Raw genomic sequence first — 52,980 nt, forward strand, 5'->3', positions numbered from 1 at the left:
ATCCCATCCCACCTACTCAAGGTGTCCAAGAAGGGCAAGGGCTGGAGAAGGCCACTGGGGCCCACTGAGACTCGAGACTTATCCTCAGTGCAGGCCTCCCTGGGGCAGAATCTGGGTGCTCAGCCTCATGGAACCAGAGTGTGGAAGCCGAAGACCGGACTCCTGGGGGTGGCTGGAACTCTCGGCTAACCCAGCCTCCTCCCAGAAGGCCGACTCCCCCTGCGGCCTCCCCTCCTGCAGCTGCGTGAGCAGCTCCTACACCAGGATTTCACTACTTCTCAGGACAAGTTCTCTTTAAGTTTCTGGTCCGTCCAAGACGCTTCCTTCTCATCACGGAAAGCCTGCCCTCCAGAGCCCCATCCAGGAGCCACGCGGAGTTCACCGTCACCCTCTTCCAGAAAGTGCAGCTTCGTGTGTTTCCCCTCTGCTCATCTTTCTAGCATGCTTCGTGGATGCAGCTGGTTGGCCAGGAGCTGCAAACCAGTCTGCCCCTCAAAGGCTCCCATTTACTAAGCATTTACCTGGTCGAGGACCATGCTAAGTGTTTTATATGTGTTCACATCACGCTCACGACAACCCTGTCATCCTTCCCACTCTACAGATGAGGAATCTGAGGCTCAGAGAGGTTATAGCCCTGCCCCAAAGCACACAGACAGAAAGTGGCAGATCCTGGAATCAGACTCAAGTTCATCTGATTCTATAGCCAATGCCGTAGCCCTGTATTACTAGCTTGTTGTCTGCGCAGGACCTTGGATAAGCGGCTGCACCTCTCTGAGCCTCGGTTTCGTCCTCCGTAGAGTGAGGCTAACAGTATCTCCCTCACAGCGTTGTTGATTGCGCCTGGCACACGGTAAGCTCCTTTTCCCAACAGTCTGCACATGACCCCATCTCCAGATCCTTCCCTGTCACAGTCCCCCTCCACCGGCCATGCTTCTGCCGGGCCCCGCGCCCCCTGATGAGCCGTGTTCCTACTGAACATGCACAGTGACACGTCTCTGACCTGTCCAGGGAAGGGTGGCTCTTAATGCCGCTGATACAGCACCAGTCATGACTTAGCACCAGTCATTCCTCAGGGCTGGGCCGTTGCCCCTGCCCACCCCGCCCCCCCCCCTGCCCCGTGTCAAGGACACTTTAGTATAAATGAGTACTTCACCTATTGCCTGGGTGTAGGAAAGAATTGGTGGAGGAGAGGATACGTTTAGGGGCAGGGCTGTCATCAGACTGTTGACCAGGAAAGTCAAAAGTGCTGAAATGGGAAAATTCAAGCCTCACTGACTTGCTGAATGGCCTTGAAGGAGTCCCTGCCTCCCCTGGGCCTGCCCCTCTGTGAAGTGGGGAGGAGGAGCTGAAGGGCTCTGAAGACCCCACAGACCTTCTGGATCGTTGGCAATACCTTCCTTTCCCTTCTTCGCCTCCCTCCCCTCCCCCTTTCTCTCCTGAGCATTCGGCCGGCCTGCTCCTCCCCTCCCCCCGGCCCCCCCTAGGGGTCCACAGAGACACACAGAGAAGCTGTGACTTTGATTTGCTTTATTTAGTCTGCGGAGGAGCAGCGGGGAGCAAGCTTTGGCCATTGCCAAGGGCGCAGAGGGGAGAGCTGGGCCGGCACTGCCCTTGGAGCCAGAGGAAGCAGGCGGTGGCATTACACGTCCATCGGGCTGAGCTCCCTGTGAGGAGAGGGCAGGACATGGCAGTGGGGGTGGACAGTCCTTGCGCCCTCGAGAGATGTCAAGCCAACTCTGGGCCTGTGTTCTCCCCTCCCCCCACCCCCATTACAGCCCCCGGGGACCTGGGCACACACAGCAGGGAAGCAAACCTACCTGGGGGCAGCTGCGTGGGGAGAGCCCCACTCCAAGATGTCCAGCGTTTCTCCTCTGTCTCTTTTCCCATACCTGGTGAGGGGGCAGGTGGAGAGGCAGGGGGCGGGAAGACCTGTGCCCAGGGGCCAGCCTACCCGCCTCATGCCCCCCCTTGGGCACCATCCCACCCAGGGCCCAGGGCTCCAGGCCTGGTCAGTAGACATGCTCTGCTTTCCCAAGAGCATGGCTGGGCTCGTGGGCCAGGGCCGCGGGGACAGGGATTTCTCTCCCTCTCTCGCGCACACACCTGGGCCTGGTCAGCATGTTGATGTATCTGCGGAGCTCGGCCGCATACTGGGCCATCTGCTCCGGCGTGGCATTGTCCCCCGGGTACACCGGCTCCAGCGGGGCCCCCCGGGCACCCAGCGGTGGCTGCAGCAACAGAGCCACACAGGCAGACAGGAGCAGCAGGGAGAGGCAGCGGCGGGCGACAGGCATCTGAGGAACGAGGAGCAGGAGGATAGAGGCAGAGCTGAGTCCACCTGCCCGACCCCTTGACCCATCACTCATTTGTCCAAGCCTGGGGACAAAGGGGCAGAGTGAAGGGCTATTCGGCCCCCACCACCCCACCTGCTAGACCCTGCCCTGGGGGAGCACGGACAGCCAGGTCACGACCTGCCCAGCAGCCGGAGCTCAGCCAGGCCCTCGGCACCGTCGAAAGTGTGGCAGAGAAGGTGGGGGACGTGGGGCAGGGGAGCCAGGGCTCACGACATCCAGAACCTTGTGGCTCTGAGGAGGCAGACGCGGGGTGGGATGTAGGGGTGCTCCAGCTCACCGACCGAGTGGGAGCACACAGAATGAACTTGGGAACCCAAGGACAGAAATCCCCAGCCCGTGGGTCTGCCGCCCCCCTCCGCCGTCAGGGTTGACATCCAGGTACAGGTCCTGGAGAGGACGCTGTCGCCCGTGTCACCCTCAGCTGATAGGCACGGTTGCACGGTCAGACCCCCCCCCACCCCGAGGTCATGGTCACGCACATTTGTGTGCGTGGCCACCACCCACTCCCCGCACACGTTTTCTGTCTTCTGGTCAGCAGACTGCTCTTCCAGGGTGGCAGATTCGTCCAGGTGTAGAGTCCACTCCAAGCAGGACCTCAGAACCCCCGACACGCACCCCTGCTCTGCAAGGCATCAAGTCCTTCCCCCATCCCAGGCCCGAGGCCCAAGGAGTCTGCAGAGGCTGGCCCCCACCCCGGCTGAGACCGCTTACCCTGAGTCCTGAGTGCGCGCGCACGCCTGCCTCAAGCCAAAGGGTGCCCGGGCCCCTCAGCCGTACCCTTTTATAGTCCTCAGCCCCCCAGAGTCCCCGCCTCCTGTCAGCCTCTCTCACTCCCCTGCCCTCACCCCTCCTCCCATCATCTCCCTGGTACCCACAACGCCAGCCCTGGGGCCAGGGCCGGGAGGGGGCCAGGGCAGTGTTGGGTGCCAGGCCAGCCGCATAACAGGTAAAAGTGAACCACAGTAAGTCTCCCGTGGGCTCCCGCCCAGGCACCATCACAGGCTTGGTTCCAGGAGGACGTGGGTTCTAGGACCTCAGGATGACTGAAAGGCTCTGGTCGTAGGCCTTGGGACAGCCCCTCAGGCCTCCTGGGGATTAACTGGGATTCTTAGATGAAATCCCTCGGGGCCTAAGATTGAGGCTCTGGGTAGGAGACTCCAGGACCGAGTCTGGACTTCCTTTCCAGGTCGTGAGGAGAACAAAGGGGGAACAGGGCAGTTGCCTGAGGTAACTAGACAGTGTGGGAAGGAGTGGGGACCCAGGCAGGGCGGAACCTTCTCCCCGCTGGTGTGTAGGGTGAACCTGAGAACCGATATGACTGGGGTCGGGGGAACTGGCGTGGAGGGATTGGGTGCCAGACCCATTTCCCAGAGCTCCTTTCCAAGGCACTGATGAAACCAGCATCACCAGCAAAGCCTTGAATTTTCCAGCGTGCTCCAAGCCCCATCAACTCACCGAGTCCTTGCGACAACTCCTCGCACGGACTCAGAAACCAACTCAGAGATACTAAGTAACTAGCCTCAGGCCACGTAACTCGTCCTTGGCAAATCCAGAGTTTAACACGACGCCTGACTCCAAAATCTGGACTCCTTTTTCCTAAGCGGGGCTGTCAAAGTATCGTTATAATTGCCCACCTTTTGGCCAAGAAGTGTGAGGCTCACAGAGGTGAAGACACCTGCCAGAGACCACACAGCTGCGTAAGACTCAAGTTCTGGCTTAGAATCCCCACCCCACGATCCCAGCAGTGCCGCCTCACCTGCACCCCCCAGGAGCCGCTGGGTCTGCCCTACTAAGCGCCCCTTCCTCAACCCCAGCCCCCTCCCCAGCTCAGGCCCAGGAGCAGTAACTGGCTGGGCTACAGGGACAACCACATCCTGGCTCTGCTGTTGGCTTGGTGTGAGCCTGGGCAAGAGTCCTTTTTCCGCCTCTCTGAGTTTTGCTTTTCCGCAAGACAGGATAAAAAAGCAAGTCTCAGTAAATGTCAGTGTTCTGCCTTGTTTCTCTCAATTCTTTTGTTTGTTTATTTTTAAGTTTTTATTTATTCCGAGAGGGAGAGAGAGCGCGCTCGCGAGCTAGTGGGGGAGGGGCAGAGAGAGAGAATCCCAAGTAGGCTCCACACTGGCAGCGCGGAGCCCCAAGCGGGGCTGGAATTCACCAACCACCCTGGGATCATGACCCGAGCTGAAACCAAGAGTCTGACGCTTAAGTGACCGAGCCACCCAGGCGCCCCTTGTTTTTCTCAATTCTGATTTCTGGTAACAAGAAGAACAATAATGCTTCACCGGACACCGTTTACATCCCAAAAGCAAATTGGGAGGTGCGTCTGTTTGGGCAAGCCCTGGCCCTGGGCCCACTTTGCAAAACGAGGGTGGCGAGGCGGCAGAGGCTGCATTGTGCCACCAGGGGGCGCCAGGCTCCAACCCTAGTTCGGAGGGCCTGGCCTCCTGCCAGATCACAGCCTGGTGGGACCTGTTTGCCATTACCCCCCGTCAGGACGGAGCCCCTTCGGACAGAGGGTAGATCTGGGGATTGACCTGAGTGCCAGAGCCATGTAGAGCTGTGTCTTGTGCCTAAGAAATGACGTGTATTCCACCATGTCAACCGAACCTATAGCTTTCATTTTTCTCCTTTGCGAACAACAGATTCCCCTTCTGGGTCCTCTCCGGGGTGTTGGGACAAAGAGAAAGAGGCTGTGGATGTGCTTTCTGAGCTGTATGGCCACTTCCAGAACTGAGCTACGCTTCTCACTCGTCTTCATAGGCCCAAAGGCTGCTGTGGAGCCCTGCTTAGAGGAGGCCCCGAGTACTTCCCGGCAGGCAGACTGAAGGAAGGTGAAAACCCCCCTCTCCGCCTGCCCACCCCCATGCCCTCTAGGACGGGGAGGATGGCCACTGGGCAGCGTTGGGGGTGGGGTGAGGGCTCGGCTGAAACTAGGCGAGGAACACCCCAGGAACACGTGGGGTCCCAGGGTGAGGCCGAGGGCGCAGTCGCAAGCGGGATGGGGGGTCCCCACGTAGGCGACAGGAACGCAAGGGCAGGAATTTGACAAGCCTCGCATCCTCCATGACCACCTGTCCCAAGGCTGCCTCCAAAGCGGCCTGGCCCAGCTCTTAGGCCAATGCCTCTTTCCCGCACTGGGTGGTCACAGCAAAGGTGCGGAAAGGCGGCTGCCCCCAGATGCCAGGAACCCAGGGGGTCCCCTCTTCCCTGGAGAAACCTTTAGGCTGAAGATAGCTGTCACACACACACACACACACACACGTACATGCCTTGAGCCCCCTTCCCACGCCCTCGAAATCAACTCAGGCCCTACTAGGGGCTCAGGTCACCCATTTGGAGCTTGGACTCTGCCCCCCACTTTTCTCCCCCCGGGAGACTCCATCTGCACCCAGGGCCCTGCAGCACAGATTTCAGTATTTTCCCCTCCCTGCCCACAGCACCTGCAAATATAAATCCTATCCTCGTCAGCCTAGATTTTTCCGAAAGCGGGGGCTGGATGGGGAAGGAGGGGGACTTTCCCTTGGGGTAGTTGGAAGGGAGAGTTGTCACGGCAGTTTGGAGAAGGGTTGGAAGTGGAGGAGAAGAGTGAAGGATAACAGAGGGTGTTAATAAGCCTGTGCCAGGCTGTGCCCAGCTGACCTGGGCTGTCCTCACGAGCTCCACCACCCACCAGCTGTGTGACCTTTGGCAGAGTACATAACCTCTCTGAGTCCCCTTAAAGTAGCGAACTGTCACTATTATCGTGCAAGGTGTAAGTCTCCCCGAATGACCGGCGAAGAAACGTGTGCAGGGAAATGAGATGACGAGGCCGAGGTCACACGGCTGCTAATGGCAGACGGGACACGAATCCAGATCTTTCGTCTCTGAGGCCCCTGCACCAGCCGTGGGCTCCCTGCCGGTGAAGGACTCGTGGGGGAGAGCCCCGTGTGACAGCTCAGATTCAGACTCTCAGGATTCCCACCTGCTTGATGAAGAGATGGACCCAGATGATTTCCAGACGGTGTTCAAAGGAGATCGTGTTTGTAACAGATAACACGAGTTGCCCCAATACTCACTCTCTCCTCTTTCCATCACAGAAGAGCTTGGGGTCCTTGGTGGTATAGCGATCAGGACAGCTGCCTTCCATAAAAGAGCCTGAGGGGCGCCTGGGTGGCTCAGTGGGTTGAGCGCCTGACTTCCGCTCAGGTCGTGATCTCACGAGTTGGTGAGTTCAAGCCCCCCACATCGGGCCTTGCCCTGACGGGGTAGAGCCTGCTATGGATTCTCTGCACCCTGCCCCTAAAATAAACGCTAAACAATTTTTTTTTTTTTAATAAAGATAATAATAAAAGAGCTTGAGCTGGGCATAGGGCCACCCAGCTAAAGACCTCTCCTGGGTTGCCCTCCCGGTGAGGTGGGGTCACGTGACTAAGTGTTAATCAATGAGACGCGCGTTTACATGTCTCTGCTGCTCTGTTTCTAGGAGTGGGAGTGGGGTCCCAAGGCAGAGTGTAGCAAAGATGACCACAGAAATACCTCCTATCCCGTGTGTAGTTCTACAATGGGGTCCGTGTCCCCTCTTCTCGAATGCGGGCGGGCCTGTGACCGCTTTGACCAATAGAGTTGGAAAGGTGATAGGTGGCTTGTGAGGCCAGGTCATAAAAGACGGTCGTTTATGGGTTGAATGGTGTCCCCACCCCCAAATTCGTGTGTCAAAATCCTAACTCCCGGTACCTCGGGATGCAACCTTATTTGGAAATAGAGTCATTGCAGATGTAACTAATTAAGGTGAGGTCAGACCGGAGCAGGGTGGACCCCTATTCTGTTATGACTGCTGTGTTGTTGTTTTTTTCTAAATTTTTTTTCAACATTTATTTATTTTTGAGAGACAGAGAAACAGAGTGTGAGCGAGGGAGGGGCCGGGAGAGAGGGAGACAGAGAATCCGAAGCAGGCTCCAGGCTCTGAGCTGTCAGCACAGAGCCCGACGCGGGGCTCGAACCCACGAACCGTGAGATCGTGACCTGAGCCAAAGTCAGACGCCCCACCGACTAAGCCACCGAGGCGCCCCAGCTGCTGTGTTTAAATAAAAGGGCGATTTGGACACAGAAACAGACATGCAGAGAGGGAAGACGAGGTAAAGAAATAAAGAAACTGTCTACAAGCCACGGAGAGAGGCCTGGAACAGACCCTTCCCTCACAGCCCTGCCAAAGCCTTGGTTCCAGACTTCCCAGCTCCAGAACTGCTGGGAAACCACCCGGTTTGTGGTCTTTTGTCACAGCAGCCCCAGGAATCCCCAGTCACTGGATCCTCCTGGATCCTCCTGGAGCACTCACCCTGGGGGAGCCAGCTACCCGGTAGGTCCCACTACCCTGTCAGTATCGTGCAGGTACGGGGTCAGCAGACCCAGCCGAGCCCCCAGCCAGCAGCCAGCAGTGGCCACGCGAGGAAGCCTTCTTGGGCGTCAGCCACAGGGGTGCCCTCAACCGACCGCAGCCCCAGCCAGCCTCTGACTGTCACTGCGTGAAACATTCCAAGTGGCAGGTGCCGAGCTGAGCCCTTTCCAAGCCCGGCCCACAAAAGCATGAGTGAAAGGAAAGGGTGTTTGAGACTGCTAAGTCTGAGGGTCACTGTGACACAGCATAGCGACAGCACGCCTGCACTTTCCCTTTCCCTCCCTTCCCACTGACTGGAACACAGAGGGGGTGAGGGGCCATCTTCAGTCATGTAGAGGAGGGCATTGGGATGCCACAAAATAGGACCCTGGGCTTTGGGACGTCCTCGGGGAAGGGAGCTGCTGACTCCCCAGATGCCACTTAAATTTTATATAAAAGAGAAAGAAACTTCTGGGGCGCCCGGGGTAGGGGGGCTCAGTTAGTTAAGCGGCCAACTTCAGCTCAGGTCATGATCTCACGGATCGTGAGTTCGAGCCCCGCGTCGGGCTCTGGGCTAACAGCTCAGAGCCTGGAGCCTGCTTCGGATTCTGTGTCTCCTCTCTCTGCCCACCCCCCGCCCCTGCTCATATTTTCTCTCTCTCTCTCTCTTTCAAAAATTAATAAAACAGTAAAAAATTTTTTAAAAAAAGAGGAAAGAAATTTCTGTCTTGTTCAAGCCACTGCTGATTGTCCCTCTATTTAAAAAGCCATATCGATATTCTAGCAATACGGTGTGCGTAAGACAAATAGCTCTGTGCTAGAGCACGTAAGTGCTTCTTTCAGAAGGTAGCTATTATTGTCACCATTCATATCACATCTAAGGCCCCTCCGGCTGCCACATGGGTGGGGTCTGGTTAATCCACCGGCTCAATACTCCAAGGGAACAGGTGCACCCCCGTCACTGGCGGTCAACCAGACGTGTCAAACTGAAACGGTCTGTGGTCGCCCATAATTCACAGCAGGGGTCTCTTCCCTCAGCCTCAAACTGACCGAAGCTCTCCCAGGCAGGCCGCCAGCCAGGCGACCATGGACACCGACGCAGGCATGCGCCGTCCCACTCCTCTGACAACAAAGAATGAACCAAAGCTCATGGCAGCCATTCTGTGTTCCCACCCCTCCTCTCCTGGTGCGGAGGGAGTGGGATGGGAGAGAGAAGAGGGGGACAAAATGACACGGGAAGCGGCTAGCGCCTAGTGACAGGGCAGTAGGGAGACGGAACCAGAGACGCTAACTCTACCCCCGAGAAATCAGGAGAGGCTTCTGGGAGGAGGTGAATACTACCCTGAAGCTGATTTCCAGACCTTTCCCTGCAGGCAGGAGAGTGGCCTGGACAAAGGCTTGGAGCGTCTGAGTCCGCATCGCTTGCGATGTGCGCCAGGCCCCGGGCCTGCCTTCGCTTCACCCTTCCGGCTCCACTCGAGGCAGCAGCACAGAAGAGGAGACAGTCAGAGCCCCGGCCCCCTAGGATCTTCTCTCCTCCCATAGCCACCTAAGTGCAAATAGTCCTGCGAGACCCCTACCTCCGAAGTGACGCACGCAGCCTTTCCGACCTTCTGACCCTCTCTGGGTCTGGGGTTTGGGCTTCAATCCAATTCTCCACCACACCCCCACCCCCAGCTCCCTGCCTTGGGCTTGTCCGTGTCCCGCTGCCCCAGAGGCCCAGGTGAGAACCCACAGATGGAAGAGGCTGTGTGTGAGCGGGCAGACATAGGCCTGTCCTTCAGGGGTTCCGAGGACTTAGCAGGGAGACCGGGCACAGCAACATGGACAGAACAGAGCAGCGGCCATGACAGCTGGGCTGCCTCAGAGGGAAGTGTGCAGATCAGGGACAATCAGGAAGGCTTCCTGGACGAAAGGGGCTGGGAAGGAAGGGTATCAGGGAAGATCAGCCTGCAGGCAAGCTCTGGGATTCTTCTGTCATCCGTACAGAGCGGTCAGGGACTTGGGTCAGACTCCAGTTCAGAGGTCCCAAGCGCCTTCAGCCTTCAGTGTCCAGTCTAGAGAAGGGCGGGGTGGGGGGCAGCACTGGAGGGTGTCCCCATAGCCTTGTCACTAGGAAAGCACAGTTAGTGACTTAGCCATGGAGTGGGAATTCAGCAACGTGGGGGAGGGCACTGCTAAGGGAAGGGCACCCTCCACACTCCCACTGCCCCTCGTGCCCAGGGAATGGGAGATGTGAGAAATGACCCCTCCCCCTAGCACACATACACCCACCTCAACCCCGCCCCCTGCCCCATGACTTCCTCCACAGTCCCATCTTGGATCCCATCTCTGCTCCCAGCCACTCTCCTAGGCTGCCTCGCCGGCTCCCTTCCACCCCAGCCCCCCATCCTGTCCCAGCTCTCCTTCCGGCTCCTCCCTGCCCCTTGTCAGGAACTTTCATCCTGCCCCACTTCCAACCCAACAGGAGAGTGCCACCGAGGCCCCTTGCTTGGGCCACAGTGTCTTCTCTTAGCTCAGAGCCCAGGGGAGCTCCCAGCCCTGTCCTGGGAAGTCTTTTGTCTGGGGCGCCCAGTCTTCTCCGATCCTTCCACCCTCCCCTCCCCCCCACCCCGGATGCCACCTCCACGAAGGAGAAGGGAAAGGAAATACGCACACATTCCGTTTCAGTGAAATTTGCTCTTTATTTGGGGACCGGGGAAAGACCACACACAGCCCTCCAGCCCAGGGGCCGGGGGCACGGAGAAATGGGATGAAGACCCCATCCAGCACCCCCACCCCCTCCCAGGCACAGTAGGCAGCGAGAGGAACCCAGGTTCCGGGGTCGGGAGCACACATGCAAACGAGGTCGGTGCAGTCGGCGTGTCTCCCAGGAGGCCTTGGGGTCGTCACCACATGTACGCGCCTTCTGGCCTGTAGGACGGAAAGGAAAGGAATCGCCCAGAGCCGGCCTCGGATCCAGGCGTGAGAACGCCAGGTGGTGGGGCCAGGGTGGGGGCTCCGTGGGGCCGCACATCCCAGACCGAGCACTAGGGGACAAGACGGGTGGCCGGGGCGGGGGGGGGGGGGAGGAGGGGGGCTTTTACCGTGACTTGACCTGGCGGTCCTCGCCGTCGGGGAAGAGCAGTTTCGAGAGGACCACTTCCGGGCTGTCTCGTTTCCCGTACCTGGGGGCGGGGGTCGGAGGGGGCGGGGTCAGGCGCGGGCACGCCCCCGGGCGGAGGGGGAGGCGGAGGCGGGGGCGGGAGCCCCAGGGACCCGGCTCCGAGGCCGGCGCACGCGCTCACCGCTGCCGAGTGACCAGGTTGAGGTAGTGGCGCAGCGACGCGTAGTAGCGGCTCAGCTCCTCCGGCGACGCGTCTTCGCCGGGAGCCTCGGGTTTGGCGGGGTAGGCGTGGACCAGCGCCCCGAGGCAGGCGAGCAGGGCCAGCAGCACTGTGGCCACGGCGGGCCACGGCCGGCGCACGGTCACCATCTGGAGAGGGGGCAGTGGGTCGTGGGCCATCCCCCGCCTCGACACCCGACGGTGGGAGGCGGCCTGCCGTCGGGGCCCACGTTTCCCGGCCTGCGCAGGACCGCCAACGGACCGAGGCTCAGCTGCTGGCTCGCCGTGTGTTCTGCGGCACTGCCCCATCTGTGCCTCAGTTTCCCTGTCAGAGAGGCATAAGCCCTGCCGGCCTCCCCAACCCCCGCCCGTGCTAGAGATAAAGGGCTATGCTGGCCACTCAGCCCCAGTTTCCACCATCCCAGCCTCAGTTTCCCCACAAAATAGCCCGGGTTCCCCGGCAACAGACCATTCCTGGTCCCGGGCCACTCACGGCGACAGTTCTGGAAGCGGAGATGAGCAGGTGGAAGGCGAGAGGAGTCCCAAGGGCTGGACTGCTGCAGGTCGGGCTGTGGCCTCCTCCTCTGCTCAGCGCTTTCCCTGCGGGGCTTATATCCCCGGCCTGGGAAGGGAGGGGGAGTCCGAGGAGGGGGGGGGGAGCTCGAGGCGTGGGGAGGGCCCTTCCTCCTCCTTGCCTCCACCCCTGCCAGACCGCTGAGCTTCCACCCAGACAGTGCTGATGTCTCCACCTTGTAGGAGATGAGGGGGCAGCCGCCAGGCTCAAACTCAGACTCTGGACAGAGCCTGAGCCCCATCTTCACCCCACAGCCCCCCAACAGCAGGTGTAGCCTCCTGAGGAGGTGAAGCATTTGTATCTAGACTCCTGGGGCAGCCCCTAAGGCCAGGGATGAGATTATATCTTCCTAGCCTGCCCATGGGTGGGAATTAGGGACACAGACCGGACCCTTGACCTCCAGCCAGTGGGACCTGTGACCATTCCATGGAAAAGGCAACCTCGCTCAGCAATACCTTGGAGAGGGGCTGAGGAGTGGCAGGATCTGTGGGGAAAGCCTCTTTCTACTGGAGGTGGGGTAGGAGCCCTGACCATGATTCTTGACCTTTATGATCCTGGAGGAGAGGCCTCTCTGGACACCCCACTATGTCCCTTCTCCGTGAAAGAGTTGGGAAGAGCTGAGAGGAGGCAGAGGCCAGTCCCCCTCCAGAAGCAGCTGAGTCTGCCACCTGCACATCCAGCCTGACACACACAGACCCCCCGCCCCCAGCCCGAGCAGGCCTGGCACAGAGATCCCTCCAAAGCAGTTCACCCCTTCCCCATCCAGCTGTCATCCAGGCTCTGCTGTCTTCTCAGGTTGAGTGATGCCCATGCACGTGCCACTCTCCCCAGCCCGTTGCCGTCTCCACCCGGGTCTGAGGCCAAGATCCTCACCCAGGGCCTTTGAAAGAAAGAGGAAGGGCCCACTGTTTATCAGGCACCCACTGTGCACTGGGCAGAACGGGATTTCAGCGCGAGGACACAATGAGCTGAGTTTATCCCCCTTTTACAGATGAGGAAACTGAAGCTCTGAGAGAGGAGGGAACCCGGGATGCAAACAAGAGGAAAGGGCTGGGGCAGGGCCCTCTCGGCCGAGGGGTGGAAAGGCTCACTACCTGGAATAATCAACCACAGGGCTCAGAAGGTGGGCATGGGGGAAGGGGAGGGGAGGCTACTTTGGGGGCCTGCTCCCCTTTTGGAGAGGCCAGCCGCATCGGACCTACCTGCCGCCATTGGAAAAAGGGGGTTGTTGGGGAGTCTCTCCATAAAGCACTTTCCAGGTCTCCCCTCCCCCATCTGGCCAGAGCCCCCAGTGCTTCCCTCTGTCCCATCGGCCCCTGAGGGCAGGAGGGGCCATCTTGGTTGTGGGCCAGCCCCTCCGCCCTCTAGGACAGATGGCCGTGGGTGTTATTTTTAGAGCTCTCTCAAGGTGGAGAGTCTAAGGCTCCCTCAATCATCTTTTTACAGGTTCAGTCACCTGCACTCTCCGGAAATGGCTCCTTATCAACTAGTCAGGCCCCATGGGCCCCCGCACACCCTAAGAAAGGCCAGGGCAGCACGCTGAGTGTGGAGGCGGAAGGGGGCATAGACCCTATACTCAGAGGGAGGAGAAAAATCATTCACCCCAAGGGCAGGTCTTGGCCCTGTTCTCCAGGAACCCCAGTCTCAGAGGAGAGTCATAGCCATACCCTTGGGGATCCCCAGTCCGAGGGGAGGGGAGCAGCAGTATCACTGGGGAGCCCCAAACCAAGGGAGGAGGCACTCCACGATCCACGTAGAGCCCCAGTCTGGAGAGTTCCCAGGACACAGGGACAGGGAGGAAAACAGAGGGATAAGCCTGGGTCCAGTTGGGGGAGCGGACAGCAAAAATAAAAGAACACTCTTCCAGATGGCCATGGAAAGAAAGAGGCAGGTGCTCACCCTTGGGATGGAAAGGACAGCCAGGGGGGCTGGTTACGGCAGCTGTAACCCAGGGGTCAGAGCCTGGACAAGACCCTACGGGCTAAAGGGGACAAGGATATCTGAGAGTATGGGGGTTGGGGACACAGCGGCACCAGCTGGGGTGGTGACAGGGGTTTCTAGTGTACTGATCCCAGGCAGAGAGAGATGATAGGGATTGTGAAATGCCCAAAGGGAACTGGTGGCCTTCCTGGAACCTTCTCATGCCTTCAGGAATATGGAGTCTGAGAATAGGTGGGAGCGGAGGAGAAACAGAGGAGCCAGAAGGCACCGGGGAAGGCCCGGATTCAGGGTACCACCCCTAAAGAAGTCACTTCCCTCTTTACGTTTAGAGTGAAAGAGAGAGGGACCTGAGAAGGTCCCTCAGGGCGGACCGGGAGCCAGCCTCCCACACCACACAAAAACCTCCCTCCGTCTCGCCCCGCCCTCTGATTCCACTTCCCAATTACAGGGCAAGCCGATTGGTTCATTAATCACCACGTCCTCATTGAAGAGTTTATTAACTTGTTCATTAGTGGGGAGGATGTCTCAGCCCTCGATCAATAGGCTCAGTTACCCCCCCACCCACACACCCGCCACCATCATTGACCCATGACTCAGTTGCTATTAGACATGTCTGGGAGGTGGGGGGACTGATATTCATAAAAGGAGAAACTACAAAATAATGGTTATTGTAGACTTGCGGCCAGCATCTGCCTCCAACCTGTCCTCAAAGGGTGGCGGGGGCAGAATCACTGGGGTTGCCTTGATCCCCGTTCCCAGAATACCTAGCAAGGCCACTCCAGGGATCAGGGAGGCCAGGAACTTGGACCCCAGCTGAGCAGTCCCCTTACCCAGTGGGCTCAAGGGTCACTCATCAAGATAAGATGACCCATGCCATGCATCCCCAGAGGCTTAGCATTCTGTACCCCACCGCACCACGCACCCACTGTCCCCCACTTTCCCCCACGCAAAGGCTCTCTGTGATATACCATGTACTGGGCAGTGCTAGGCCACTGCCTTCCACCCTCAGCAAGACCTCAGGCCCAAGGTCCTAGGGACAGCAAGTTGCCATGCAGTAAGAGAGAGTCAATCCTCATTCAACAAGCCCTTATTAAGCCCCTCCTCAGTGGCAGGCACCGTGACGAGCAGAGAGGACAGAGCAGTGAACCAAAAGGCAAAATCCTTGCCCTAATGGAACTTACATTCTAGAGGCGGGAAATACAAAATCAGTAAATAAACAAGAAAGCGTGGAGCATGTCTGATTATGAGAGGTATTATAGGAAAAAGTCAGGGTAAGGGGGATAAAGAGTCCTGGGGTGTACAGGGCTTACTTTATGTTGGGGGGTTAGGGAAGGCCTCACCTATAAGATGGCATTTGAAGGAATGCCTACCTTCTTTCTACCTTGGGAAGAATGTTCCAGGTGGGGGAAGAGCAAGTGCAAAGGCCCTGAGGTAGGAGTGTTCTTGGCAGTTTGAGGAGGGCAAGGAGGCCCATGTGGCTGGAGGGCAGTGAGCAGTGGGGCTGTTAGAAGGAGAGATCAGGGACGCAGGAGGGGACTGGATTATGTAGGGCCTTGTTGCCTGCTATGAGGACTCTGGCTTTTGCTCAGAATGACATGAGAGCTTCAGTCCAAGGAGTGACATGGTGCGACTTAGGTGCTTTTTTTTTTTTTTTTTTTTTTAAGATTTTATCTTACCTTTTAAGTAATCTCTGCACCCAATGGGGGGCTCCGACCCACAACCCTGAGACCAAGAGTCGCACACTCCACCCACTGAGCCAGCCAGGCACCCCCTGACTTGGGTTTTGAAGGAAGCATCCTGGCTGCTGTGTTGAGAATAGACTGAAGGAGGACAAGGTCAGAAGCAGGAAGGCCCTGGGGCTCCTGGGTGGCTCAGTTGGTTAAGCGTCTGAGTCTTGGTTTGGGCTCAGGTCATGATCTCGAGGTTCGTGAATTTGAGCCCCACATTGGGCTCTGCGCTGACAGTGCAGAACCTGCTTGGAATTCTCTCTTCCCCTCTCTCTCTCTGTCCCTCCTCTGCTTGCTCTCTCTCTCAAAATAAATAACTTCAGCTTAGGTCATGATCTCACGGATTGGGAGTTCAAGCCCACGTCAGGCTCTGTGCTGACAGCTCAGAGCCTGGAGCCTGCTTCGGATTCTGTGTCTCCCTCTCTCTCTGTCCCTCCCCCACTCGCACTCTGTCTCTCAAAAAAAAAAAACAAAACATTAAAACATTTTAAAGAAGGAGAAGAAGGAAAAGAAGAAGGGGGGGGAGGAGGAGGAGGAGGGGGGAGGAGGAGAGAAAACAGGGAAGCCAGTCAAGAACCTGCTGCTGCAATAATCCAGCTAAGACTCGATGGTGTCACGGATGTGCACACACACACACACACACACACACATACACTCCCCATAGGTGTACATTCCCCATAACCTGCTGTTATGTCCGGACAGTGCTGACAACCTTTCATCTAGCCAAGAAAGTCCCCTGGAGGAGACAGCAGAAAATCAATGGGTGCCAACAGTAGCTAGGCAGTGGACCTGTCTGCTCTCTGATTTTTAAGGCTCCTCATTTATTAGTCCATGTGAAACTCTCCGTGTCACCTTGATTACTAGCCGTAGCCCAGGAAAATATTGACTACCATGATGGTGCTTATCGAAATGCAAGCTTGTTCATTTTGTCACGAGTGTAAATGTCCTGTTGCCTAAAAACACTCTGGCTCTTGGCCAGAGTCAAGGCGTGAAGCTGTCACACCTTGGATTCTGGTTATATTTAGGGGGTGGGTTGGGGAGGTAGTAATGGCAGGAAAGAAAGGATTTTCACTTCTTACGACAGGAGTGCTCCTAGGAGACCTTCCCTTACCCAGACTTGTTGGTCCTTCTATAAAACGCAGCGACAGATGCCTGTGGCATGGTGGATTCCCAAGATCCAGGCTTCTCTCTGGAACAGGTATCAGCAAAGTCTCTCTGTAAAGGATCAAACAGTAAATATTTTAGTCTCTGTTCAGCGGTTCAACTTGGCTACCGTAGCACAAAAGCAGCCATAAAACTATGCAAAAGAAACGAGCGGGCGTGGCTGTGCTCCAATGACACTTTATTTGTGGATATTAAAGATTGAATTTCACGTCCTTTTCACGTCATGAACTATTCTTCGACTGTTTTTTTCAACCGTCTAAAATGTAAAAGCATCCATCGTGAGACCATTTGTACTCAGGACGTAACCGACACAGACCCGCAGGACCACAGTTTGCCGACCCCGTGGTCTCAAAAAGCAGGTACTTCAGTTGCCCCACCCCGGGGTTGAGTTGTTTGTTTACCGAGACTCAGCTGGATCTCGAGCCTCTTTCAGCCAGGTATCCTCGTCACTGTAATCCTATAATCACATAATCCTATTACCGTGTGATTCAATTAAATATTACACAAACTAATGAAATGTGATGCTCACTTGAAAGAGTCACTTCCTTGAAAACTAAGTTGGGGGCTTTGAAAAGGCTGAAGGGAGAATTGCTGAAATGTTGAATTAGGCTCCGGCCCCTGCCCAGAAGGCCTGTGCACACCCCCCCCCTCCCACCGCATAAATGCTCCTGTTCCTGGGGATGAGCCCCCGGCCTGAGTCCGGAACGTCTCGGGGACCTACAGTCACAGGAGGCCCGTGCTGCTGGTACAGAAACTCGGGTCCTGAAAGTGACGTGATTCGTGATTCGGGGAAGAAGCAATTCTAACCCAGGCCGTTTGAGACTTTGTATCTGTGACTCTGGATGTCTCACGTGGTGCCACCCAGGAAATGGCTGTTGCATCAGTGAACGAGTGGGAATATTAAGTTAAAATATTGGTGCAGCTGTCTTAACAGAGACGAAATAATGGGAGCTTAAATACCATGGAGGTTTATTTCCCTCTCATAAAAGGGTCTGAGCTGGTGGATGGTCCAGAGGTAGGGCTCTGGTCCTGGCTCTGACCCACAAGGAGCCCAGGCACCGTTTGTCTTGTTACCCCAAGATTGTTGCATTCATCTGTATGCTGGGAGAATGCTCATTCCCCGCATCCCCCCCCCACCATCCACACTCCAGCTCATGGGAATGAGAAGAGGAAGTAGAGAGCGAGGATTTTCCTTTTAAAAAGACAATGGTGGGGGCACCTGGGTGGCTCAGTTGGTTGAGGGGCCGACTCTTGAATTCAGCTCAGGTCATGATCCCAGGGTCATGGGATCGAGCCTAGCATGGGGTTCCACACAGACAGCATGGAACCTTCTTGGGATTCTCTCTCTCCCTCTGCCCTTCTACCCCTTGCTCTCTCTCTCTCTCTCATAATTAATTAAGCGAGGAAGCTGCACATGTTACTTCGGCTCCTACGCCAGTGGCCAGAATTTGGTCACGTGGTCATTCTTCACCAGGAAGGAGGCCAGGATATGAGGTCCTCACCATGAGGATATCATCTTTCCCCCTCACCCCCCGGTTTTAACCCCCCTCTGTGGTGTTCTCCAACCTCCACAGCCAATGCTCTGATTCTCCTGACACCAGGTGGGTGCTGGACAAGTTGACTCAATTCTGATGCGAACTACGTCAGGTTGGCAGGGCTCCCACAGCTGACGGGTCCAGTCTCACAGAACTGCCCCCTACTTCAGACGCCACCAAAAGTCCTGAGCCTCCTGGACTGCATTTTTTTTTTTTTTTTGGTAATGTTTATTTATTTCTGAGACAATGCGAGCGACAAGAGTGCAAGCAGCGGAGGGGCAGACGGAGGGAGACACAGAATCTGAAGCAGGCTCCAGTCTGAGCGGTCAGCCCAGAGCCCGACTCGGGGCTCGAACTCACGAACCGTGAGATCATGACCGGAGCCGAAGTCGGACGCTTCACTGACTGAGCCACTCAGGTGCCCCGAGCCTCCTGGACTTCTGATTATAAATCTGGGACCCCCACGGCCCCCTCCTCAGGTTTGACAATTTGCTAGAACATCTCAAAGAACTCAGGAACCCACTTGATTGACATTTCCTGGTTTATTATAAAGGATGTTCTAAGGGATACAAATGAGCAGCCAGACAAAGAGGGACGTAGGGGAAGGTGTGAAAGGGTCCTGAGTGCAGGAGCCACTGCCCTCTTCGGGGATGGGGGTGGGGCCGGAAGTTCCAGGTTTCCCGGCAAGGCTTGGTGTCTCTGTCGACCGGCCCCCACCCGAAGCTATCTAGAGGCCCACTCACCGAGAGGCACCTCATTAAAACAAAAGATACTCCTTTCACCCGGGAAATGCCAAGAGACTTAGGAGCTCTGTCTCAGGAGCTCGGGACGAAGACCAAATATATATTTCTTATTATGCCACAGCCCCCTGTGCTAAGAATCCCCAAATCTTTGTCACCTGCTCCTGTGCTGAGTGCCTGACCCATATGACCCTCTGTCCCAGACGTATCCATTTGGTTGTCTCCCAGTCATCTAAAACTCCTTGTCACCTAGAGAGCAAAAATAATGATTCAGGGGCCCCTGGGGGGCTCAGTCGGTTAAGCGTCCGACTTCGGCGCAGGTCATGATCCCGTGGTTCACGGGTTCGAGCCCTGCATCGGGCTCTGAGCTGACAGCTTGGAGCCTGGAGCCTGCTTCGGATTCTCTCTCTCTCTCTCTCTCTCTCTCTCTGCCCGCCCCCAACCTGCTCTCTCTCTGTCTCTCAAATAAATAAATAAACATTGAAAACAAATAAATAAATAATGAATCAACATTTCTCAAGTGCTGCCATACATGAGCTCAGTCTCCACTGCAGACATAATTAGCCCCATTCGGGGGGAAGATGGAGTCGAAGCTCAGAGAGGTCAAATCGGTAGCTGGCCCCTGACTTAACCCCCAAATCTCCAGGGATCCCCATCGCTTCAGGCAGCGGCCCCGGAAACCACAAATGGCTTGAATGACTCTTCGGAAGTCTGGAGACAGAGCCATGCGAATCGAAGAATGAGCAGCAGGTCTCGGAACTGGGTTGGGGGTGGGGGGTGGGGGAGCCACAGAGGACTTCTTCATAAAGGGTTTAACTTTATTCTGTGATATTCCCCTGGAATACGAAGAAGCCAGTTGAAATCACAGCTGAGGGGACGCCCCCCCCCCCCTTAATGCTTGTAGAACACATTTTATCCGTCGGTATAAAGGGCGACATGCCGGATATACTGGGTTTTGGCCTACGTTTGTCGTTCAACAATACGTCGCAGACCTCCTTCTGTGCCAATAAATATACACCCAACCCTCCCCGCAGCCCCCCATCCTCCTCACCTGCCCGATTGTTTTCCACAGCACTTACCACTTTCTATCACACTATAGAATAGCTTATTTATCATGTTTATCGTCTGCCTACTTGCAACGGGCTGAATGTCTGTGACTCAAGATTCCTATGGGGACAGGCGCCTGGGCGAGGTCATGATCTCGCGGCCCGAGAGTTCAAGCACCACGGCGGGCTCTGTGCTGACAGCTCGGAGCCTGGAGCCTGCTTCGGATTCGGTGTCTCCCTTTCTCTCCGCCCCTCCCCTGCTCGCATGCTGTATCTCTCTCTCTCGTTCTCAGAAATAAAGAAACTTAAAAATAAATAAATGACATTTTTTAAAAAAGAGAAGCAAATATTCGTATGTTGAAGTCCTAACCCCCAAGGTGATGCTCTTAGGAGGTGGGGCCTTTTGTGGGGGATTAGGTTATGAGGACTCATGAAGGAGACACCAGAGAGGTCCCTCAGCCCTTCCGCCACATGAGTAACATAACAAGAACAGTCTTCATGAACCAGGAGGGGGTTCTCATCAGACCCTGCACCTACCAGTGTCTTAATCTTGAATTTCCCGGGGACGCCTGGGTGGCTCAGTCAGTTAAGCCAAACTGAGGAAGCCTGGACACGAGACAGCCGGGAATCCAGAACGTGCACTGCGGTGACGAGAGAGATCGCCCGCAGAAACGCTCTGGTTCTGCCTCGAGGGGCGAAAGGGGGGGTCTAACACTCAGAGTAGTGCAGCCCCTGGTTTTCTCTTCTGCCTCTCTCCTGCCCCAGCCCCCACCCCCACCCCTCGCGACAGTTCCATGGCAGTGGCAGTGGTGACAGTGAGCCCCCTGACACCTTAACCTCTGAGGGAGGAAAACTTCTCCCTCTGATCAAAGAGCTACGGTCCCAAGGGGCTAGGGGTGAGCCTGAACCCCGGGCACAGTCCCAGGAAGTGTGCAGCAGAGAGGGTGACTCAAGCCCCCCCCCACCCCATTTTCTCCCCAGAGAACGAAGAAGGGAAGTCCTGGGAAGTGAGAAGCACGAAAGAAATCACACACAGGGCCGAGCAACCTGGCCAAGTTGTTCACGAGCTGAGCTCACCCCCTCAGCTGTACTCCATGGGTCGGGCCCTGAGCAGTAAACCTACGGTTCTTCTAGAAGGCAGGGAGAAATTGAGGGAGAAATTGTGCTACTTAAAAAAAAAAAAAAAAAAAAGTTTGAAGAGATAATGGCTGAAAACTTCACTTCCCAGATTTGGCAAAAGACCTACATTTACAGATCCAAGAACCTCAGCAAACCCAAACAGGACAAATTAAGAGCATACTCATACCCCTGACAGCCAAAGCCAAAAAACTCTTGGAAGCAGCCAAGGAAAAAAAGTTGTTCATCAGGAAACAACTATGCAAACGACCTCATATGTTTCACCAGAAACTGTGAGACCAGAAGGAAGTGGAATAACATTCTTCCAGTGCTGAGAGAAGCTGTCAACCCAGAATTCCATATCCAGTGAAAATATCTTCCATAATGAAAGTGAGGTTAGGAAAACCTCAGCGAGGGGCGCCTGGCTGGCTCCGTAGCAGAACCTGCAACTCTTGATCTTGGGGTTGTGAGTTCGAGCCCCACGTTGGGTGCGGAGGTTACTTAAAAATAAAATCTTTAAGGGGCACCTGGGTGGCTCAGTCGGTTGAGCTTCCGACTTCGGCTCAGGTCAAGATCTCGCAGTCCGTGGGTTCAAGCCCCACGTCGGGCTCTGTGCTGACAGCTCGGAGCCTGGAGCCTGCTTCGGATTCTGTGTCTCCCTCTCTCTCTGCCCCCCCACCCCCCGCTTGCACTCTGTCTCTCTCTCTCTCTCTCTCAAGAATAAACGTTAAAAAAATTTTAATTATAAAATAAAATAAAATCTTTATAAAAAAGAAATTTTCAGTGAAAAAAAGAGCTAAGAGAATTTGCGGCCGGCATATCTACGCTCAAAGAGTTGCTGAAGGAAACTCTTCAGACAGATGTCTACAGACATGGGCATTTTCTCCTAAAGTTAAACTTTAGAACGTTTAGACCCTGTATGACCCAGAAATCCCACTGCAAGGCATTTATCCTAGAGAATACACGTGTCCACACAGAAACCTGTACACGAATGTTTACAGCAGCTCTATTCATAATTGCCCTAAGCTGGAAACAATCCGGATGTCCTTCAACGGGTGACTGAATGAACAAGTCACGTTACATTCGTATATTGGGATATTTACTACTTAGCAATTAAGAGGAATGAATTCTTGAGATGCAGGATAAATTCGATTAATGCCAATGGCATTAGGCTGAGTGCACAGGCTGTCTCAAAAGGTCACATACCGTGTAATTCCAGTTATAGGACATTCTCAAAACTATGGTGATAAAGAACAGATCAGGGGCTCCTGGGTGGATCAATCAGTTAAGCCTCCGATTTCGGGTCAGGTCATAATTTCATGGTTCATGAGTTCGAGCCCTGCGTCAGGCTCTGTGCTGACAGCTTGGAGCCTGGAGCCTGCTTCGGATTCTCTGTCTCTGTCTCTGTCTCTGTCTCTGTCTCTGTCTCTGTCTCTCTCTCTGCCCTCCCCTGCTCACTTTCTCTCTCTCTCCCAAAAATAAATAAACATCAAAAAAAATTTTTAAGGGGTGCCTGGGTGGCTCAGTCGGTTAAGCGTCCAACTCAATCTCGGCTCAGGTCATGATCTCCTGGTTCATGAGTTCAAGCCCCGCATCAGGCTCTGTGCTGACAGCTCGGAGCCTGGAGCCTGCTTCGGATTCTGTGCCTCCCTCTCTCTCTGCCCCTTCCCCGCTCATGCTCTGTCTCTAGCTGTCTCTCAAAAATAAATAAATGTTTAAAAAAATTTTTTAAGTCAATTTTACCGTACGTTAATTTTTTAACCACTTTCTTAAAGTTACTATCTCTAAAGAGCTCAACACAGTGCGTGGTAAATAGTAAGCTTTCAAAAAGCATTCAAATAAATTCCTGTCTTTTCGAAGCCGAGGCACCTGCCCGTATAAGGAACACAGGAGAAATGCCGGCTGGGGGCGACTTAAAGACCAGGAGATTATCCCGCTTCACTGGGGTCTGTGCCTTCGTGAGGTCACCCCCTAGGTGGTGTCCCCAGATGATTTTGTGCAAGCAGAAAACAAGCGGCATGAAGATTTATGATCATCAGGTGCAAACAGCTCCCAGGAGGAGGTGAAGTGAGAAGGCACAGACTGTGGGGAGAGGGTCCAGGTGCATTTAGAGAGTGTGGGGTCTTCTAGAAGCTCAGAGTTCAGCTCCAGAGCCAGGCAAATCCTGGTTCAGACTGTGCTCCTTCCGCTCCTAGCGTCCGTGGCCAAGCTGCCTCATCTCTGAGCCTCGGCTTTGTCATCTGTGAAAAGTAGATCGTAAAACTAGCCATAAAGTGTTATGATGATTTAATATGGTGTCTGTAAGATGTTCGGCACCGTTGCCAGCTCGTTGTAAATGCCCGATAAAATGCTACGCTTTATGGCTATTATTTGCAATAAAGAGATTGGCAGGATACACCCTAAATGTGAACAGAGAGTTATGTTTTGTGGAGGGATTTTTTTTTTTTTAAGATTTTATTTTTCAGAAAGCTCTGCACCCAATGTGGGGCTTGAATGCACAACCCCGAGATCCAAAGTCACATGTTCGTCCGACTGAGCCAGCTGGGGGCCCCTTATTAGGATTTTTTTTTTTTATCCTCAACATTTCATTACCAAAAAACTTCAAAGTGGGGCGCTTGAGTGGCTCAGTCGGGTTGGGCGTCCGACTTCAGCTCAGGTCATGATCTCACGGTTTGTGAGTTCGGGCCCCGGGTCGGGCCCTGGGCTGACACCTCGGAGCCTGGAGCCCGCTTCGAATTCTATGTCTCCCTCCGTCTGCCCCTCCCCTGCTTGCACTCTGTCTCTCACATTGTCTCGGGGATAAATAAACATTAAAAAAAAATTTTTTTTTTAAAGAACAAAAAACAAAAATAAAACAAAAAAATTTCAAAGTTACGGCAAGTTGAAAAGACTGTTCAGGGAATGTTCTTAGTGAGATCCAGGATGCTTTTTCTTTCTTTTTGCTTATCCATAGTTTGTAATTTTCTACAATAGACATATATTGCCTGGATAGTGAAAAATAAATACAAGGGAGGGGAAAAGGAAAAAAACCAAAAAAACAACAACTGTGAGGGAGAACAGGACCAAGGACAGAGTCCCATGGTTCAAAGTCACTCTCTCCCACCGACAGCCTCTGCTGTGCCATCAACTGTCTTTAGAACCGGCCCCACATCTAATTAGCAAGTCTTTCAGCCATTGGGCCATTTCACCCATACATCACCCTCGTGTCCACGGGATGTCAGGAGAGATTTTGGCCAAGCGCCTTGCTGAAGTCCAGACACAAGGAGTCTATAGCACCTCCCCCACCTCCGTCCAAGTAATTCCATTAATGAGGCAAATCAGATCAACCCAGAGTAATCTGTTCTTAGTGGTTTCTGATCATGTCTTCCCCTCCACACACTTGCACACCAAGGGTGGTGGAAAAGGCACGGATTCTGGGGTCAGACCGGTCTGGGTTTGAATCTCGCTTGCATCTCAGCTGGGTGACTTTGGGAAAGTTGCTTGACCTCTCTGAACCTCGCTGCAAAAAGGCAATAACAAAGCCCGTGTCACAGGCTTCTTTTGATACATAAAAAAATTGGATACACCTGTCTCCCTCCCCATCCAAACTGTGGTCTCAAGGCCAAGGCCTGGGCTTCCTATCTCTGCACCCCTCCCCCAGTGCCCAGCAGAGAGGGGGACCCTCACCCCAGCCCCTGACACCCAATACCCCCTCCACTCCTCTCTCTACATCTCTGCCCCCTGTGTCTCCCCCTCCCTCTCCAGAGCTCTCACCAATTCCCTTTCCACACACTGTCCTCTCCTCCCTCACCCAGAACCTCTGGCATCTCCCTGTCTCCCCCTTACCTCCCTCGCCCAGCCCAGTGACAGGCTTCACCCCTACTCCATTCCACGTCCCCTGTGCAGCCCGTGGCCTGCTCCGTGGCCCTCGGTGGAGTGGTAAAGTGCTGTCGACTCATTTGCTCAATCACTTGTTAGCAGCTTCATTAGTTCTGAGGGCTCCGTGGAAAGCCATTAGTGTGACTCAGTCTGTGTCATCCATGAGGGGAGCGGGGAGGAGACAGCAGAGTCAGGGGAAAACAGAAAACAACTCACCATCCGCTCTCCTGGCGCCTCTCGGGGAGACCGAGGCCCAGGCCAGCTGCACGGAAACTAGGGTTCCGGGGGCCTCTCCTTGACACCCCCTTGCACCTTATGAGACGCAGGGGCTGCTGTCCCCAGCCGGGAGGACCCTGGCCTGAAGCCCGTTCTAGGCCTACCTGTCCCGGCCACAGGCACCACAGACCGGCCCAAACTTCGTATGAAGGGACATCTTTCTGGGGAAGAGCAACCACGGCTCCCATCAATACTTAAAGCCCCCCCACCCTCCCCGAGGTCACCCCCACTCCTGCTCTGTGGCTGGGTCCCCCCCCCCAAAAGCATAGCCCTCAACACCCTGCATTGAAAGGGCAGAGGTGTTTGCCCATCTGACGCCTGGATTGTGGGCACCTCGCCTACAGTGCCCTTGATTTACTTCTCTCCATCGTGGCGTCCAGCCCAGTGCCAGGCTGGGAAGAGCCTCAGTAAATGTGTGTTGGACAAAGACATGAATGAGTCTCCATTTCATAGACAAAGATATGGGACACAAAGAGGTAAAGTGACTTGCCTTCCCTGACGTCACCCAATCTTAACCAGCTGGGCCTGATCAAGGACTTGATAAGGAGATCACCACATGCTCGTATACACTACTCTATGTCTACAGTGTGAACGGTGCCCCGAGATCCGATGCTCTTGCGCAGTGCACAACCTGTATGCTAGTACTTGGTGGCTTTGCTCTCAGGCAGGAGTCGGGCAAAAACAGAAGGTTTAGCCAAGGTTCTGGCCAAAGCAGGAGTACTAAGGGAACAAAACAGATTTGGGCATGTGGCAGAGACACGTGGACAGTCTTTCAAGCTAATGAGATGTCAGTAAGGCGTATGCCTGAGGCTGGGCCAAGCTAGATTCTGTGCTCAACTGGGCGTCTGGGCTCAACACCTAGGACCAGTCTGTTCAGTAGGCTTCCCTGGTCTGGGGGCAGCTGCTCATTTTGTCCTAGATAAGACGGTTTGTCCCTCGGACAACCTTGGGCACAGGGTGAACTAAGAAGGAGAAGAATGGTGGTGGCACCGAGTGTGGCTTCCAGCATCGTGCTGAGGTCCTGAAAGCAGCTGGGAGTGGAAAACAGGGAGCCAAGGAGGGTTTAGGGGCAGAGCTACAGCCCTGGATGAAGGAGGCAGAGAGAGGGCGTGGTCACCTTCCAGGGGCTCTCCCAGGGAGGCCCCTCCCCAACTTGCCCCCAGCTCTGGAGGCTGATCAGTGTAGCACAGGCCCAGCCCTGCCAGGACTGGCTTTTGGGACCCCACGGGTCTGGGTGCCTGGCCCCCAAGGAGACGAAGGTGAGACCTGATAGCGAGGGGTGGATTAATCCCAGGGGCCTGGCTGGAGGCGACACTGCTGGGTGTGAGGGTTGTTACTCCGCCAGGGGTGGGGGGTGTTCATACATCAGGGGAAGAGTCCTTCAGATGCCCATCTGCACCCACTGCCCACCCTCCCATGCAAGCACGCACCCAGTTCTAGCCCTCGGGGACCTAGACGCTGCAGAGGGACACCCGCGTGCCGGTCCACCCACTCCACACCCTTCCCACCCCTCACCCCACACCCTGCCGGCCGCTGGCTGACCTCCTCGACGGTCGCACGCACGCCCCACCCTCCCGGGGGTCCTGCGCCGGCTGCCAGCCCGAGGCGAGCGGCAGGTGTTTGCACAGCTAAGTGGCGTCTGTGTACAGAGCCGGAAAGCTGCCGCGCAGCGCTTATCTCCCGCAAACACATTATCTCCCGCAACAACATCAGCGCGCCCGTGCCGGAACCCCTCGCCCCGCCGCGCTCATCCGGCCAGCGCTGATAAGGACCGGAGGGAGCAGAGGGCACCCCCCACTTCCCGGCACCCCGCCGCCTCCGATCGGCCCGCGGATCCGGAAAGATGATGGGGTCACAGGAGGGCCCCAACCCGGGGAGGCTGGAGCCTCCCCAGCGCCCTGCGTCGCTGCTGCCCTGCTCCCACCCATCAGCCCTCGTCCCTCCTCTCCCAGGGCCTTGGCTACCAGCCCTGTCTGCCCTGAGCCACCTTCCCCTTGTGGCAGCGACGACACAGCCAGGGACCCATGTCTCGACCTGGATTCCCAATGGGTGGGAGCAGGAGACTCGTCAGGAATTACAGTAGTAGGAGGAGGTATGTAATTTGATCGAGGCTTAACTGGGCCGCAGGGCTGCCTGAGAAGCATTACAAGCATCTGATTTCATTTTCCCAACAATTCAGGGAAGTAGGTACTGTTATTATTCCCATTTTGCAGAGGTGGAAACTTACTTAGGTTCGAAACCTTAGCATATGGATTTGAACCTGGCACCGTCTGAACCCAGAGCCTACCCTGGCCTCCTCCTCCTAAGAGACCAGCGAGTTAGTCCAGCCTCCGCGGTTAACCGAGTTCACGGAGGAAGACGACGAGGCACATCGGGGGAGGCAGCTGGCATCTGGATGTCAGGCACACAGTCAGGGCGCTGAGGTCACTGAAATTGATCGCCTAAGTCTAGACCGGCGACCTGGCCAGATCGTTAAATCTCGATTTTGCTCTTAATTAAATCCAGTCTGGTTGCATGAGGCGGTGGTTCTGGGCATGAGTTTGTTACTCTTCCAAACTTGTACGAAAGTGCTTATATGACTTTCATAATGAAAAAGGAAAAAGCCCTCCTAAACACAAAACAAATAAAATAAATATTTTAAAAACTGTGTACGTGGGACTACGTTAATATGGAACACTTTTCAATCTAATAAAAAAACGAAGTGAAAAGGCAGGCTTTGAAATTAAGAGAATGTATTTACAACATATAAAACTAAAGAAGCATTAATTAAGATCTGGAATATATGAAGAGTACCTACAAATCAATAACAAAATGACCGAGACCCCCGTTTTAAAAAGCGAGCAAAGGTGGGGCACCTGGGTGGCTCAGTCAGTTGAGTGTCTGACTCTGGGTTTCCGTTCAGGTTATGATCTGATGGTCTGAGGGATGGAGACCCGCATCGGGCTCTGGGCTGACAGTGCAGAGCCTGCTTGGGATTCTCTCTCTCTCTCTCTCTCTGCCCATCCTCTGCTCAGGTGCTTGCACGCTTTCTCTCTCTCTCAAAATAAATAAATAAACTTCAAAAAAAGTGAGCAAGGGCAATAATCAAGTCACCAAAAAATGTGAAAAATATTGATCCTATTTCACTATTAATCAAAGGAATACATATTAAAAGAAAGAGATACTTTTTTTCCTATTAAAAAATTGGGGGCAAAGATTTTTTTTCAATGATAATACCCAGTGCTGCCCAGGCTATGACCAGCCCCTCTGCAAACACTGGAGATGAGACCTGCAGGAGAATTTTCAGAACGCTGGCTTAGGGTAATGGGTGTCTACCTTTTATCCAGGTTTCCATTTCTGTGAAGGTAACAGTAGATATATCCAGAGGTTAAGTACAAGGATACTCAGCACAGTGGTAATTAACAAAACACACACAAAAAGGGAAACACAAAATTCCCAAATGTCCAACAATGGGTAAACTATGACACATATGAAAGACGTACTATGTTAATGGAGCCGTTAAAAATCACAGTTTTGAAAACTGTTGAACGACATGGAAATATTTAGGACATATGCTTACAGGTGAAGAAAGCTGAGTACAAAAAAAAATTGTAGCGGCACCTGGGTGGCTCAGGCAGTTGAACATCCGACTCTTGCTTTTGGTTCAGGTCATGATCCCAGGGTCATGGGATCGAGCCCCTGGCCGGCTCCAAGCTGAACATGGAGACTGCTTGGGATTCTCTTCCTGTCTCCTTCTCTCCCTCTACCCCACTTACACATACACACACACTCTCTCTCTCTGTGTCTCTCTCTCAAAATAAAAACCTTAAAAAATTGTATAGGGGTGCGTGGCTGGCTCAGTCAGAAGAGCATCCGACTCTTGATCTTGGGGGTTGTGAGTTCCAGCCCCATGCTGTGTGTAGAGATTATTTAAATCAATTTTTTTTTAAATAAAAAAAAATAGTACATACAAAAAGGCTCCAAGTCCCCCTCTCTCTCTTTCTCATATATATATACATATATATATGTATATATATACACACACATACATATATATACATATATACGTATGTGTATATATACACGTATATGTGTACACGTATATGTGTATACACATATATGTGTATATATACGCATATATGTGTATACACATATACACGTACACATATACGCGTGTATATACATATATACACATATGTGTATATATACATATACACACATATACGTGTATATATACATATATGTATATATACATATATGTGGGTGTGGGTGTGTGTATATATGTATGTATATATATATATATATATATATATGCCTATACATGGAAGGAAATCTCTCAGAGATATTCTATACATAAAAATGTCAAGGATAGTTGTCTCTTGGGATGGAACTACAGGTGATTTTTTCTTCATATTTTTACGGAATTTTTATAGTTTGCAATGGGTATTACTTTTATAATCAGAAAAGTTGTAACTGAGAAAATTAAAAACAAAAGAAATAAGAACACAAAAAATGTATAATCCATCAAACATTGTTCTCTTTGTTTTCTCGGCACCCTAGCCCGGGCCAGGGAACCGTACTTTTGAAGTTTGCTCTGGGGGAGGAGACCCCACTTCCTCCTCCCAGGGCCCCAGACTTCCTGAAAGCTGCCCCAGGCTGGTCACCTCCCCGCCCCCCCCCTCCGCAGGGACTTCTACCCTGGCCCACAGGTGTCTCACCCGAACCCCACCTGCTGCCATCCCCTTCTTTCCTGCCTGCCTTCTGCATGGCGGGAATTCGTCCTGTCCCCCAGCTCCCTGTCCCCTCTCCCTCCATCTTGTCGGCCCCAGGACTATAACTTAATGTCTTCCACTGACACCTTCCTACCCTAGTCCCAAAGCCCGGCACCCTCCCCCTCCCCCCTGCAGCCTCTAGCCAGGAATGAGACCGGAGGAAGGACCAGAGCCCAGAAGGGCTGTGGTCTCAGCAAGGAAAGTGCCTGCGCCAGGCTCAGTGCCTGGGAGGAGCAGAGACTCAAGATTGACCAGGATTGGGCAACGCGGTGGGCCCTTGGCCCATAAAGGGAGGTGAGCGCCCAGGTCTTTTTCTCCTGAAGACATATGCCCAAGTGTCTGTCCCAGAGGGATGGCATTTGGGGTGTCTGAGGAGGAGGCTAGGTGCCCCCATTGCTCCCGTGGTTCTCCCCGGGTTTCTTGCAGTCCAAAGGGAAGAGTCATTTGAGGACTGTGGCCCCAGACGGGCCTAAAGTGGAATCTCAATTCTATAGCCCACTGATTTTGCCTCTCTGAGCCTCAGTTTTCTCACCTGTAAATGGGAATAAGAATAATACCCTTGCAAGGTCATTGTAAGGAGCACAGAAAATGGAGCAGAAACACAGAGGAGGTGGCCATGAACCCGACCCACGGCTGTTACGCCTGCCCCAGCACCCGGAACCGTGTGCCACTGTCAAGGGAGCCTGCGCGCCCCTGCCCCTCCATCCGGTGCCCCGCTCGCAGGTGGATGCACTGTCGTGCCCAGCCACCACAAACTGGCTTTCGAATCCCAGCTCCGCGTGTCTGCTGCAAGCTAGGCACACTGCTAAGCCGTCCCACAAGGTCTGCGTTGTCAGCTCCCTGTTACTGATAAGGAAACTGAAGCTCAGAGAGGTTAAGCAACTTGCCCCAGGTCCCACAGCAGGTAAACGGATACCAGGGCGGAAGCTCAGGCCAGTGTGGCCCCAGGCCCAAGCTCTTTCCTCTGTCTCAGGCCGTCCTCGTGGAGCCAGACGCCCGCCCATTCCTCGAGCCTCTGTGTCCACGCCTGTGGGGGTCAGCACAGATGTAGGTGACTGTGGTTCTGAAGCCACGTCTCTATTACCAATATGCCCAGACCGTGCAGAGCTCTCCCCGCCTCCACCCTTATTAATTACACCAGGAGCCACCCCAGGAAATCAGGCCTCCCTCCCTGCAACCCCTGCTGCTCTGTGGCTTAATTACTTCTCCTCCTGGCTGTAATGAATGTCTCTGAGCCCCTGAGACAGGAAACTTCATCAGGAACAGCCGCCTCCGTGATTCAGCCCTGCCTCCCCCAGCCCTGTCCCTTTGGACCCAGACAGCGGCTCAGCCTCTGCCCCATCTCCGACCTAGTCCCAGCTTCAGCTACAGAGGGCATCTGGGGGTGGGAGGCTCCTTCCGGCCTTCAGCCTCCCTGCCCCCCCCCCATGGAATGCAGGCCCTAAAACCAGACCACAAGGGGTCTGCCCCAGACTGGGGGCGGGGGGGGGGGGTCCAGATCCTTAGTCCCTCATCCAGCAATCTGCCCAGAGGCATTGGAGCAGACAGCTCAGAATGGCAGCTCCTCCTGGTTTTCTGCACACCCACACCCGCGGGGGGCAGCACAGAGAGATCATTCTTTCCTCTTATTCATTCACCCCACATTCCAGGAGCACCTATTCTGTGCCAGTCCCTGCCCCAGGCACCGGGAACACGACAGGGAACAAGGCAGACAAGATGCGTGCCTTCTAGGAACTTATGGTCCAGCCAGAACAAAGCCCAAAACAAGGGAACAAGCAGATAAATAAAACTACTCTTGACTCTTGAACGACATGGGTTTGAACTATACGATCCACTTACTTGCGGGCCTTTTCAATAAATACAGTACAGCATCGTAAATGTATTTTACATTTCTTCTTTATGATTTTCTTTTTTTAATAATTTTTCTTCTTTATGTATTTACATCTTTATGGTTTTCTTTTTTTAATATTTTTTTTTCATTTTTTAAAGTTGCTTTATTTTGAAAGAGAGAGAGAGAGGGAGAAAGAGAATGAGTGAGGGAAGGGCAGAGAGAGGAGAGGGAGAATCCCAAGCAGGCTCTGCGCTGTCCGTGCAGAGCCTCTTGAGGGGCTCGATCCCATGAACAGTGAGATCATAACCTGAGGCAGAATCAGGTCTCAGACGTTTAACCAACTGAGCCACTCTGGCGTCCCAATAACATTTTCTTTTCTCCAGCTTACTTTATTGTAAGAACACGATATAGTGTAATTATAACACACAAAATATGTGTAATCGACTGTTTATGTTATCCATAAGGCTTCCGGTCAACAGTGGGCTATTAGTAAAGTTTTGGGGGAGTCAAAAATCATACATAGATTTTTGACTGTGCAGGGGGTTGACATCCCTAACACCCGCGTCGTTCCAGAGTCAACTGTATTTTTTTTAAGTGACTTTTTAAAACATTTTTTTAAGTTTATTTTGAGAGAGACAGAGAGTGCAAGTGGGGGATGAGCAGAGAGAGAGAGGGAGGGAGAGAATCCCCAGCAGGCTTCACGTTGTCAGCGCAGATCCCTACTCGGGGCTCCAACTCACAAACCATGAGATCGTGACCTGAGCTGAAACCAAGAGTCAGACCCGGAAGCAACTGAGCCACCCACATGTCCCAGGGGTCAACTGTATTTATAGGGAGGGGGGAAAAGTGGGAGCTGAGATGGAGTGATAGCTTGAGTAGCAGGGATGGGCAGAGAGAGAGATGCCACATTCACTTCCAGCCCATCCTGTTCAATCCCTACATCAGAAGTCCTCCAGCCGTCTTCCCTACATCCTTTGTACTTCAGGGCCAACCTGTGGATTATCACCTCCAATCACCCAGGGCTTCGGCTACATACCCACCCTACCTATCACCTCAAACAACCAGAGGGAAGAGAGACGGTCCTCACCGTGGGAGCCTGAGCCACCATGTCAGGAAAGAGGACAGCAGAATGAAGACAGTATTCCCTGCAGCCACTCAACATCCCCTTTCTGTCTCTCTACCCTCCCACTGGGGTCCCCCATCCCCCCACCCCCTGCCCATTACTGAAGTAATTTCCAGGCAGGCTCAAGAGTTACACGTAAAAGTAAACTGAACCATAGAAAATCGGGAAGAAAGAACAACCAGACCTCTCGAGGGAAGAGATCTTTGTGAGTATAAAGAAAGCACGGGACGAAATCACAGAGAAAGGTCACCGACCTTGCCCACAGAAGCGTTAAACGCATGTGTGTGTCATAAACACGTAACTGAAATTACGCACGAACCGCTTCTCTTTGCCAAGCTCACTTCTCACCGGTCCTAGATCCAGCCGGCAGGGAACTTTCCCTCACCTCGCCCCCACCCTTCACCTTACCCAGTGTGGATTGGCTGTTGCCCCTGAATGTTCCCCGCCCCCCCCCCCCCCCCCCCCCCCCCGGGCTGCTCTATCAAAGCACAGATGAAACTGTGTTGTGAGTGTTGGTTTCTATTTTGAGCCTCGTGGTCCGTGGGCACCTGGACATCTTATTGATTTTATAATCTCCATGCCCAGCACACAGACTTTACAGAGTAGAATTAAGTTTTTTTACTGAATATCTGTTATATTTTCTCCTTCCCTAGGTTTTTTTTTTTTTTTTTTTTTTTATGTAGCAAAAGACACATAACAGACACCAGAAAAATACACATAATGCAAAATTTACCACCTTAATTTTTGGAGGAAACGCCAGCCTGTTTCCATAGCAGCTACACCGCTTCACATTCCCGCCAACAGCGCACAGGGATTCCAATTTCTTCCCATCCTCACCGACACTTGTTATTTTCCGGTGTTTTTGTCAGTAGCCATCCTAACGTGTGTGAGGTGGCGCCTTGCTATCGTTTCGATGTGCATTTCCCAACCAGCCGTTTTTATTTCTATTGATTTTTAAATATGAAACTTATTGTCAAATTGGTTTCCATACAACACCCAGTGCTCTTCCCAACAGGTGCCCTCCTCGATACCCATCACCCACCCCCCCCTCCCTCCCACCCCCCATCAACCCTCAGTTTGTTCTCAGTTTTTAAGAGTCTCTTATGTTTTGGCTCCCTCCCTCTCTAACCTCTTTTTTTTTTTTTTTCCCCCTCCGCCATGGTCTTCTGGTAAGTTTCTCAGGATCTACATAAGAATGAAAACATTTGGTATCCCTCTTTCTCTGTATGACTTATTTCACTTAGCATAACACTCTCCAGTTCCATCCAGTCGTTTTTAAATGAAAGAGCCAACAGACTAAAAAAACAAAACAAAAAAAACAAAAAAAACAAAACCATATGGCAGATATGAGAAGGGGTTGATATCTTTTTTTAAGTTTATTTATTTATTTATTTATTTATTTTTAATTTTTTTTTAACGTTTATTTATTTTTGAGACAGAGAGAGAGACAGAGCATGAAAGGGGGAGGAGCAGAGAGAGAGGGAGACACAGAATCGGAAGCAGGCTCCAGGCTCCGAGCCATCAGCCCAGAGCCTGACGCAGGGCTCGAACTCATGGACTGCGAGATCGCGAGATCGTGACCTGAGCTGAAGTCGGACACTTAACCAACTGAGCCACCCAGGCGCCCCTGTTTATTTTTGAGAGAGAGCATGAGCAAGGGAGGGGCAGAGAGAGAGAGAGAGGGAGGGAGAGAGAATCCCAAGCAGGCTCCACGCTCTGTGCGGAGCCCGACTCAGGGCTCGATCCCACGACCGTGAGATCATGACCTGAGGCAGAATCAGGACTCAGACATTTAACCAACTGAGCCACCCAGGCACCCCAGAAAAGGCTAATGCTTTATATGTGAAGTGACTACACAGATCTCGAAGTAAAACATTAGGGTCCCCAAAAGATAAATGGATATGAACAGACAACTCCGAAAGAGGAAAGGTAACACTGGACAAATGGCATCCCTGGTAACCCAAAAAGACAAAACAGAATACCGTGCTTTACCTGGTAAGATTTCAAGATTTAAAAATAAATAAAATTGGGGCACCTGGGTGGCTCAGTCGGTTGGGTGTCTGGCTCTTGCTCATTCATGCTCACGCACAAGGAGTGGGCATTGGTATGACCCTTTTGAAAAGCAACTTCCAAAGATTCAAGAGCATTCAAAGCACATGGGGGCGCCTGGGTGGTTCAGTCGGTTGAGCGTCCGACTTCAGCTCAGGTCACGTTCTCACGGTTCGTGAGTTTGAGCCCCACATGGGGCTCGCTGCTATCAGCCCAGAGCCCGCTTTGGATCCTCTGTCCCCCTCTCTTTCGGCCCCTCCTCGGCTCACTCTCTCTAAAAAATGAAGACACATTTAAAAAAAGAAAAAGTATTTATGCACTTTAACCTAGGAATTCAGTTTCTGGACACTTACTGAAATAGACTTCTTTCAGCAATAGAAGCACAAAAATGTGTACCTCGGTTCATTTATCACAGGGAAAACGTGGAAGCATCGTAAATATCTAACAACAGCACGTTCAATATTAAATTTTAATAGATTCCTGTAGTGTTAACATCACGCAGTCGCCCAAAAGGTGATTATGAATTATATGAGATGAGAAGCTGTCTTGGATTCTAAGTGGGAAAAGCAGGATATAAAATGTTACCTGCAAAATAAGCTCTCAGCCCGGAAAAAAATAAATAAATAAATAAGGGTAGTAAGTGTATGTACAAATATACAGCAGAGCATGCGACTCTTGATCTTGGGGTTGTGAGGTGGCCCTGTGGACGCCTCCCTCTAGGACTTCCAGTCTCCCCACCTGTGAGACCATACATTTCTGCTATTTCAAGTCACCCGGGGTTGTGGTTCTTTGTGAGGGCAAGCCTCAGAAACTAATACAGGACCTACTATGGAAAATGTGTCTGATATCCTTTTTTTTTTTTTTTTAATGTTTTATTTATTTTTGAGACAGAGCACAAGCGGGGGAGAGGCAGAGAGAGAGGGAGGCACAGAATCCGAAGCAGGCTCCAGGCTCTGAGCTGTCAGCACAGGGCCCGATGCGGGGCTCGAACTTATGAATCATGAGATCACGACCTGAGCGGAAGACCCACGCTTAACCGACTGAGCCCACCCAGGTGCCCTTGTTTCTGCCATCCTAAGTGAAGATGAGGAAAATAATTATAGGTGCACAATAACACAGCCATATTTGTTTGTTTAATGTAGAAGAGCTTGGAAAGAAATAGACCAAAGGCAAACAGCAGCTATATTAGTAGACTAGGGAGGTTTTATTTATCCAGTTTTCAGTAATTTTCCTAGATTACTTACAAAAAATGCTTTTAATGTTTATTTTTGAGAGAGAGGGCGCGCGCAGGGGAGGGGCAGAGAGAGGGAGACAGAGGTTCCAAGGCGGAAGTTGCCACGTGTGGACAGCAGAGAGCCCCATGTGGGGCTGGAACTCACCGACGGGGAGAGGGGGGAGATCATGACCTGAGCCAAAGTAGGCTGCTTCACCGACTGAGCTACCCGGGCGCCCCCTAAATTACTTTTATGATGAAAAAAAAGAAGTGTTTGGTTTGTTTGTTTGCTCTTAAGTATACCCTAAACACGTAACCGCCAGCTCCTCTTCCAGCCCCACCCTCAGGCCTCCCGTCTCTGCCTGGGGTCCCCCACCTCCGCCCCACCCCTGAACTTGCAGGAGCCCAACTGAGGTCGGGCCACTCTGCTCCTCCAAGCCCTGGTCTCCTCAAGCCGCACCCACACCACTGGCCTCCCTTCCCTGGGCTTTTCCCTTCCGTGCCCTGGCCTGGCCCTGCCACGCTAGCCGGTTCGGGAACGCTGGTACTTTCCCTGGGGTTTCTCAGTCCGACAGGCAAAGACCAGCGAGTCACCGTCACCGGTGAATGGAAGGGAAGCCAGCTTTCTCCCCACAGAGAACAGGAAACAAAAGACCCCTGCAGTGGGAGGGACCGTCTTGCTCTAAGCAAGCCCGAGGCCACTCTGTGAGGCTGGGACTCCAACGCCTGGGGTCTGACCCCAGATGAAGGCAAGGGGACCCGAGCCCTGCCCCCGGATTCACTCGCCCAGCACCCTGCCCGGTCCATACTGGGAGAGCCCTTCATGTGTCCCGACTGAGGACGGCTGAGCCCCTTCTTCCCACCTTTGCTCCCAGTAAAACCTCCCACTCCTCTCAATGCCTTTACCCCTGACTCTCCCTCCCTTTGGCTGCACCCTCAATCGCCCACCCTCCCCTACCCTCCCCACCTCCCCTCCCCTCCCCTCCCCTCCCCTCCCCACCTCCCTTGCCCTCCCGGGCAAGTGCCCACCCCGGGCTGGTGGTCTTCAAGCAGGAGGGTTGGGGTTTCGAGATGCGATGCGAGAGCGACGCATGAAGATGGGGTGGCTCTGGAAGGGTGTTGGCTGGGATGGGGGCAGCCAGACCCGGAGGGAGGGGCGGCAAGCCTGGGCACCAGGGGACCAAAAGTCAACACCACCCCCCCCTCGTCCAACCCGCTGCCCAGGGCGGGCTTTCACTCTCCCCCTCGAGCAGAGAGGATCGCTGTAACTTCAGAAGGAGCGCACCTCGTGCCTCCAGGCCGGGCCGACACTGCCCTCTCGTGGCAAGAGTGTGTAATTACAATCTGCGGGCGCACGACGGAACCCGCGTCCTTCTCCACTGAGGACAGGTGGGGTACCGCCCAGAGTTCCCTGAGTCCAGGAGGCTGGCTGTTCAACTCCAGGAGAGTTTCCTAAGCCCTGATACCCCACAATCGCTGCCTACACGTTAACTTCACCTTGGGACATGCGTATATTAAGATGAGCCATATGAAACGTCCATTTGCTGACTTCTGGCATATAAAAACACAAAAATATACAAAAGTCACACATGAACTCTGCCCCACACCTCACCCTTCACACATGCTAAACCCTCAAACACACACACACACACACACACACACACACACACACACACGAGCGCCTCTACACATTCCTCTTTCCTCTGGGGGACACACACATGGGTATCCCTCCAGGGCTCTCATCCGCGGGCCAGAAAGTACCACCCAGGACTACTGCCTCACCCACGAGCCCCACACAACACCCAACCCCCACAAAGCCGTAACCACGTCACCCCTGAGTCCAGCTCCTCCCCAGCGTCTTCACCTCTTCCTTGGCCTCAAACTCACCAGGGACATCCCCATATTGAATGCCACCTCTCTTGACCTCTAGGGGCCAGCCCACATCTCTGCTCCAATACTTTTCAGATTTTAATGCCCACAGAATCCCCTGGGGACCTCATTAAAATGCAGATGCTAATTCAGTAAGCCTAGAGAGGGCCCCAGATCCCTCATTTCCAACCAGCTCCCAGGTGATGCCGTGAACCATACTTTGAACAACGAGGTTCTGTTTCTTTCTCCAGCCACAATTCCCCCAGGATTTCCTATGGGCTCAGCCTAGGCCCCTCTCCAACCACTTGCTCCCTGGCTTTCCCACCCTATGTCCCCTTCCCATCCCACTGAAATGGAAAAGTCACGCGTGAGTGAAGCCAATAGCCTTTTCTCAGGATTTGAAGCATCTGTGCCCCTTCCTTCTTGAAACATCTCCCCCTATGGATTCTGGGTGATTTCTGGCAGGCCCCCTTCTACCTCTCCATGTGTTCTTCCCTTTCTACAGCCCCTCTCTGGCAGCTCCTGGCCACACTCAGGGCTTCATCCATCACCTGCTCCAGGGCCTCGCCAGCCCTGACCTCTCTCCTGAGCTCCAGGATCCTTTTCCACTCGTCTGCTAGGAAGCTCCACTTGTGCCCTGAAAGCACTTGACCTCCACTTGTCTAAAATCCACTCCTAGGATCTCTGTGCTAATGGTAACACCTACTTCATGGTGTTAGTGTGGGAATTAAATTACGTAAATATGTATCATGGGCTTAGAATAGCGCCTGAGGAAGGGTTTGCCATTATTACCTTCAAGACAGTAGCCTTTTCTAAATACCCCCAACCCCCAGAGATGCTAAACTGTAGGAAGACTTCCTATCATAGGGTTATCATAAGGTATGGACAAATTCTCCCCCCGCCCCCGCCCCCGCCCCCGCTTTCTGTGTGTGTGTGTGTGTGTGTGTGTGTGTGTGTGTGTGTGTTCTGTCACCTCAGAGGTCTCGATCAGACGCTAACGGGTCTGCAGGTCTGCAATAACTCCCTCACACTGCTGATGGTTTCCTCCTTTTAGCAACCCCCCAGAGCAGCAGCCAGAAAGAGAGGCAGAGAATAGGGAGTCCCCTGCTGGACAAGAGGCTCATGGCACACTTGGAATTGAAACACTCATAAATTATGTATTTGTGGAGTATTTACCATTTCACACATTTGTGCCTTGAAGGCAAACTACTCATGGAAGAAGCAAACTAGCTTTTACTGAGTGTTTACGTGTCAGGCTGGTAACTTGCGCATATGGGAATTCACCGAACTTTTTTTTTCATCCGTCTTATCATACATAGGAGTCGAGAGATAGTATAATGAATCCCCTGGGCCCTCTGTCCAGTTTCAACAGATATCAACTTCTGACTCATAGCCAGCCCCGTTGCACCTGTTCCCCTACCCTGCCTTCTCCCCTCCAGGGGTATTTTCAAGCAAATGTGAGACATGTTACCATTTCATCTATAAATATTCAGTATGCACGCTAAAATCCTTGGAGTAGTTTAAAAAAAAAACATAACACACAATCATAGCACACCTAAAAATTAATAGCTCAAATATCCTATGTGCAAAAAAATTTTCCAATTGTTGAATTTTTTACGGCTTGTTTCAGTCAGAATCCAAACATGGATTAAAAGAGACTTTTTTTTTTAAGTTATTTATTTTGAGAGAGAGAGAGAGAGAGAGAGAGAGAGAGCCGGTGTGCATGAGCAGGGGAGGGGCAGAGAGAGAGGGAGAAAGAGAGAATCCCAAGCAGGCCCTGCACTGTCAATGCAGAGACCAATGCGGGGCTCAAACCCACACACCATGAGATCATGACCCGAGCCCAAATCAAGAGTCAGATGCTTATCCAACTGAGCAACCCGGGTGCCCGGAGACTTTCAAAAACATCTTTTTGGGGCACCCAGCTGGCTCAGTCTGTAGAGCATACAACCCTCCATCTCAGAGTCGTGAGTTCAAGCCCCACATTGGGTTTAGAAATTACTTCATTGAAAAAAACACATCTTTTCATCCAATTCCACCTTTCCTACTCTTATAATTTACTGGTTGAAGAAACCAGGGCGTTTGTGTCCCACAGGGGGGATTTTGCTGACTGTATGCCCACAGAGAACTTTTCGTCTTCACTACTACGTAAAGAGACTTAAGCTTTGTTCTCTTCCCCCCTTTTACAGGTGACTAAAGGGAGGCTCAGAGAAGTCAAATGCCTTGCCCAAACCTTTGCAGCCAAGAAAGTGGCAGATTCCAGCCTCCTGAGCCAGGGTAAGTGGGACTACATCTTCAGAGCGCCCTGCTCACTACCTGACGCATAGCGCGTGCTCGCAAGACTGCGGCTGGTGCAGAAGGCCTTCGTACATTCCCACTGGGCTCGGCCCCCTCACAGATGGAGAGCCACCTTGGGGCCACCTGCGCAGTCCTGGGGCCAGTCCCACGACCCAGACTCCACAGAGCCAGGTCTCCCTTTCCACAGGCCCCTACCTCTTTTTTTCTGCCTTCTGCTCGTTCATTCATTCGTTCGTTCGTTCCATAAACGTCTACTGGACACTTCTCCCGCGCCAGGCACCATTGAGGCACGTGAACGAGTACGGCTCTGTGCCTCTGCACGTGGGTGGATGGATGTGCTCTCAGGAAGGGTGTCTGTTTCTACCTCTGTATGGTGTGTGTGTGTGTGTGTGTGTGTGTGTGTGTGTGTGTACAAAAGTCTGTACATTCATGTCCCAGATCTGAGTGTCCCTGTAGCTGTCCATGACGACAGCTGGGTGTTGTGCTCAAGGCTGAGGGCCCCCAGCTGAGGGGAAGTATCCGGAGGGGTCGGAAGGTTGTGTCTGTTCCCCAGCATCTCCAGGACCCAGGACCTGGTGAGGGAAGACCGGAGCCCGATTCCGGGCACGGTGACAACATTTTTTGCCTTGAAAAATGAAACAAGGGCCCGCTTCAGAGGGGAACAAAGAAAATTCGAGCTGCGGGGAGCACCTGGGTGGCTCAGTCGGTTGAGAGTCTGACTTCGGCTCGGGTCATGATCTCACGGTCTGTGAGTTCGAGCCCCGCGTCCGGCTCTGTGCTGATGGCTCGGAGCTTGGAGCCTGCTTCGGATTCTGTGGCTCCCTCTCTCTCTGCCCCTCCCCTGCTCATGCTCTGTCTGTCTCTCTCTCTCTCTGTCAAAAATAAATAAACATTTAAAAAAAAAAAAAAAAAGAAAATTCGAGCTGGAACCCCAGACTGACAGTGATCCTGCAGACCTTCTATTCAGAGCGGTAGGGTCAGGTAGGGGTGTTGACTTCATACACCCACATCCATCCCCCCCACAAAGCAGGGTCAGTTTTCCAACCAGAGGATGGCCTTACCCCAGGGAGAGGCAGTGGGGACACAGTGGCCCCAGGGTCATTGGGCCTGGAGTTAATCATCTACCCAGGGTATCCCTGGGCCCATTGGCTGCCTGGGGACACGGCCCTCTGGGCTAACACCCAAAGCAGTGGGAAGCAGCTCCCCAGCCAGGGTCTGCCCCACTGGCCCAGGGGCAATGGGGTTGATGCTGTTGGCTACTGACATGAGTGATCCCCAGTCTGAGGAGGGAGACAATCATCCCTGCCCTCAGGGGAGCCCCAGTCTGAAGGGAGAAACCCATCCTTGCCCTCACATAGGCCCTGAGTTGGCAGGAGGCAGGCCTCAGCTGCAGCGCGGCGGGGAGCGGGGGGCCTGGAAGGGGCGTACATTTGGGAGGGGAGGAATGAAGAGAGGCCAGGGCTGAGGCGTAGCAGAGGTGGGAGAAACAGAGAAGGAGGAATCCTGTGCGGGGAGGGGCCAGGGAGGGTGGGAGCTCAGATGAGGGGCTTGGAAAATGATTAGGCCCCCTGGAGCTAGGACCACCTCTTCTGATGGATTCTGGGAAGTGTAGGAAAGTAGGGAGTGGGCAGCAGTAAGTGGGAAGAGAAAGAAGGCCCTAGAGGTGACCCCACAGTAGGGGGTACAGACTCTCCATGCTTCACTGTCTAATGAAACCCGGAATTTCCAAGTAGAAAAATGGAAAAGTCAGTGGAAGAGGTCACAAGTTCAACTCCGACCCCTCTGCCAGGAGTCTCCTGCCTGGGACAGTGCATGCATGTGCTGGCTGTGCACACGTGTTGGTGCGTGCATGAGGGTGTTGGCAGGAGATCCCGGGAAGGGTGTGCTCACCCAGCATCCTCCGGGAGACTCAGGAGAGAAGCAGCTCAGGCCACGACTCGCCATTCAGGCAGCGCCCCGAGAGTCCTGACTCGCGGCACCGGGAGTGTAGAGCTGGGTAGAAGGAAGGGAAGAGCAGTGGTGAGAACTCAGGATGACTAGCCTCTGGCCATGACACTAACAGCTGGGTGACCTTGGTCAAGTCACTGCTCCTCTACAGTTGGTGTCCTACTCTACAACAGCAGAGAGTGGGACTCCCAGTGTACCTGAATGCAGGATGTGTCCAACTGATAGTGTACCCCGAGCTTTCTCGGGCAGCGGATGGATACAATATCAAGTAACAATGAATCATATTCTGTGAAAGTTGTCGCTGTCCTTTTCAACTCTTAAGAGCATGGATCTGGAGCAGACCTGCTTTGTTTGAAAGAGCAGCTGCACTGGTAATGAGCTGAATGACCTTGACCCTCACATATTTCTGTGCCTTGATTTCCTCATCTGTAAAATGGGCATTATAATAATACCCATCCTGGAGTCATTGTGAGGACTACATATGAAGTGCTTTGCCCAGTGCCTGCCATTCTACATGTGTTGGCTGTTTTTTGACCCAGGAGAAGGTCTCTCGGGGGCCCAGGGGACCTCTGACATTGGGCACCTGCCAGCCTTCTGTGTTACCAGCAGAGCAGGAAACACTATCCAGCTAGAATTTAATATTTTATTCTGGCTTTATTCTTAAGGCTTTCTTCTGTTTAGAGCAAGTGATACTGGCCTTCTAGTTACAATTTCGATAGGGATAAATTTTAAACTTGAAAACTTTAATACTAGGGGTGCCTGGGTGGCTCAGTGAAGCATTGGACTCTTGGTTTTGGCTCAGGTCATGATCTCGTGGGTTCAGGGGTTCCAGCCCCAAGTAGAGATCCATGCTGGCAATGTAGAGCCTGCTTAGGATTCTCTCTCTCTCCGACACCCCCTTTCAAAATAAATAAATAAACTTTTAGATAGATGGATAGATAGATAGATAGATAGATAGATAGATAAAAACTGTATTACTAATAAGGATGATTTACCCTCCGGTTCCCTTTCCCATCAAATCTGAACACTGGTTTTGGTGATCATAAGAGGAGGAAGAGAAACACTGAAGCTGGCCTCACAGTGCTTATGGTCTGGTATATAACCCATGGGCTAGTTTCAAACAAGGTAAAAAAAAAAAAAAAATAGGGCTGGCTGAGTCGGTTGAGCCTGGGACTTTGGGTGGGAGGGGACACTTCGGGTCCTCTGTCCCCCTCTCTCTGCCCCTTCCCTGCTCTCTCTCAAAAATAAACGTTTTTTTAAAAATTTAAAAAAATAAGGGGTGATCTGAGGATATGACAAAATTCTTCAAAGTGGTACCCAACGTCTGGAGCTTGGCATACCCTGGTAATCCCATAATTCCTGATCTTCTTTGAACTCAGAGGACAGGACAGAGGCACACCCGACCTCCAGCAGAGAGCTGGCACTCCCCCCACTCTCCTTCCACTCTTCCCCACCTCTCCTTCAGGTCTCCTTCCTCAGTCCCACGGTAACTGCCACTTTGCTCTCCCCTCCTGCCCTCATCGGACTCCCCTTTAATCATCCAGAACCCCGCAGACTGCCAAAGCCAGTCAGGGTCCCCCGAGCCCTTCCTGGAACCGGCCTTGGCAACAGATTAAAGACGCCCCACCACGGTTTATCTCTGCCTCGTGACCCGCACTAGTGGGTTCCGTCCCCCGCGGGGGCGGGGGTTTCTGTTGGCCCCGCCCCCTGACCCATGGCCTGACCCTCTTCAAACGCACCCAGAGACTACTCTGCGCCCCCAGTCTGCGCCCCGCCCCGGCTGGTCCAGCCCCTCCTTGTAGCAGGTTAAGAGCCCCCCAGAGCCGGGAGCTGCGGACAGAAGCGCACTCGTTGGGGGTGGGGGTGGGGGGGCCAGTCGTTCTCGTTGTCATGGCGACGGCGCGGGTGGCCTGGGCCCTGCGAGCCACCTCTATGGGCGGAAGGCTGCGCGGTCCCCGAGGCACCGGGGGCGCCCGGAGGCTGAGTGGCAGCGCGCGACGGCGGGCGGCCAGGGGCACCAGCCCGGGGCGCCGGCTCAGCACCGCCTGGGCGCCCGCCCAGCCCGCGCGAGAAGCGGCCGGGGACGACACCCACTCGCCTGCCGCGGAGGAGCCTGAGTGGACACCGCCCCCCGCGCCCCCGCTGCCCCCCGAGCCCCCCGGGCGCGAGGCCGGCCGCTCGCTGGTGCAGCGGGACATCCAGGCCTTCCTGAACCAGTGCGGGGCCAGCCCCGGGGAGGCGCGCCACTGGCTCACGCAGTTCCAGACCTGCTACCACTCCGCGGACAGGCCCTTCGCGGTCATCGAGGTGAGCGGAGCCCGGCGCCGGCCGTGTCACAGCGAGGGGATCGGGGTTGTGCGGCAACGTGTCACCAGGCAGGGCGGGACCGACCGCAGACTCTGCGCAGCGGAAGCGGGAAGGGGCGCGACGGAGCCCGGACAAGTGCCCCGCGGGACTGGGTGAGGCTGCGCGCTCCTCCAGCAGTCTCACGCCCGGCCCCGGGTGAGGAGCCTGAGGCCCCTGATCCGCCAAGTGTGATGCCCTGGAGAACTCCCCTTCGCCGCGGGCGCAGTTAGGGGTTCAGATGGCAAGTGGGGAACCTGGACGGGAGCCGCCTGGGTTACCCCTCCCCCCAAGGAGTCCTAGAGTCCAAGGTCGCAGGGAGGCACGGAGGGAGGAACACCAGTGTGAGATAAGAGGATGGCAAGACCCAACAGGGCAAAGGGCGGAGCAGGTGCTCGCCGTTGGCCAGAAATGGGACCTGACTGCTCCTGGGCAGGGAAGGGGCACCACGGGGCCCCTGCTGCTGGAGTGAGCAGGTTCGGCAGGAGTCGGGGCCAATGTCGCCGCTCCTGAACGCTCACTCTTCCGCAGGTGGACGAGGAGGTCCTCAAGTGCCGACGGGCGGTAACCAGTCTGGCCTTCGCCCTGGCATTCCTGCAGCGCATGGACATGAAGCCGCTAGTCGTCCTCGGGCTGCCGGCTCCCACGGCGCCCTCTGGCTGCCTCTCCTTCTGGGAGGCCAAGGCACAGCTTGCCCAGAACTGCAAGGTGCTGGTGGATGAGCTGCGGCACAACGCTGCCACTGCCGTGCCTTTTTTTGGTGGCGGGTCGGTGCTGAGCGCGGCTGAGCCAGCCCCACATGCCAGGTTAGTGCGGGTCTTCCCTGCCCGGCGTCTTTAGACCTCGCTACCCCGCCCGCCCGCCCCTGCCAGCCCGGCAGGCCTGGTGGGAGCCTTCTTGAGCACCACGTCTGGCCCACAGCTATGGCGGCATCGTCTCGGTGGAGACCGACCTGCTACAGTGGTGCCTGGAATCGGGCAGCATCCCCATCCTGTGCCCCATCGGGGAGACGACCGCACGGCGCTCCGTGCTCCTCGACTCGCTGGAGGTGACCGCGGCTCTAGCCAAGGCGCTCCAGCCCACCAAAATCATCTTCCTCAATACCACAGGCGGCCTGCGCGACAGCAGTCAAAAGGTGTGTCCCCTCTTTACCGGCCCCATTCTCGCGATTCTGGGCCTGGCCGAACCCCTCTTGTGCTCCCTGCTCGCCTCCCAGACGGGCCCCAGAGTCATTCTCCAGCCGGGTGGGTCGGGAGTGGAGTGCTGCTCAAATCTGAGCCCTCCCCAGCCTAGGACTCCGAGAGGAAGGGAGGGTAAAGGGGTCAGCGAGGAAGGGTCTGTGGGGCAGGAGCACAGTCGTGGCCGGCTACGGGCCAGAGGCTCACCCCCTGGCCCCGGACGCAGGTCCTGAGTAACGTGAACCTGCCCGCCGATCTGGACCTGGTGACCAACGCTGAGTGGGTGAGCACCAAAGAACGGCAGCAGATGCGGCTCATCGTGGACGTGCTCAGCCGCCTGCCGCACCACTCCTCTGCCGTCATCACCGCCGCCAGCACACTACTCACCGAACTCTTCAGCAACAAGGGTGAGGGCCTCGCCTCGGAGGCAGGGGGGGGGGGGGAGGGAAGGGGGGCTGGGTCCCAGGAGTGAGCAGGGGAGGTGGCTTTCTGCCAGTCAGGAAGCCGCAGGGGGCCGCCACCCCACAAGCTCTCCGCTCTGGCTGCACCTGGGGGAGGTGAGCGCAGAGCAGGTGGGCGGGACTGGATAGACGCCCGCGCCAAGTGGGACGGACCAGGCTAGGAACCTGGGGCGGGAACTGGAGGAGGGGTGGGGAGACCAGGGGCTGGAGACCGGGTTTCGGCGAGGTAGGCGGGCCTAGGGGAAGTCAGTGGGACCACAGGCGATGGACGGACGTTGAGGGACAAACTGCCAGGGAAAAGCATCTCCCAGTGTGAAAATCACCCACGTATCTATGCAGTCCGCAGAACGCATTTCATTGTGGAGGTCTTCCAAAGAGGGTCACTGTCCCACGAGCCCCTGTCCTACCTGGAACCCCCGCCAGGACGCGCAAATGCAAGAGCGGATGGGACCTGGCTCTTGGGCGAAACTAACACCTCCTCCTCCATCCCACCCCCAGGGTCCGGGACCCTGTTCAAGAACGCCGAGCGGATGCTGCGAGTGCGCAGCCTGGACAGCCTGGACCAGGGCCGCCTAGTGAACCTGGTCAACGCCAGCTTCGGCAAGAAGCTCCGGGACGACTACTTGGCCTCGTTACGCCCGCGGCTGCACTCTGTCTACCTCTCTGAGGGGTGAGCCTGCGAGCCCCAGAGGGCGAGGGACAGAGCAGGGCAGCTTGGGGCCGAAGGGAGGTCCCAGCCTGCCTCTCCCCTGCTGCGCCAGGTACAACGCGGCCGCCATTCTGACCTCGGAGCCCGTACTGGGGGGCACCCCCTATCTAGACAAGTTTGTGGTGAGCTCCAGCCGCCAGGGCCAAGGCTCCGGGCAGATGTTGTGGGAGTGCCTGCGGCGGGACCTGCAGACGCTTTTCTGGCGCTCCCGGGTCACCAACCCCATCAATCCCTGGTAGGTCCCGCCCCTCCCGCCTCCGGGCCGCCCCACCCCCCCCCACCCCCCCGCCCTCCACAGCCACGCCCCAGAAGGCCGGGCTTCCCCCAAGGAAAAGGCCCCATTCTGTGAGGCCCGACATTCCCCAAGGGAGCAGACCACACACGGAGCCTGAGATTTCCCCCTCGAGCAGAGCACACTTAACCCCGCTCTGCCCCGCTGCAGTGGATTCCTTGAAGACACTCCCCGACTCTCCCGGAGTCTTGAGAAATCCTGACCCTCCAGGCTTCATTCTAGGTCCAGTTGCCAAGCTCTGACCCCAGGCCCACTGCATCTCCAGCGGAGCATTTTCTCCTCTCTTTTTCCTTCTGCAACTATCCCTTCACCGGGGTCTGTGGGCACCAAGAGGTGAACAAGAACCCCACCCCTGGGGGGTGCCTGGGGGGCTCAGTCAGTTGAGGGTTGAGCGTCTGACTCTTGGTTTTGGCTCAGGTCATGATCGTGGGATAGAGCCCCGCCCTCAGGCTCAGATAATAGCAGGGTGTCTAGCATGTAGTAGGTCCTCAAAATAACCAGTGAGTAGTAGTGAGCTCTGGCCTTGCCCTAAAAGATCCTTCCTCCCGCCCCCCCCCCCCCCCCCCCCCAAATCAGGTACTTCAAACACAGTGATGGCAGCTTCTCCAACAAGCAGTGGATCTTCTTCTGGTTTGGCCTGGCTGACATCCGGGACTCTTATGAGCTGGTCAACCATGCCAAGGGGCTGCCTGACTCCTTCTGCAAGCCGGCTTCTGACCCAGGCAGCTGACCCTCACCACCAGCCCCGCAGGCCCTGGGATAACCAGGGTGAACCAAAAGCCATGCCTGCTGGAGGTGACCCCAGGCAGCCGCAGGCTGGACCAGGCTTGTTGGCTAAGGATCTGCAGAGGAGGAAGCAGCCCCTACTCTACTCTGCCCAGAGGGGGGCACCCAAGTGGGGACAAGCACAGGAAGAAGGGTGTGCCCAAGACCCCCCCCCCCCCACTGGCTCCAAAGCTAGAACCAGACAGCCTTCAATTTTCAGTCTAGAGATCTTGGTGGTGGGGGGGAGGAGTGGGGGGCTTGCCTTCCAGGGCTCCACTCAGGGCTAATCTTATAGGTGGGCCAGTCTTCTGGCCTCTGTGCTGTTTTGAGGCTCCCTTGCCCACAATATTACCCTCATTTGCTTGATATTCCACCACTTATTTTAATTCTTTTGGGTCTTACAACTTTCCAGGAGGCCTCGATTAAAACACAAACACTTGTCTTGAGAGTGAAGTAAAACACACTTGAAAAGAAATGAGCAGTGACCCTCTGAGAGCAAGATCCCGAGGGCCGGGGAACCAGGGGACTCCCAGGGGGAAGAGGAGAGCTCAATGAGATGGAGTGCCCCCAAGATCAATGCTGCCACCATCTCCCTCAGCTGGGTGTCAGCAGCCCCCCGAGGGGCTCCCTTACTCTGGAGTTAGGAAGCATCCTCCACCCCACAGACCAGACCGACAGCAGCCGCAGCTGTCTCTCCAAGCCAGGCTCTGAGCCAAGCGCAGACTTGCATGTTTTCCCCTAGGCCCCACTGGAGGCTGTCTGCATCTGTGGGAGGGGAACACCTCAGCCTCCCGGAGCCCAAAGTCAGAGGTTTCATTCCGCATTTTTGGCCTCCACGATGCACCAGGCCCCAGGCTGGCTGCCAGGCTACTTTCAATCAGGAAGTGCATGGACAAGTAGGGGAAAGACCACCACGGCACAGCAGGGGCCACGACAGAACCAAACCCCCAGAGCAGCCTCTGACTTCCCTCGGGAGAGGGGTGGCGTGGGGGGCACGGCTGTGCACGGGCATCAGACAGGCCTGACCTAGAATCCAGCTCTGCGATTGGAGGCAAGCTGCTTACCTTCTTGGAGCTTCCATTTCCTCATCTGTAAGATGTCAAACCCTCATAGGGGAACCTTAACATTAGCTCTCCCCCTCTCGTTGCCCTCCAAGAATTCTTCAAAAGAAAGCAGGAGGACTGAAAAGGGGAGGACAAGACAACCTACAACACAGGGACCGAGGGTATGGGTCAAAAGCAGACCACAGGGAGGGTCTTGACCAGACAGCCAAGGATTGTGGGAACTCTCAGAACAGGGCAGAGATCACGGGAGGACTAAAGTGGGGCTTAACCAGATGTGGTCTTTCAAGAAACCCAAGATCAATCCCAGCCAATGGCAAAGTGCCCTGTGGGGAGAGCGGAGAAGCAAAGCCAAACATCTATATAAAATGTTTATTTTTGGAGGACTGTGTGGTCTGGTGTTTGGGAGGGCACTCACCCCAACCAGGCCAACCATACGGCTGGAAACAGAAGGCAGGAGGCGGGAAGTTGGCCGATGCCCGCCCTACCCCTGCACACCCCAGACTGGGGCCTGCTCTGCTTTCAAGGTGGGGACAGCTAGTGCGGTTTCTGCCCCTGGCATACCCTGAGAACTCACGTGACTCCTGTGGTGCCCCGCCCCTCAGCACCTCCCGGCCCGATCCACACATCAACACACATATATGCACTCTCAGCCTCCAAAAAAGCACTGTAGAGCCCAGCTGCTCTTGCCAGGTTCGAAAAGGAATTTTTCACATTTGCTCACTTCCGGTTCGTGAGCAGTCTTCCTTCCTCTGTCTCCCACTCTCAGTACCCCCACCCGAGCCCTGCCTTACTCCCTTCTCTGGGACAGCAGACCCAGGGAGCAGTCGGCCTCAGCTCTCCTCCTAACGAACAGGAAAAAACAACCCCGTAAGGCATCATCCTCAGGGCTCCCACGCCCAAGGGCTGAGCCCAGGCACTGGGGAAGAGACCTGCGTCTTACCGACACATACACACATAGCAAAGAACCAAACCAACAGAGCAGAAAGCATAAAGAAACAACTGGGCCAGCAAGGAGGAAGGCAGGGTGGCCCTCAGTGGCTCCCTGCACCCGTCTCAGCCTCTTGTCGTGCAACTCAGCCATCGGTGGCCAGGATGACAGCGGCCCCGAAGATGCCCACGCTCTCTCCAAGGAGCTTCATCTGGTTCCAGAACTCAACGCGCCGTGTGTTGTGCCAGTAGGCAACGTTGCCGTCAATGAGCAGCATGACTGGGGGTAGCAGGACAGCCAGGATCTGGGCGGCCAGCGTCACGTAGTAGCCCGACAGGAAGGCCAGCGCCAGGACGCCGTAGAGCACAAAGAACAGCTGGATCATCAGCTCCCCTCCCGGGAGATGGTTCAGATACGCCAGCCGGTCCTCTTTGCTGTGCTGCAGTGAGTAGGCCTAGGGACACACATCTGCTAAGTCTCTCCAACGGGCGGGGGAGCCTGTCTGGGGAGCGCTGGCCCTGAGATGGCACCTGAAAGTCAGCCTCTGCAAGCTGGGCTTCTGGCTCCCATCTCGGACTTGGGGCTCTCTGAAAAGTAGGACCTGCGTCTCCCTCACAGACGCGGGAGCTCACGAGGTTAGGGCCTGTCTCTCCTCACCCTGGGGGGGGGGGGGCCGCTCAGGAGGACGGAAGTGTGTCTCCACAGCCAGACTGGGGCTCTCACCTCTGAATACACAGCGCTGCGTGTGGAATATGGTGCCCAGTAACTGAGATGGGGCCAAGCGACCCGGAGCCTGTCCAGGTCCCCATCCACACTGGCCCGCCCCTAGGTCCTCCACTAGTACCATAACTGGCCACCCTAGTCAACCTCCATCAACTCTGAGTGGCAGAGCCCCGTCTGGGGCCTGGACCCCACCAAACCTCTCCTTGGCCCCCTCTCCCAGCCCTCTGGGGGCTGAATCCACGAGAGGACCGGTCCATCTCATTCTCCTGACTCTCGGGCTTGGGACTGACAGGTCAAGCCAATGTCTTCTCTCCCCAGTGCAACGATGTTGGAAGAAGGGACTCTCAGCCAGGTCTCAGGCCCTGGAAGCCGAGGCCCAGAAGCTGACCGGGGTAATTCCCAGGAGGCAGACCATCGGGAACTACATGCCCACGTCCCTGGGCTCTGCCAGGCATGGGCTCAAACCTCACGCCCAGGCAAGCGCTTCCAGCCAGCGGTCCCCCGACCTACCACGCAGATGAGGTAGATGCCCAGGAACACCTGGCCGGTGGACTGGAGGGAGCGGCTGCGGGGCTTCCGGCGGTACAGCTCCCCAGCGCCGCTGGCCAGCACGAGAAAGCCGCCGATGATAGCAACCGTCCGCGAGTACATACGGACCTAGGCCGAGGTGAGGGGACCCAGTCAGAAACTGCAGCCACCACATTTCTCCCGGCTGTCCAGAGCACCGAACTGCCCATCTCTATACACCCCATTCCATCTGATAAACCCTTTCACCAATTCCAAGTGTGGTGGGCAGGTGCAGCAGACAAGGATAACTCTTTTAATCAGAGTGGAAACTGAGGCCTGGCAGGGTTCGTAAAACTGGCCAAGGTCCTACAGAAGGTGGCAGAATCCAGATGCCAAGGGTTGCCCCATCCATCTCTACTCGCAGGTGTGCAGACTCGAATCCCAATGTTCCTTCTCCTATATAGTGCAGAGTCTGTGCCATTAAGAAAACCATTGGTCTCACTATCCTGTTCACACTTCTGCCTCCTCTACTGGATTGACAGTGCATTCCTTGAGGGTGGGTAGTGCCTTTGTCCAGGCTTATCTCCAAGGCTGCATTCGGGCGTTTTAAGGTTTAAATGCTGCACGAAGATTAATTAGATTTCATAAAAATCAGATGGTTGCAACCGGTTACTCTCCAAGGTCCCTTTTGCCCTATAGTCTGAAATTACTAAACTAATGCTTTAAAGGGTTCCGGGAACTAGGTGACCTGGGTTCTGGTCTCACCTGCAATGCTATCTGTGATGTGACCCTGGGAAAATCTGTTTCTCATCTTCCCACCTCGGTTTTCACACTCTGAAAGGCAGTCCTGCGTGGTCCCTAAGTTCCTTTCATTCTTCCAGTCTGTAATAATGTCCACAAGCCCGGGGGTTCTGCCTTCCCAGGCTTCACACTGTGCACCTAGCTGGCACCATGCATTACCCAACTGCCCCGGGGGCACCGGCCTCTGGCTCCCTATCCCCATCTCCCCTTAGGCCGAGGTGCTCACCTTCAGCCAGTCCCCGTAGTGGACGTAGCCCCCGATGTAGGCGGCGTAGGTGCTAATGGCCAGCTGGAGTGCGGCCCCCAGCGCGAACCAACGCCGCTTCACTCCAAAGGACATGAAGCTGGCGCACAGTACGGCCGCCCCCAAGTCGAAGTACAAGTAGGGCACTGGGATGTCGGGCTTCCTGCGAGCCGGAGAGGAAAAGAAGCAACGGGGACAGGATGAAGCGGGAGAAGAGCCTTGCGACCCCTTGAGTTCCCACAAGCTCCAAGCTCCCCCAAACCGGAGACCCTTCTCACGGCCAGGACCCCGGCACTACGCCCGATGCCCACCTTGCCCCAGACCAGAGCCCTTAACTAGTCTAAGGTCCCAATCCCTCCCCAGCCCAAGGGTCCCAACTTCTTCCCCACCTCACCGCACCCCCGTTCCTGGGGCGGGCCGTACCGCCCCCCACCGCGTTCGGCGGCCGCGTGGGCCCGCTCACCGGCGCGCCTCGGCCCTTTCAGCGTACAGCATGAGCTGGCTGAAGCAGCCCCAGAAGGGGCAGCGTGTGAGCAACACCGAACCCAGCTGCATGATCAGCTGCAGCATCCACCGTCGCGAACCCATCTTCGACGCCATCTTGGAGAAGGGCAGTCCGCTGCGGCGTCACTCCCGACGGGGAGGCCGGCGCCGGGATGCGACACGCAGCTTCCGGGTCCCGAGGAGCGGAGGAGGGTGAGGGGGTAGCATCTTTCCCTTCCGACGGGAAACAACGCTCTCGCTTTCTAGTTCCGGACCGAAGGAGGTGTTCCAACTGGGAGTTCGGCCTTAATCGCCGCTCATGGAGACTAAAGGATCCCTTGTGTGGCTGCAAAATTGAAAACTAGACTAGAGGAAGGTTCCTTATCAGAACC

The 52,980-nt window shown here is 54.8% G+C and overlaps 4 protein-coding genes and 1 non-coding gene across 6 annotated transcripts; 2 read left to right on the forward strand and 3 right to left on the reverse strand.

Annotated features, from left to right (window-relative positions):
- Positions 1-1,639: 1,639 nt before the first annotated feature.
- PPY (pancreatic polypeptide) lies at positions 1,640-2,294 on the reverse strand. The gene is made up of 3 exons (XM_007093795.1): positions 2,104-2,294; positions 1,818-1,889; positions 1,640-1,664 (listed from the first exon to the last, which is right to left on the reverse strand). The coding sequence occupies exons 1-3, from the start codon at positions 2,292-2,294 to the stop codon at positions 1,640-1,642; spliced, it is 288 nt and encodes a 95-aa protein (XP_007093857.1).
- Positions 2,295-10,407: 8,113 nt separating this feature from the next.
- On the reverse strand, positions 10,408-33,149 carry PYY (peptide YY). Of its 2 annotated transcripts, none has more exons than XM_042966902.1 (7): positions 33,017-33,149; positions 16,386-16,489; positions 12,480-12,486; positions 11,526-11,654; positions 10,995-11,182; positions 10,794-10,874; positions 10,408-10,620 (listed from the first exon to the last, which is right to left on the reverse strand). In XM_042966902.1, the coding sequence occupies exons 2-7, from the start codon at positions 16,433-16,435 to the stop codon at positions 10,596-10,598; spliced, it is 480 nt and encodes a 159-aa protein (XP_042822836.1). In that variant the 5' UTR covers positions 16,436-16,489; positions 33,017-33,149; the 3' UTR covers positions 10,408-10,595. The 2 variants fall into 2 exon arrangements, with proteins under 2 accessions (XP_042822836.1, XP_042822835.1); XM_042966901.1 differs by having other exon boundaries at positions 32,969-33,149.
- Positions 33,150-43,083: 9,934 nt separating this feature from the next.
- Positions 43,084-43,216, forward strand: LOC122233858. The gene has a single exon (XR_006211582.1). It is a non-coding gene; the product is annotated as a small nucleolar RNA SNORA61 (small nucleolar RNA).
- A 764-nt stretch (positions 43,217-43,980) lies between these two features.
- On the forward strand, positions 43,981-48,279 carry NAGS (N-acetylglutamate synthase). Its single transcript, XM_042967157.1, has 7 exons — positions 43,981-44,397; positions 44,965-45,239; positions 45,355-45,568; positions 45,838-46,018; positions 46,571-46,742; positions 46,834-47,016; positions 47,650-48,279. Exons 1-7 carry the CDS (start codon positions 43,981-43,983, stop codon positions 47,801-47,803), a joined length of 1,596 nt encoding a protein of 531 aa, XP_042823091.1. The 3' UTR covers positions 47,804-48,279.
- Positions 48,167-52,760, reverse strand: TMEM101 (transmembrane protein 101). Its single transcript, XM_007093796.3, has 4 exons — positions 52,569-52,760; positions 52,088-52,268; positions 51,064-51,210; positions 48,167-50,284 (listed from the first exon to the last, which is right to left on the reverse strand). The coding sequence occupies exons 1-4, from the start codon at positions 52,703-52,705 to the stop codon at positions 49,976-49,978; spliced, it is 774 nt and encodes a 257-aa protein (XP_007093858.1). The 5' UTR covers positions 52,706-52,760; the 3' UTR covers positions 48,167-49,975.
- Between the last annotated feature and the right edge of the window lie 220 nt (positions 52,761-52,980).

This window comes from Panthera tigris, chromosome E1, assembly GCF_018350195.1.
Source record: "Panthera tigris isolate Pti1 chromosome E1, P.tigris_Pti1_mat1.1, whole genome shotgun sequence".
NCBI lineage: Eukaryota > Metazoa > Chordata > Mammalia > Carnivora > Felidae > Panthera > Panthera tigris.

Coding starts and splice junctions, on each gene's coding strand:
- PPY (XM_007093795.1), bottom strand. CDS start 2,294: ATGCCTGTCGCCCGCCGCTGCCTCTCCCTGCTGCTCCTGTCTGCCTGT. Junction 1,890..2,103: donor AACATGCTGACCAGGCCCAG/GTGTGTGCGCGA, acceptor CCCCCTCACCAG/GTATGGGAAAAGAGACAGAG. Junction 1,665..1,817: donor CCCCACGCAGCTGCCCCCAG/GTAGGTTTGCTT, acceptor CTCTCCTCACAG/GGAGCTCAGCCCGATGGACG.
- PYY (XM_042966902.1), bottom strand. CDS start 16,435: ATGCCACAGGCATCTGTCGCTGCGTTTTATAGAAGGACCAACAAGTCT. Junction 10,875..10,994: donor AACCTGGTCACTCGGCAGCG/GTGAGCGCGTGC, acceptor CCCCGCCCCCAG/GTACGGGAAACGAGACAGCC. Junction 10,621..10,793: donor GACCGCCAGGTCAAGTCACG/GTAAAAGCCCCC, acceptor TCCGTCCTACAG/GCCAGAAGGCGCGTACATGT.
- NAGS (XM_042967157.1), top strand. CDS start 43,981: ATGGCGACGGCGCGGGTGGCCTGGGCCCTGCGAGCCACCTCTATGGGC. Junction 46,743..46,833: donor TCTGTCTACCTCTCTGAGGG/GTGAGCCTGCGA, acceptor CTGCTGCGCCAG/GTACAACGCGGCCGCCATTC. Junction 47,017..47,649: donor ACCAACCCCATCAATCCCTG/GTAGGTCCCGCC, acceptor CCCCCAAATCAG/GTACTTCAAACACAGTGATG.
- TMEM101 (XM_007093796.3), bottom strand. CDS start 52,705: ATGGCGTCGAAGATGGGTTCGCGACGGTGGATGCTGCAGCTGATCATG. Junction 51,211..52,087: donor ACTACGGGGACTGGCTGAAG/GTGAGCACCTCG, acceptor ACCTCGGCCTAG/GTCCGTATGTACTCGCGGAC. Junction 50,285..51,063: donor GCATCTACCTCATCTGCGTG/GTAGGTCGGGGG, acceptor GTGTGTCCCTAG/GCCTACTCACTGCAGCACAG.